General features: G+C 36.6%; 2 protein-coding genes, 1 long non-coding RNA gene and 1 pseudogene across 3 annotated transcripts; 1 reads left to right on the top strand and 3 right to left on the bottom strand.

The window, feature by feature from the left end:
- Positions 1-17,200: 17,200 nt before the first annotated feature.
- Positions 17,201-21,009, bottom strand: LOC112765087 (transcription initiation factor IIF subunit beta). The gene is made up of 6 exons (XM_025810954.3): positions 20,514-21,009; positions 19,722-19,830; positions 19,230-19,363; positions 19,061-19,135; positions 17,778-17,927; positions 17,201-17,619 (listed from the first exon to the last, which is right to left on the bottom strand). The coding sequence occupies exons 1-6, from the start codon at positions 20,706-20,708 to the stop codon at positions 17,497-17,499; spliced, it is 786 nt and encodes a 261-aa protein (XP_025666739.1). The 5' UTR covers positions 20,709-21,009; the 3' UTR covers positions 17,201-17,496.
- Positions 21,010-21,821: 812 nt separating this feature from the next.
- Positions 21,822-32,657, top strand: LOC112765467 (uncharacterized). Its single transcript, XR_003183788.3, has 3 exons — positions 21,822-22,160; positions 22,250-22,928; positions 32,036-32,657. It is a non-coding gene; the product is annotated as an uncharacterized lncRNA (long non-coding RNA).
- A 16,113-nt stretch (positions 32,658-48,770) lies between these two features.
- On the bottom strand, positions 48,771-51,147 carry LOC112763664 (GDP-fucose transporter 1-like; annotated as a pseudogene).
- Positions 51,148-54,258: 3,111 nt separating this feature from the next.
- LOC112763662 (uncharacterized) lies at positions 54,259-55,323 on the bottom strand. Its single transcript, XM_025809276.1, has one exon. The coding sequence runs from the start codon at positions 55,321-55,323 to the stop codon at positions 54,259-54,261; it is 1,065 nt and encodes a 354-aa protein (XP_025665061.1).
- Between the last annotated feature and the right edge of the window lie 16,766 nt (positions 55,324-72,089).

Here is a 72,089-nt window from a genome sequence, read left to right as displayed (position 1 = left end):
TTCATCCAAATCAGCATCAAGAGGGTAGAGATAGTGGCTGTAGGCTCCTCTGTAAGTTTAGGACTTTGAGAAGATGGTCCAAATTGGTTAGTTGGATCTGGAGGATTCTGGGATTATGGAATAGCTTGAGGAGAAGGCATTGTCTTTTTGGTATCTTGAACAAGTGAGTAAATAGTTTGTGAAAGAGGGGAATTGATGATAAGATTGACATCAATCGGAGAAGAAAAGGTAGAATTATTTACACCTTGAGGTGAAGGAGATTTTTCTTTGTTCGAGTCTATTAGACTTTGTTCTTCAACGACTGATGGGTCGATAACTTGGATTAGTGTAACAATGGTGGTTATCGGCTGAACAGGTGATGGAGGTTTTTGGGCTTTAGGCATATAATGAGAGATCATTTTGCCACTTGAAGTGGATGAGCTCAAATGATGATCTTCTTACTTTTCTGGATTGATTTATGAATGGTCCTTCCAGCCTTTGTCTTGATAAAAATAGTCATAAGTGAAATAAAATGGAAATCGATGAGACCCAAAGCTAAATTAATAAATAATTATACCTGGGCATAGGGCTGGCAATGGGTAGGGTAGGGTAGGGTTTGGACTCTACCCTAACCCTACCCGCGGGTTGAAAACTTTCTTAAAACTCTACACTATCTTACCCGCGGGTTGAGAGATTCTCAACCCTAACCCTACCCGCACCCTAAAGTTCTAAACCCCAACCATTTTAAATTTTATACATATTAATAAAATAGAAAATAAAAAACCGAGTTCAAATTAAAATTAAAATTAAAAACAATAAAATCTTAAAGAAATCTAACATAAAATTACAAAAATATGAGCATCAACTAGCTTAGTGGTTATTTCAAATTTTTATAAAAGAAAGATTGTGAGTTCATTACTCACTTTCTTTACTATATACATAACTTTTATATAAATATTATATAATATATTAGGGATGTGGCTAGGATAGGGTAGGGTATACCCTAAACCCGTACCCTACCCTACCCGCAGGCAAATTCGTACCCTACCCTACCCTACCCTATCCGCCGCAGGTAGGGTAGACAACCCTACCCAAACGAGTTGGTTTGGATTGGGTACTCGCGGGTAGGGTATATATTTCCAGCCCTACCTGGGCAAATCTACTAGGTTTGAGATGTGGAAACGGAGAAAAAGTCTTTGATGACTCATTGGAATTGGAATTGCTGGAAGAGCCTGTGAAAAACCCATTTATCTTGCAAAATAATAGGGGGCATGGAGGATAATTTTGAATTGTTCTTTCTTGTATTGAGGGATTCCCGTTGGAAAACCTAAACAGCAAGAAAGTTTGCCCAAATAGTGTTGTTCAACGGGTTATCATCATCAATAGCGGAAAAAAAGAAGTCGTTGGAACCAGGACGGACCACACCTTCGATTCATGAAAAGGGCAAGCATTAATTCCTCATTTCAAAAACTTTTGCATGAATTGAATTTTGAGAATGCTTCCCAAAAGAGTTCTTCAGTTGGGTTGGCATTTTGGAAATTTGGTTAAAGAGTAATTAATCGAACACCTTCAATGTGTTATTTGTTTGAAGTTGTGATCCCTCCCTTTTTCATGTATTTTTCAAAAATAGCATTCAACCAGAGTTGTAAAAGCCAAAGGGGACCCTAGCGTTGATTGAAGACTTTTTTCGGAGACTGTCAATTAGTTGCCCCAATTTATCATATAGATTCCCTAAGAGTAATTTTTCCAGATTGAGTTTATGCCCTTCGTGAAGTAAGGCAGCTAGTGAATAAATAGTTTTTGCATCAAGATGTTCCTCGAGCAGAAGACGATAGCATTCAACATGGTAGGCCATCATATGAAAATGTGATTGGTGGGCCAATCGAATAAAGATCAAAAAATTCACATCGAAAGTGTGGGCCAATCGTTCCACATGGGAGATGAAAATTGTTTGTGGTTTTGTTCTAAAAACAGAGCACAGCGCCGATCATCCAATGATGGGTAGTTGGTGTGAAATGATAATGACGAAGGAGTTCGTGAGTACCTTGTATTCTCCAAGCTTCGCCTTTTACTGGTTCCAGTCGTTGGTACCAAGTGAGGAAATCGACAGTTTTAAAGGTAATTTTGGGATTATTTCTGAAAGATTTTTTACTGTCAATGAAGGGTGCTATGAAAAGACTTTGTTTGATAAGAAAATCTTCCCCTTCGACACTTGGGAAGAAATGGGCATTTTCTTGGTTTATTCATAGTTCTGTAAAGGGCCGACGAAATAGTAAGTATTGTCTTCGACAGTAAAAGGGACAAGGATCTTCTTGTCACTCGTAATATTCTCAGGATCCTCAATGACAGTGTCATTGAATCGAGATAGTATTCTCAGGTCAGACTGGTCATGAGATTCAGTCATAACTTATTTTCCTTTGTCTTGAGTTGTTGAAGTCTCTAAAGTTTTAGAAGAAGCCATTGATGTCGAGAAGGAAAAGAAATGAGTGTTGATTTGGTATAGAATAAAGAAAGGTGTACAAGAGATCTAAGGAAAAGACTAGGGTAGCTGTTTGAAAGAAGACGAATTGGAAAAGAAAAATGAGCTATGGAGATGAAAGGTTTATAAAGAGAGCTTTAAAAAAATTTCAAATTTTGAAAAGGAATAGACTTCTTTGAGAAACCACAATTAAAGGAAAGAGAAGATAGCCGTTTGTGGGAAAACGGACCATCATGGACATTATTTTTTTTAAAGGAAGCGAAAATGTGGAGTTTTGAAGAAAATTAGGATTGAGCGTTTAAACTAATAGCTTGATAGACGCATCAATCTTAAAGGGGTAATTTGTTAGTCGAAAAATATATAATTTCGAAGACATCAAGATCGAGGCACAATAAATATTCTTTCGAGAGATGTAATCCTTATCGAGAAGGATTCTTCGAGAAAAAGAGGTAGAAGTCATTCGGTAAATGATGCATCACTATTTCGTGGTATATTTTGTACTTAATTGAGTGGATTTTATCCACTAAACTCACACTTATTCATATAATTTGTATGTTTTACATTTTCCTTCCTAATTTTGTGCTGTGATTGAAAACATGATTCTTTGGCCTTAAATTACTAATTTTAATTCTCTCTTATTACCATTCGATGCCGTGATATGTGTGTTAAGTGATTTCAGGATTTATAGGGTAGGAATGGCTTAGAGGATGGAAAGGAAGCATGCAAAAGTGGAAGGAATACAAGAAATTGAAGGAATCGCAAAGCTGTCAAGCCTGACCTCTTCGTACTAAATCAGACATAACTTGAGCTACAAAGGTCCAAATGAGGCGGTTTCAGTTGCGTTGGAAAGCTAACATCTGGGGCTTTACAACGATATACAATTCACCATGGTTTCCTTGCTGTTAGATGATGCATACGCGCGCATGACTCGTACGCGTGGATAGTGCGGCAGACAAGCGATGCGTACGCGTGACGTACACGTACGCGTGACAGAGCCACGTGCTGGACGTATCAGAAAATGCTGGAGGCAATTTCTGGGCTCCTTTTGGCCCAATTCCAAGCCCTAAAAATACAGATTAGAGGCTGCAGAGTGGGGAATCACATTAATTCATTCATACAACTTCTCATTATTCATAATTTAGGTTTTAGATATAGTTTTCTAGAGAGAGAGGCTCTCTCCTCTCTCTAGGTCTTAGGATTCCTAGTTTTATGCTTTTGAGTTGGATATTGAAAAGAGTTACTACCTCTGTTGAAGTCTTTATCATTCTAGTTTGTTTCCTATTCCTTTACTCTTTTTATTCCCCATTTACTTTATTTAGAGTTATATGGATACCTTCGATTTTGGAATTAATTAATGCAAAGATACTTTTCTATTTAATTTCATTATTTCTTGATTATTTTCAATTGAGTCCAATTATCATGTCTTCTTTCTACTCCCTTTACATGTATGCAAAATTGGCATCCATGTCAATAGAGTAGGCTTCCAACTTGGCTTTGGAATTGATTAATATTTGGAGACCCTTGAGTTGGAAAACTCAAGAGTTAATTTGTAATTGGGAATTGTTGGCTGGCTCTCTAGTCACTAACGCTAATCCTTCTCAAGGGAGACGATTAAGACTTGTGAATAGAAGTTGGCTCAACTACTTGACTTTCCTTTATTCAGTAAAGGATAACTAAGTAGAAACAATGACCTATTACTATTAGTCTTGGGAAATTCAACAAGGATAGAACTTTCAACTAATCTTCTCCTAGCTAAGGCTTTTTATTTTAATTACATAAAACCTCTTGTTAATTTTCATTGATTTAATTTATAATCATTTATTTTTCCATTCCTCATTCAAAAATTTCTCAGAAAATTCATAACCAATAACAAGAACACTTCCCTGCAATTCCTTGAGAGACGACCCAAAGTTTAAATACTTCGGTTTATTTTTATTGGGTTTGCTTTAGTGACAAACAATTTTTTGTATGAAAGGATTCTTTTTGGTTTAGAAACTATACTTGCAACGGAAATTTATTGTGAATTCTTTATTAGCGAAAATCCGATCATCAAAATGGCGCCGTTGCCGGGAAATTGCAAACGTGTGCCTTATTATTAGTTATTGTGAATAATTTTGATTTTTTATTTCTTTGTTAGTGTTTCTAGTTTTAGGAGTTTATTTTCATTAATTCTTATTAGTTTTTGCTTTTACTTGCTACTATGAATTCTCATCCCTTTGGCTATGAGTTTAGTTCAAATTATGTTGTAGGGAATGGAGGCTACAATGAGAATATGCATCGAGGATAGGAGAATCAAAGATAGGAGGAGTCACAAGGATTTGATCAACCCTCTTGGCAACAACCTCCACCAACATACTATGACCAAGAGCCATTCCAAGAGGCATACCAAGATAATGGCTATGGTGAGCACCCTTTTGATTATCAACAACCACCACCATATGCCTATGAACCCCCTCCTCAACATAATTTTGAACCACCATACTCACAAGCCCTTTCCACCATTCACCTCCATATGACCCTAACCCATATCCACCATACCAACCACCTTATGAGCCAAATGAACCATACATAGAACCACTACAATTTCAACCCAATTACTCCTAAGAACCACCACCTCAATATCCCTATCAAAATGAACCATCTCTATATCCTTATCAAGATGAACCACCCTCCTATTATGAACCCTTTCTCCAAAATAATGAACCCTCCTATCCACCCCAACCTCCACTGGATGACAACACCCTTAGTGTTATTCGCCAAGGGCAAATAGAGCTTTAAACCACACTTACCTCTGCTTTCACTGGTCTAACCTCTACTCTCCAAGCTCTTATATCCCGCATGGATCAATCTTCTACCTCGAATACTCAACCTTCAAACTCTAGTACACCACCACCCTCTATGGAAGAATATCCATATCCATCAATCCAAGAGCAACATGATCCCAATTATGCTATTGACATGGAACAAGAGAGAAGGGATCGTCTAGGGGACTTAATGGATCGGATTCATGCATTTATACTTCAAAAGAAGCAAGAAGAGGCCCAAAAGGTGGAGGTAGTAGAGACCCTTGAAGATGAATGAGTAGTTGAAGAATTAGTGAAGGACGACATCAAGAAGGAGTTCGATTTTGTACTAGAGCAAGTGGAGAAAGCCAAAATTATAAAAGAAGAGGAAGTGGTTGAAGACTTAGGAGATGCAGAACCTCCATAGGAAAGTCAAGTCATAGAGCCTCCTTCCAAGACATTTGAAATTGATGTTGAGGAGGGTGTACAACCTCCAAGGCATATCATGGTTGAAGACTTTGAAGAGGTTGATCAAGAGATGGATTCAATCATTGTTGAATCCTTATCTACAATTGAATCCTCTCCCATTGGACTAGACATGGAGATTAAAGAAGAAGAAGCACAACCTCCCATGCATGCCCTTGGTAGGCAATAAAGAAGAGATTGAATTGGAAGAAAGCTACCAAGAGGAAGAGGTTAAAATTGAAGAAGCTTGCAAAGAGGTAGAAGTTGTCAAAGAAGAGCACAAGAGAGTGGAGCTTGAAATCACCTTGCCAAAGTTGTTGGAGACCTCTCCACCTAAGTCACCATCATCCTTCACAACATTTAAGTGGGTAAAATTCATATCCCTTATCTTTCTCATTCCACTTGAATATGGTTCACTTGAGACAGATGGTCAACTTAGAGCTCTTTGTGGCGTTAAGAGTAAGAGGAAGATAGTTAGTGGTTGGAGTTGTCATGCAAGGTTCAATATGGTTGTATGCTCCAAGTTGAAGTGCAAGGATTAGTATAGAGCTCGATTGAATGGGTCTAGAAAGTTCTTTGGATGTCTCAGTGAGAATTCAGATTGCTTGCCACCCGATTGGAACAATGATGATCAACTTGAAGACGGGTGTAGAAACAAGATTTGGAATCCGGAAATACATGAGGATCAAATTTGGGAGCCCTTAGCTTGTGAAGAATTCCATCAAAGCTTAGAGCTATTAATTTTGAAAAACGGAGCTTATTGGAAGTCCAAGCATTGGTGGATGTTCAGAGATGAGTTCAAGCATAAGCCACCATGACAAGGAGCTCACAAAATGTCCAACTTAAGGACTTTAACTAAAAGTGCTATGTGGGAGACAACCCACCATAGTATGATCTTTCATTTTTATTCTTAGTTTTATTTTATTTTATTTTTATCAGTGTTCATTCATAATTTCTGCATCATCACCTGCATTCTGCATAAAAAAAGGGTGTACGACACGTAAGCGTCAGTGACACGCACGCATCATATGGGGTATGCACAACCATTAAAATTAAACAGAGAGTTACGCTGGAACGACGCGAGAGGGGTGCTAGGCGCGTAGCCAGATCCACGCGTACGTGTGCTACACGCGTACGCGTCCCATGAGTTTTTACCTATCCACGCGTAAGTGCCACTGACGCGTAAGCATGGAATGAAAAAATCGGCGTCAATAGCGAATTGAACAAAGAGTTGGACTGCCACTGTGCTGGAGTCGCGCGAGTAGTCACGCGTACGCGTGACCGACGCTCACGCGTCAGTGCGCACTTTTGGCCACCCATGTGTACGCGTGGGCGACGCGTACGCGTCGCATGGCTAAGGCAGTTTTCACGTGCATAAGTGATGCACGCGCGCGCGTCGCGCCCTGTTTTTCATTTCTTACTTCCTTCTTCTCTCCTTTCTCCTTCTTTCCTCCTCCTTTCTTACTTTCTTCTTCTTCATTCCTTTAACTTCTCATCCTTATTCTCTTTCATTCTATTTTGCTTATTGCATTTGCATACTTCCACTCATTGTATTTTAATTTTGTGCATGTTTTTATATTCTTTTCTAAATTTGATACTTTTTCTTCGGTGTTGAATTTTCTTGCTCAACTGTTGAATATCTCTCGCATTCTTTTGGTGCTTCGTGACTTGTTTTAAATTGTTGGGTATTATTAATTATAAGTCAATGCTAATCTTTTATGATACTTGCATTCCATTTGCATTGATACGCACTTATACTATCTTGCATTACCCACACTCTTTCCCCCAATGTTGCAATTTTTGCACTATTGATATGCCATTTGCTTCTACTGTTTTCTCACTTTCATGTTGTAGCTACCATGTAACTGAGACCCTTATTATTTGGCATTAACCCACCCATACTTTATTTATTTTCTTATCGTTATTTCTAGGTTACTTTTCTTCTTTTTCCTCTTCTTTCAGGATGGCCACCGAGAAGGGAAAGGAGAAGCTTCTCAATGGGGTGATATACAAGTCCATCTGCACATTCTTTGGAGAAAAACGTCAGTTGTAGCAGCCCGTCCACTTGCACGTCTTAGCATGCACCGAGGACGGTGCAATCTTTAAGTGTGGGGAGGTCGATACCGACTTTCGTGGGTTAGTTATTTCCTATTTCAACACCAATGTTTAATTTATTAGTTATTACATTTGCATGTTTGATTGCATGTTTATTTGATTTTGTGCATGTTCTTCTACCACTACTTGGTTGGAGTGATAAGTTCTTTTTTGAAGACCTTTTTGAAGATTGTAATTTGGAACATGAATTATAGCTAAGAACACACCACCTGTGAGACTTGAGCTTAATTACATGGTTGCATTTTTTAATCATGAATTTTTATTCTTGTGTGTTTTCTTCTCTATGTAATCTATAGTTTGTTCCATTCTATATGTCCATTGTTTAGTGTATTCGTATGTATGCATATGATTGAGGCCATCATTTGTTATTAGCTCACTTATCCCAAATAGCCTACCATTTCAATTACCTTTGTTTGCCACTTTGAGCCTTTTTATCCCCATTTGTTCTGTATTTTATCACATTACTAACCTTAAGCAGAAAAATAATTAATTACCCCAATTGAATCTTTGGTTAGCTTAAGATAGAGATTGTGTGTCAATTAAGTGTGAGAAATTGTGGGAACTTGGGTTGATAAAATTGTGTTGACAAAAGTATTGGAAATTTGGGTGCATACTCATGTGAGATCAGAAAAAAAAAACCATATGCATTGATGTGTCATGTTTGCTTTCATGTTCATAAAATAAATATTACAATATAAATAAATAAATAAACAGGGGACAAAAATTACCTCAATGTTAAGTTTAATAAAAGATCAATGCATATGTGGTGAAATTAAAGAAAAATTTGATACATGAGTATGTGATGCAAAAGTGGAAATTATGGGTAGCTAGGCATGATCTTAGAATTTTATAGAGTATGTATGTATGTATGTTAGGTGAGAACTTAGGCTGGTCAAAGATTCATATTATAGCTCACTTGGCCATACATGTATCCTCACCCTTATCTTAGCCCCATTGGCCATACATGTATCCTCACCCTTATCTTAGCCCCATTACAACCTTGACAAGACCTCATGATGTTTGCATTTATACACTAAATATTTGTTGATTGGTTAGATGAAGAACAAAGTTTTAGAAATCATGACTAGAGAAGAGTATAGTGATTAACCCTAGACACTTGAGCGATTAGAGTGCATATACACTACCAGTGAGGGTTCAACGCTTGATTCTGTGTTCCCTGCTTTCATGAGCTGTCTTCTTACAAGTTTACTTGTCTTTTACTGTATGATTTGAACGAGTGGAATCTGATTTATTTTTGTCTTGAAGAACTTGTTTACCTTTAACCATGTAGATAGAAACATCTTAGCATTTAGTTGCACTCATATAAATAGGTTGCATTTCATAATTTATACCATTCCCTCTTCACTGCTTTGTAGCTTCTCCTGAGCTTAGCATGAAGATATGCTAATGTTTAAGTGTGGGGAGATTTTATGCACCACTATTTTATGGTATATTTTGTACTTAATTGAGTGGATTTTATCCACTAAACTCACACTTATTCATATAATTCGTATGTTTTATATTTCCCTTCCTAATTTTGTGCTATGATTGAAAACATGCTTCTTTGGCCTTAAATTACTAATTTTAATTCTCTCTTATTATAATTCGATGCCGTGATATGTGTGTTAAGTGATTTCAGGATTTATAGGGCATGAATGGCTTAGAGGATGGAAAGGAAGCATGCAAAAGTGGAAGGAATACAAGAAATTGAAGGAATCGCAAAGCTGTCAAGCCTGACCTCTTCGTACTAAATCAGACATAACTTGAGCTACAGAGGTCCGAATGAGGCAATTCCAGTTGCGTTGAAAAGCTAACATATGGGGCTTCACAATGATATACAATTTGCCATAGTTGTCTTGCTGTTAGGCGACGCGTACGCGTGGATAGTGCGGCAGACAAGCGACGCGTACGCGTACGCGTGACAGAGCCACGTGCTGGACGTATCAGAAAATGCTGGGGGCGATTTCTAGGCTCCTTTTGGCCCAGTTCCAAGCCCGAAAAATACAGGTTAGAGGCTGCAGAGTGGGAGAATCACATTAATTCATTCACACAACTTCTCATTATTCATAATTTAGGTTTTAGATGTAGTTTTCTAGAGAGAGAGAGGCTCTCTCCCCTCTCTACGTTTTAGGATTCCTAGTTTTATACTTTTGAGTTGGATATTGAAAAGGGTTACTATCTCCGTTGAAGTCGTTATCATTCTAGTTTGTTTCCTATTTCTTTACTCTTTTTATTCCCCATTTACTTTGTTTAGAGTTATATGGATACCTTCGATTTTGGAATTAATTAATGCAAAGATACTTTTCTATTTAATTTCATTATTTCTTGATTATTTTCAATTGAGTCCAATTATCATGTCTTCTTTCTACTCCCTTTACATGTATGCAAAATTGGCATCCATGTCAATGGAGTAGACTTCCAACTTGGCTTTCGAATTGATTAATATTTGGAGACCCTTGAGTTGGAAGACTCAAGAGTTAATTTGTAATTGGGAATTGTTGGCTGGGCTCTCTAGTCACTAACGCTAATCCTTCCCAAAGGAGAGGATTAGGACTTGTGAATAGAAGTTGGCTCAACTACTTGACTTTCCTTTATTCAGTAAAGGTTAACTAAGTAGAAACAACGACCTATTACTATTAGTCTTGGGAAATTCAACAATGATAGAACTTCCGACTAATCTTCTTCTAACCAAGACTTTTTATTTTAATTACGTAAAACCTCTTGTTAATTTTCATTGCTTTAATTTATAATCATTTATTTTTCCATTCCTCATTCAAAAATTTCTCAGAAAATTTATAACCAATAACAAGAACACTTCCCTGCAATTTCTTGAGAGACGACCCGAGGTTTAAATACTTTGGTTTATTTTTATTGGGTTTGCTTTAGTGACAAACAATTTTTTGTATGAAAGGATTCTTGTTGGTTTAGAAACTATACTTGCAACGGGAATTTATTGTGAATTCTTTACTAGCAAAAATTCGATCATCAGTAAACCTGATCGAAGAAGAAGAACATGTGGAGTTGATTGTTGGCAGTTACCAATATTGTACAAAAGAGCAGGAACGGTTACTCAAAAATTAATGCACGTGTGAGTTACATTTGAATATGATTGGTTGAAGACTTCTATAAATAGGTGTAAGATCGAAAAAATGAGGGTTGGAATCTCGAATCAGAAAATACTCTCGCACACTCATATCTCCAGCGAATTCTCGAGTCTGTTAAGAGCTTTCTTTTCTGTAGAGTTTCTTTCATGTCTTTTAAATTTCTTTTAAATTTCTTATGATCTTTATTTTAATTGCAAAATTATCTTTAAAGTACATTTACTTTTTTCGTTTTCTTTAAGATTCAGTACTTTATTTTTTATTTCAAAGTCATTTGATCCCATCGAAAACAGATTATTGTTTTATTTAAATTCAATGTTACTCATTTTAATTTCAATCATTTTATTACTTTCAAGTTTGCTTTACTTTTCTTTTAATTTTTTTTATTTGTTTTAATTCAATCGAAAGAGACTTTGTTACACTTTTAAAAACTGTTACTCATAAGAGGAATAAGTTTCGTTCTCAGATAATTAGATATGAACCATTTCAATTTGCTAAAAATCGATAAAACACTATCAACGTTTCACGTGTCAGTTGTTAACAATCTTCGCAGCTTAATCACCGCAGCTTAATCACCTGAACAATGTGACCACCAAAGACACACCTATATATATATATTATCCTGGCCATTATTTGAGCAGCCAGATTGAATAGCAAAAGCAAAAGCGTTAGCTTTGGAAATTCATCATCAGCTAAAGCAGCGCAGTTCAAAGTGTATATATAGGCTGGATGTATCAAATTAAAGATAAATATTTTTGTTTACTCTGTTTGTAATAAATAGTGCATAGACACTTAAACTAATGTGGTGGTGGTGATCAAATAGGACAAATAATAATAATAAACCTATGAAATTAAAGGAACGGAAAACACGGGATGCAAATCCAAAAAGAAAATTGTCTAAACAATCCTTAAGGTTTTAACATTCATACCGAACGTCATATCTCTGAGTACATATTTAGGTTAAACTTTTTTAATAACTATATACATTTTAGCTATTCTTAGTATGAGATTTGGAGAATCTCACTATTTTTAACCAAAAAAAAAAAGCTTCAAACTTATCTTTACATAACAAATTATATATCCATTGATAATATAAAGAGCCTAGAAAATGAATAAATAAACATAGCCTAAATAAAGGTTCGGTTAAGGTTACAAATTATAATAGGCTTAGTCATTTTCGATAAATCCAAATTTTTAAAGTAGCCGCATTGCAGTATATCCACTTCACAAAAAACCTTGCTTTTTTAAGGATATAGATATAATTAATACAACGATATAGTATTAATAAGAGGGAAGCCAATCGTAGCTTGAATAAGTGAAGTGCAATTGAGTATTAACTGAAAGAGATTGTAACCATAAACAAATCGGAAAGAAATTAAATCATCTCTCAGACTCGGTATTATATTTTTGTTCATATTTTATCAATAAAATTTAACTATATCTATTTAAATTTTTTTTTTGTTATTATTTTTTTAATTTTATTTTTATCATGTGTCTAATTCTTATTAATAGGATGTTAATAAGAATATAATAATGAGACATGTAATCTGGAATTCTGGATCTAACCATACATTCCAGTTCCATATAGTTTGAAAATTAATTAATATCACTCCTCACTTTATGCTTATTACTTTCTGTCATGTTTTTACGTTATGATCCCTAGTCCCTACCACTACCCGTTAAATCCCACCAGCGATTGTTATTTTCTTTCTTTTTCGAACTTTTGTCATAAGAAAATTTGTTCATACTCACATCAAGACACTGCATTTTCACTAACATGAATGATATATTTATAACGTCCTACGAGAACCCCACAACTGTTTTGGTGATCAATTTAATTTCACCTTTTTTTTGGGTTAAAACCACTTATATATCAACAGCTATTAAATTTTGGTCATCTTGGTCCAAGTTAATTATATCAATATAAGTTGCGTGTCCTTATAATTTTTTGTTTAAAAAAAAACCATGCTATGCGCTTCAATAGTGTGAATTATTTCGAACTTTACCTTTTTGACCAAGCAATCTTTCGTGTTGATTATGGATGAAATGATGAATTCCTCGTAAAAAATATCCATCTCCCCAATATATAACCTCCTTTTCAAAGTTTGGCCCTGTTCGTCCTGTTTTATCCTTATTAGTATTTCATACCAAGGAGCCACAATACTCCATGGCCATGGCCCCGCTAATAAGCTTTATTTATAAAATAAGTAGTATAGTTCAACTGGTGCACAGCTACTTTTCAAGGTTCTAGGGCTACACGGATCGGATCGGATATCGGATCCTTAAATTTGCGGATCAAATCGGATCGGATATCGAATATATCCGCATAACTGAACCTTCTCTTTTTAATTATATTTCTATATAAAAAATTCAATAAAAATATTTCTTTTACATTTTTAAAATTATTTATTCCTAAAATATTTTTAATCAAACTTTTCCTAAATAACAAAAATAAAATAATACAATATATGAATAATAATTACTAACTAAAACATACAAATAAGTAAATATAACACCAAACATATATATTATTTATTTACTTTAAATTATTATTATTATGCGGATTTGCAGATCCGTGGATCGGATACGCGGATGTAGAGTAGATATCCGCGATCCGATTCGCAAAGAATGCAGATCGAATGCAGATATTTACTGCGGATCTGCGGATACGATCCGATCCATGAACACCTCTACAAGACTCTACCAACTTGTAGGTTCTGAGTTAAACTCTTTCTCTGCATTGGATGAAATTTTTCCTATAAATCAAATTAAAACTTTTGGCCCCCCAAAATTTCTCTTGAAGCTCACCACTGCACTTCATATTGATTTGTGTGTCTAATAATAACTCCGTATTTTATTTGTTTGATTCTTATCTTCAAGTCATCATAGGTTATCACAAATATATATTCAACAACTTATTACTTTAATTCTTATATGTAAACATATACCAAAAACCGACCCCCTGGTGTGATATTACTTAAAGAGCTAACATTTCTTTATGATGAAGACATACATTAGTAGTTGAGGGAGGCTCAATTACTATAATAAACAAAAACTAGAAGAGAATATTTAGAAACTGTTTAGAGAGTTACCTTGATGAAGTTGGACCTAAAAACACGTGAGGTTTAAACTCTTTTTGGAGTAGCGTACGACGTTTTTTGGTGTCGAGATGCTGCTGTCCGAGTTTGTCGTAAGAAGGGAGGGTTGGTACCTGTAAGAGATTCCGATACTTACGTTAGCAAAAATTTTAGACAGATTTTTAGTATATTAAAATTTTGAAAAATACCTGAGGATGTCAGGGTATATATAAATGTAGAGGTGAGATCAATAACCACCTTTTAAGTAGTCTCACATTTAATAGTGGGTTAGTTATTCTCTTTTGGTAGAGAGATTGTTGCATTGAGATCACCTTCTTAGATGAACATGAGTGATAGTAAGAGTTGATTACTTATTTAAATAAGTAGGACTAAACTCACGTCGTTATGGCCGATCTCTATGAGGTCGAGTAAGTATCAATCTAAATATTATCTATAAATTAAGTTTTATTCATTTTAAACTTAGTAATAAGACAAAATTTGAACAGAAACTAAGCTGAAATTAAAGATATATACCTTCCGAAAAACATTTCAAATGTTGTAACTCTATTTTGAATTGTTTTTTTATTGTTATTTACTCTAAATAATTTATACACACAAAGATAAGAGAAATGTTAAGGGTATCAAAATTTATTATTTTTGGTCATCTTTTATCTATTAATTCAATTTTTTTAGTCTAGTAATCTAACATCATACTTTATCCGATATTTTTAAACATTAATAACTAACTGATAATTAAAAATAATAAATTTTAATAGTGATCTCATATTTCTCTAAAGGTGATTCACCTCTTTTAAATTAATTTTTGGAATTGAATTAGTCCCACTCATATATGTGTCAATATTTCCCTGCCTTACGAAGCTAAGGTTGGTAAATTAGTTACGTTGTAGAATATAACAGTATAATTGAAATCTAAGGTAGGAAGAAATAATATCTGACAGGATAGGAGAAACGTCTCATTAGTAATCAATCATGATTAAGCTTAAGTTCATATAATGCATCTCAAATCCAAGATTCATCATATTCATTTTGCATGTTTTAGAAATCTTTTAATTAAAGTGGCCGGCTGTGGAATGTGGTGGTATGGAAGGGTCCCAAAACCGGGACACACCCAACCCACCGCACAAGCTTAATTAGGTTTACTTTGAACTTTGAAGTTGATGTTTCGCTTAATAGAGAAGATGGTATTGGAATCTTTGACTTTGAAGAAGAAAAAAAGAAGTGTGTTGGATAAAATCTTGGAAAGCTGACAAAGAAGATTCATTAATTCATAGTTGAATTGCACCATAGTGAGTCACTGTTCGTGCTTCACATGCATGGACCATCGCTATTTCTATAGTCTCATTTCTTCACATTCAAATCTCCACTTGAATATATGGCCATCAATGATGTCCTCTATCTCCTTTTACTCATATATATACCTTAAACCAGATGCTAACTGATGAAGGTTTCTAATTAACAAGATGGCTTTGTCTTCAATGGTAAAGAATATCTTCTGTAAATTTTGCTAGGAAATTAAACCAATGTTTCTTTTTAGATAACAATCAACTAATAGAGAAATGAATTGGTAAAGATTAATAAAAATAATTTTTAAAAATAAAATATTAGTTAAAAGAATTGATTTCCAATTTTTTTCCATTTTCTTTTTTAAGAGATATTCCTAACATCTTGATTTAAATTAAGAATTAAAAAAATTCATAAGTAATAATTTTGACTTCTTGAATTTGTAAAAGTTAATTTTTATATTTACAAAAAACTGCAAATTTATTTTTCTGTTGATTAGAATTAATTATAATTAATTAGTGGTAGTCCTATTTTTCTTGTTTATATAACTTTTCATATATTTTTTTCCAAGACCTATTACATAACAGCAATACCTAATTGATATTTACTAAAAATGAGTGATAGAAAACATCTATTATTAGTTCTCTGCTTGATTGATGAAATATAAGAAATGATTTTAATGATAAAAGCTGCTAATAAGCTAGCTAGCTTTTGCATCATGGTTACCATCATACCAAATATATATGTAACATGCATGCGTACCAAAATACGTGGAAGATTCCTTCTTCAAGAATGATAACAATTCTGATGATGTGAATTGTGATTGCTCCTACATAATGATCACATTTGAGAAAAAGACAAAGCACGATCATACAAGGCTTTTAAATTGTAGATATACATGTTGATATAGTGGGAGGCTAAGTGGCAAACTACATGCAGAGAAAGTTAAGATCTAATAATCTTGTGCCGTTCATAGTTGTTTGATCACATCCTGAAAGAGATATATCGATCCAATTCTTATCGCGTTCATATTATTTTGATAAATCACCTATTAAAATTAATTATTAGTATAAATATATATTAAAATATAAAATATATATTGAAAATGAATTAAATAATAAATATATTTATACATAAATATATAATAATTAATTTGTCACTAACTTTAGTTGGATAATTATTTGATTTTAGGTTGGCTAACATGTGCCTTTAAATTTACCATTAATGAAAATTTTTTAATATTTTTATTTAATGAATACAAAACAAATACATTAAAAATTTTAAATTTTTTATATTTTTAATAATATTTTTTTTATTTTGTAATTTTCACATGTGCCCTAATAAACCCTTCAATTTTAAACCGATTGATAAAATGAATTTATGTATGCGTGGTTTCCTTATCTTACTACACAATTTTTTCGTTGTTTCCTGCCTGGATCAAGTTGAGCATTTGTCAGCATCGCACAAGAAAATGACACTAGTTTTTGTCATATTGAAGCGAGAAGGTTGTATCACTTTTATGCACTACTTTTATATTTTTTATTTTTGTATTAAAAGTAATTGATAAAAAATAAAAAATATTTTATATCATAAAAAAATTACAAAAAATATATAAAAAAATACAACTATTAATGTACTATTCCTGTCCAACAAGTACCAAAATTTACTGCACTCACCACCTGAATATTCACTGTCCTAAGTTATTCGTGACCAACACGTACCAGATTCATGATATTCTCATTCGTTGTCCTAGCTTTTTAAAGTTTTTTCATGATATTCTCTTTTGTTCAAGACATTAGTGAGTGTGTTAGCAGCTGCAAGCATGAATGAAACAAATGTTGGGTGCGCATTCGGCTTGATCTTGGATAGAGAATAATTAAGCAGGGTGGGGAACAAACATAATGAAGCCATCTGTCATAAATAGATACACCTGTAAAATGTATGCATAGGGGAAGATACATTCAAATGTAACCCAGCAAGCAACCTTATACTATGCTAAAGTCGTTAACTGTATACAACTGAAACTGTCATGATCGGTAAAACAATTAAATCTTATGCAACAGAGACACGTTTTGCTGGTTATTGTTAGCCAATAACTTTTTAGCCCTTCCATCAACATATTTACCCTCAGCAGTCAGCGTGTGGAGTCTTCCCTACTCATCAAACAGAAAGAGATACGACTTTCTGTTTCCCCCTTATTCGGCATTTGTATCTTCAACAACAGATTTCTTGTATTCCGGCTTCAGCTCGTAAGTTCCTTGATTGGCACCTCTTTTATTGTATACACATAGTTCATTCAGGATCTCTTTCAAGAATTGCTGCATAAGAAAATAGTGGGCCAATAGGACAAATGAGCTATATGTTACAAAATGCATGAATTCTATATAACTCAACAGGCTGGGAAATCAAAGAAACTGTGTAAATATATGCATCAACACTCAACACAAACACACACACACAGAGAACAAAGACATACAGCAGGTTGATCAGTTTCCTGGACAAGCTGCTTCAATGCCCAATTAGGCTGTCTTTCAAATAACTTGAACATTATATCCTCCAGTTCTCCTCTATCTCTTCTTGTTCTCTTTGTATCAGTTTGTTTAACTGGCTGTGTCTTCTTCTTATCCTGTGAAAGTTTCATACTTATGAGAAAAGACTCTCGAACAAATTTTTCCATGGAAAGTCACATTTGAAGGACCAAGCTTTCCTCTTGGATCAATGAATTTGAATTACTATTAAACCAATTTATTACAATGGTAGGATCTTATTATAACACTTATGGTTGCATTGTGGCTATTATATAATATCGGGCAGATCTAGAAATTTTTTATATGCAAGGGGCCAAATTTTATACGAGCTTTTAATTCTTTTTTTGTGTTATATTTTTTTTTAAAGAAAAAAAACATAGAAATTTTTTTCAGTAATTTCGTTTTTGACATGACAGTTACATAAAAAAGACAAGACAATATTAATAGTATTTTATAAAATTACAAGATATCAATGCATTTATGGTGTTAAGAAGTTGTCACGTACCTTTTTAATTAAAATTAATTCTTTTAAAAATTTCAAAAACTTTAAAACAAATCATAAATTATTAATTAACTCAAAAGTATCTGTACCCTTATAGAATACAAGATACAACTCTCAAAATAAAACAATAGTCCAAATAAACTATCATGAAAAATAAGGTAAAAGTTTTTCCTTTCAACAATATAAGTCTAGAAGAAAAATAGTATTTTTTAAAAGAATATCTAAAGTACACAATGTGATTACTAAAACATAATGAAGTAATTCATTATTAATTTTCTATATAATGATAAATACGTTAATATTTTAATATTATTAAAAAATAAACGAATTTCTAAAAAATGGATATAAAGATGATTATATAAATTAATTTCAAAAAGTATAAAGACCACTTGAGTATAGGTATTAAATTGGTTAAGTGAAAATATTAATGAGAAAAAATAAGTGAAACTTAAACCCATTACATAGTTAAAATAATGACATATAAAATCACAAAACCATGTAAGATTGTTTATTTCATCAAGAATAGATCCCATATATAAATGTAGTTCTTTAAGACCAAGGCCCGGGGCCGGTTTATCCGCCCTGTATATAATGAGCTATATATTACAATGAATTTGCCATTAATGTAAGACATAGACATACAAAGCCCAGAATTCTATATAAGCATAAGAAAATGATGTAGAGTCAACTACGAGCATGTTATCATACAAAGTATAGAAAGTGGGTTACCTTTGAATTGGATGAAACTAGACCAATCATTCCAGGCATTGGCCTCATTAATACTCCACGATCATTATCAATAACCTTCCAATTGAATCAAGGGAACTAGAATCAACTTTTTAATCATAGAAATATAACATTATAAAGGAACAATGAAATACTAAACATGAAGCACTACCTGTATTTGTCGATTTTTTATCATGGATTTGTTTGTTCTCTCACGACACAATTTGCCATACTCTTCAATGTTTTCACCATGGGGCTTCATATCGAACTTATGTTCAACCTTCCCTTCCATTGCAACCTTGCCACCTAAAGTACATAAACATAAAACCCGTTAACAGGCTTAAGGTAGCTATGATTCAAGTATAACACATCTCACGGGCCATTGTACTACAGTGGTGACTACTGCGCAACCATTGCAAAATGAGATTCAGGTGAACATGAATATTTATTAGTTTTATTACACCAATATTAAACAATTGTTTCATTGCTTAAACTCAATGACTTTCCATCTCACATTTACTTAGTTATCTTCCAACTATCCCTTCTCGACATAAACATCCAACTCAATGCAACACAATCTTGCTTGATCCAATAAGAGATAATTGAAATTCCTACCAGTAAACAAGAACAAAAAGTGTAATTAAGCTGACAATACGATTCTGACCTTGGCTTGTCTCTGAGAAAACACACATAGGTACAAAGTCTTTAAACATATTCAGGGAATATGTTTTTGGCATATTAACAGCATCAGTCCCAGCCATCTCCATCGTAAACTGACATAGTTATGAGAGAGTATAAACGAATTTTCTCACATTAATACAGGCAGAGAATATTAATCAAGATTCAAGAGCATTTAAATATATAAAGATGAATCTAAAATCTGAAAACTTCAATTTAATAGCAAAGTCAATACATTAAAATTGAACAATAGCGGGGAAACATGTGAGTTGAAGGTTAGCTACTACTCTTAATTTGTTGAATGCAATTTATAAGTAATTCACTTTACAACATTATGGTAAATTAACAAGGAAAACAAATGAAAATTCAATTAATAATACCCAAAAAAAAAAAGGGCTGAACACAGAGTAGAATAAATATAAGGGATTTGGTGTCTTGTAGCTTTTCGAAACAAAGAACTTCAATTATAAATCCGTAAATCACACTAGTTCCTAAAATCAGTAGTCATAAAGCACTTCGCTTTCAAGCCAATATGCCTAGAAGAATCCACACGTGACCGAGAAAAATAAACAAGCTGCCAATTTTGCATAATCTGATATCACAGCAGCGTAAGACTTTGGAAGAAAACAGCTAAACCTAACAGCTAATAAATCTAAAGAGTGATGAACTATCCTAAACGGATCTAGCACAACAGGAGAAGCGAATTAGCATGATGCAGAAGCTGAAAACAAGGGAAAAATCGAGGGGGGAAAAGGGGAATTTAGGGTTTGGGGGATACCTGAAGAGCAGAGGGGTCATCGGCGTGGAGAGGATCAAGGGAGAGAACGACCTTGGCAAGTGGCTGAGAAGGAGGGTGGTTCTGCCACGACTTGGAAACGACAAGAGGGCACTTCATAAGCCACACAGATCGCTCCGCCTTGGAAGTCTCCAAGTTGGAGGTGCTGCTGCCAACATAACCGTTTTCCTCCTCCATCTTCTTATGCTTCTTTCTCTCACACTTTCCCCTTTCCTTCTTTTGTTTTCTTGCCCCTTTAACAAACCAGACTCGCCTCTGGGACCTGCATCACAACCCTTAGTCAATTCTGCTGACTTCACTTGGACCTTCTCCTAATTAAATGGGCTCCCAGCCCACTACTCATACCATGCTACTGATCCTCACATCCTTATGGACCCAAAATGTACTACTTAGTGCATATTATTTTTTGCAATTAACCCCCCTATCTACATGATAAACTTTAAGTTACCTATATGTCCAAAAAAAAAATTCACCTATATAAAAAAAAAAAAACTTTCAAGTTAATGCCTTATATTTATATGAAGTTTTTTCTTTTACATTTATAGTTTTGAGAATCAAATCGAAGCGGTCAAACCAACAGACGAGTTAAATTTGAATAATCAGAGATTGATCATTGGATTGATTCGGGTCAAGATTAAAAAAAACTTGGAAACGAAATAGTTAAAAATCGAAAAAATGGATTAAAAAATCAGTAATTGGTGGAATTAGTGCAGTTTTTTAGTGGTTAGCTGATTTAAAATAATAAACTACAAAAAAGTTTAATTTTTTAAAATTGATATATTTTATATATAAATATATTATTTTATTATATTCAATTTAATGTCTTTTTTTTTTAAAGGTAAACTTGTAATTTATTGCATAAAAAGTGACAAATACAATATCAGCATAATTTAGTATTGAGAGATGCTATGGTGCCGAAAGAAAGATCCTTCAGCAGCTACGGAGAGTGCATGTCACATGGTGATGGCTACACGTGTCTCGTTAAAGTGTTCATCATGGTTCGAGGCGCTGCAGTTGAAAGCAGGCAGTTCAAGAGAGGATTTCAAGGTTCAGAAGGTTTGTGTCAGACTCTCTTATTAACAACGAGATTAAGAAATAAATATTTGTGTCAGACTCTCTTTTTCATGGTCCAGTTAGTCCTTATTGTTGACATATTGGTGTCCAGGTCCATATTGCAAATAAATAAATATTATAATTACTTTGTTAACATAAATTGATTAGCATTGCTTAATGCAATATTTTACTGAAATCTACGTCACATCTCTTCTGAAGTGCGAGACCTACGTCTGAACCCTCCAAGTACATGCTGCAGCTATGGGAAAGCTACTCACGCATCAACAACACACTCCAACTTGACACGTTTTCACCAGCATGTGCAGAGGAATCTATGCCTCAGCACCAGAGAATTTTCCTTTAGTATTTGGTATTAATGAAATGACAAACTTAAAGGGGTGAAGAAAAAGCTAAAGAAATTGAAAAAGAAGCTTAAAGCCTCGACTGTCTTTGCATGCAGTGAGCTCTGTACTGGTTCACTTTCATCGTTTCCTGGGACAGAACTTCCCCACCAGGTTCTCATCGGTTTTGTTCAACGGTGAAGGAGTTCCGCGCCAACAAAAGTTTCCAAAGGAGGTAAGCAATTTCACCCTTTTTTTTTTCTTGAAGTCTGCTTGAGATTTAAAATTCTCCACCATTTGATTCCACCATTGTCATGCTTATAGGTTTGTGTCTCTTAAGATGTCATTGGCAAATTGGGACCTGTTCCATACCGCCATGGACTTCGAGCAGAAAAACACCGCGTGCAATGTGGTTTCTGGCTTTGTCAAGCATCTTAGGCCAAAGGGATCAATGTTGGAGATTCTGTTATGCATCTTCTCCAGCACTGCTATACCCTCATGGACTAATCTCTATATGAAGTTTCGAATTTTCGGCTGACACTATATATTCTAGATTTGTTGCCATAAGTCTTTCATTTGAAATCGGGGGTTTAAACTTTCTATCGGCAAATGATAGAACTAGTATGCAATCAAGTACCCTGAATTCATTGAGTGTTGCCCTGTTTTGTCATTCACCCAAACAATTGATTCCCCTCTTTGTTCAATTGAGATTTTGCAGATTTGTGCTACAATTTCTGCATTAAAATTTTCCTGTAATAGCTCCATGTTCCACTCGCCAGTATCTGTTATCAGCTGCTGGACCCAATGCATTTCAAGATTTTGTTCTGCTGCTGCTGGGAACCTGAAAAGGAGTTGGTCTCCGAACCACGAGTCTTTTCTTATTCTGGTGGAGCCATGGGTAGTGACACTGAATCTAACGCCTTTCCCTAGAACCTTTCTGTCCTCCAAGAGATTCCGTCAAGCCCAAAAAGGTCTGAATCCAGGCTTTGCTTCCGAGAAAAAGGTATATCGAAAATATTTATTTTTGTAGATTTTATATACCAGTGAATGTGTTCTTGTTAGAAGTTTTTATCCTTGTTTGGCTAGCATTGATAAGTTGAAAGCTTTGAGATTTTTAAAACCCAAACCTCTTGGATTTTTGTCTGCTGATTGAGTCCCAACTTATCCAGTGTATTTTTCTCTAATTCTATTTTTGTCCCCGCCAAAACTGCATCATTATTTTATGAATTTCATCTAAAAGAGTATATAAAAGCTTAAAATAATTAAGCGAGTAAATCGGTATCGTTGTGCTAATCACCTTTATCAGAATCTCTCTTTCGCTTGCCGAAAACATCGTTCTTTTCCAGTGCTGCAACTTCTTTCTAACCTTATCTTTAACAGATGAGAATGTTTCTCTTTTGGTTCTATTGATAACTGACGGAAGGCCCAAATAATGGTCTTGAGCACCAATATTAGGAAACCCAATCAAAGTAGCTAGTTCTGTCCAGGTTGTTTGAGGCATATTCTTGCTGAAAAAAATGGCCGACTTGTTTAGATTAATGAGCTGGCTACTCAGCTCGCTGTACCGCTGTAGGATGCCTAGGATCTTGTCACATGATCACATATTAGCTCTTCCAAACAATATAGAATCGTCTACAAGTAATAGGTGGTTAATGGAGGAGCATCTACTATTCAACCAAAATCCCTGCAGTAGGTTATTCTGTTTTTCTTTGTGGAGCAGAAGGGACAGTCCCTCTGCACAAATAAAAAAAAAAAGATAGGGAGAGAGGGAATTTTCTTTACGGAGCCCTCTGCTTGGCCTAAAGAAGCTAGTAGGAATTCCTTCCACAACAACAGAATAAGAGATTGTAGACACACACTCTTTAATCCACCCAATTCACTTATCATAGAAACCCAGTTTCTCCATCATAAACCAAAGAAGACTCCATTCAACCCTATCATAGGCTTTACTCATGTTAATTTTAAGTGCCATATCATGATTACTATACTCCTTGTAACATCCTTACTTTTAACACCTCATGATCGTACTAAAAGTTCATGTGTTACTTACCTCTAATCCTTTAATTTTCATACTATATTTATTTAATATTGAGCCTTCGCAAATATAAAACGAATACTTAGTTACGAAATCGAAGAGTCTTTACTTTAACTCACTTAATCAAATATTAATATCCACATAATAAATAAATACATAGACTTAACCAAATCACCTCAAATACAAGTCCTGTCCCTCTAAAAATCTCAAAATAACAAATGGCGATGGGTAAAACCTCAACTAAACTAACAAACAGAAAGTACAACATATATAAACAAAGCTATGTAGATAAGTCATGGCTCTGCGCCAAAGCTTCCTGAACCTGTCACTGAAAAAGAAATTCTATAGGGGGGTGAGAACATCGTCCTCGAAAGGGCTCTCAGTAAAGGGTTTTTAAGAATTGTCATAAGAGGATATTTAAAAGAAAAGTGCTTTTCAATGACAGTAATCATTGCTCGTCTTATGAATATTTTTGAAAACCAACTGTTAATCATCGAAAAATCCAAACCCTTTTTGAAAACCATTAGTTAATTACCAAAAATCCGAGTTCCTATTTGAATTTATAAAAAATCCAATTAAACACAAAATCTCTTAACCTTTTACTACATGCACTAAAGAAGTAATTTCATCAAACTTATATTGACCCATCCAATCACAGTCTCAACCCAAACATAACCAAATCACGTTTTCGGGCCCAACACAACATCAAATCACAATCTAACCACCATAATCCAAATCAACAATAACAATCACAAGTAATGCAGTTCAAACACAATCAAGAGCAATTACATCAAGTATAGTAATTAGCAGTTAAACAAAATTATTCACATAAGCAAACCAAGTATAATATACACACCCAAACAATGTCACATAAATGCATATGATGCATGCCTGTCCTACTGGCTGTGATATCACTTGTCGGTTCAAAATGCCAACCTGACACATCCCCGGGATGTCGCCTTTCTACCACGACCAGGGTTATAGTGCCCTGCTCACTCTTTCTAGTGCCCAGCACTTTATCTTGCACCCTGTGAGTTATAGTGCCCGCACACTCTTTCAGGTTATAGTGCCCGACACACTCTTTCGGGTTATAGTGCCCGAGTTCACTCTGGCAGCAGAAAGGTTATGTGAGCGGGAGACTGCCTCAGTCCTCACATCTCAAACGTAGGCGGGAGACTGCCTTAGCCTCTACGCTGCTACCACGACAAGCGGGAGACTACCACAGACCTTGTCCGAGGTGCATAACGACTTACCAAATCAATGCATGTCACGTGAGCGGGAGACTACCACAGCTCTCACATCCGAACATAGGCGAGAGACTGTCATAGCCCCTACAATGAAGAACAATGCATATCACAATCACATACTCAATCTTAGAGATCACTGCTCATAGCACAAGTCCACTTATACTCATTTCATTGGCCATAATCATTCTCGTTATCACATCTCTTTTCAAAAACAAATTCAAATTCTTTTTCTTTTTCTTAAAACTCCTTTCACCACAACTTAAAAAATGGGATTCTTTAATCAAACTCAAGACATAGTTCTTTTCATATTAAATCGAGTTTAGAACATAATCATTTTCTTAATGAATCAAAATCAAAACAAAATCCTTTTCTTAATAAGTCAAACTTAAAACAAAATACTTTTCTTAATAAATAAAAGGGGTAAGTATGGTTTTGGTCCCAAAAGTTTAGCGCCAGAATCGAAACCGTCCCTCATCTAATTTTCAATTTAGAATCGTCCTTAACGTTTTTTTGTATTAAAATCGTCCTTTTTATTTAAATTTTTAATTTAATTCCTAAACTACCCCTGCTTAAAAAAGGGGTAAGTATTGTTTTGGTCCCTAACATTGAAACTGAAAATCGAAACCGTCCCTCATCTAATTTTCGATTTAGAATCGTCCTTAACGTTTTTTTTTCATATTAAAATTGTTCTTTTTAATTTTTTTGGACAAAAATACCCTCACCACTACCAACACAATTACCTCATCCACCACCACCACTACCAACACCAACACCACCGCCACAACCAGCACCAACACCACTAGCACCACCATCACCACCAACACCAACACCAACACCAACACCACCACCACCACCACCACCAACACCAACACCACCACCAACACCAAGGTTGCGAGGCGGCGGCAGTGGCTCGCGTCTCCTCTCTCCCTCGCGATCCCCAACGGCGACGGCCACGACGACGGCGACGGCGGCTCCAAGCTTCGCCGCCACCGTCCCCCTTCCCCCTCCCCGTTTTCCCTTCCCCACTCCCACCTCCACCTCGTGTCCTTTCCCCTCCCCCCCCCACCATGCGTTGAGGAGGTAATTGTGTTGGTAATTGTGTTGGTAGTGGTGAGGGTATTTTTGTCCAAAAAAATTAAAAAGGACGATTTTAATATGAAAAAAAAAAACATTAAGAACGATTCTAAATCGAAAATTAGACGAGGGACGGTTTCGATTTTCAGCCTCAACGTTAGGGACCAAAATAATATTTACCCTTTTTTTAAAGCAGGGGTAGTTTAGGAATTAAATTAAAAATTTAAATAAAAATGACGATTTTAATACGAAAAAAACGTTAAGAACGATTCTAAATCGAAAATTAGATGAGGGATGGTTTCGATTCTGGCGCTAAACTTTTGGGACCAAAACCATACTTACCCTAAATAAAACTAAAAACATAATTCTTTTCTCAATAAATCAAACTGAAAACATGACTCTTTCCGTAATAAATCGAAACCAGATAATAGGGGTGTTCATGGGTCGGGTGAAATCGAGTTTGATGTGACCCAGACCCGACCCAAAATATATACCAGGCCTATTTGTTAGACCCAAATCCGGCCCTAGACCCGATGAAATCTACACACTTTCGGGCCACGATTATACCGGGTAAAAACCGGATCGTTAACATTACCTTCTTGTAAGTTAGCATGTGAAAATATCCAAATTTCCAATACTCCAACCATTATTTGACATGGTAAAATTCACTTAGAAAAATATAACAAGAACCAATCCTTTCCTAAAATTAAAGCATAACCACAATCAATACTAATATTGTCTAATAACACCAAACATTTAAATCAGTACAAATAACACAATATTATGCATTAGTCTAAAGTCTTATGTATTTTAAACATAAAACATTAACTTATAGTCTTATAATGACTAATAACACAAAATATTAAGGTTTACAATACTTAAATTTCACATAAGAATAGCCATCATCCATCACTAATAACAGAAAATATTAATTGTGTATGATGACCGGCCACCGGGCCGAGTTCGGGTGACCCGAGCTATGACCCGGACCTGACCCGAAATAATGTTCGGGTCTATTTTTGAGACCCTTACCAGGCCCTAGACCTGGTGAAATCACACCAAATTAGCCTCTAAAAGGTTCGGGACCGGGCCGGGTCTTCGGACCGGGCCGGACCATGAACACCCCTACCAGATAATATGATTCTTAAATCAAATTTCTTTTAAATAACGCTTCAAACAAAATCTTAGAATTTTATAAAAATTTTGGCAGCATCTTCTCTAAAATTCGGACTTTGTTACCCTTCAAGGGTTCCAACCAAACAATTTCCAATCCTCAAAATCAATTCCGATAAATCAAACAAAACCAATTCCAATATCGCAATTCAATCCCAATTCTCAAAATCATCTCCAATAATGCAAATGAAACCAATTCCGATATTTCAAATCAATTCTGATATTTCAATCAATTACAACTCAACTCAAGGAAACAAACAAAAACCCAGAATTCGAATAGATCAATCCAGTAAATAACAATAATTCAATCATGCATCCAAATCAACTCAATTCAATCCATAAGACTCACATAATCACCAAAAAATATTATTTGTATCAATATTGATTTATAACAATTCTTGAAAATAAAATAAGTTTAAGAAAAGCGCCCTTACCTCGTTCGCGACTCAACTACGCAACAAAATTCTGTTTTCTCTCTCAGCCCGCAACGGCGGCAGCCACAACCTCAGCTCCAAACCACTCACAGCAACAACAACAGCTCTAATCACGACATGCAATAATCAAGACTCGACCCTACATTACCAAAACCTCAGAATTTCAAACCAAACATAGCAGAATACAGATTTTCAAAGGTTCTAAAACGTAAACTCTTACCGTAATAAAGGAGTAATGACTGAACCAAACTGCAGAAGCTTTGGCGGTGACACGAGGTGGGCTGGACAGCGGCAGCAGCGCGACGTGCAGCGACGGCAATCCCCATGGCCGGCGCGAGCTCCCTCCTTCCTCCTCCATTCTCCTCTCTTTCTCTTTTCTTTCTTTTTTCCCTTTCCTTCCCAGACCGAAGAGTGTGTGTTTGCAAGGTTGAGAGGGTGAGGAAGAGTGACGACGTGAGTGTGGTGAGAGTGGTTCGTGTGTGTGTGTTCCAAAATTAGGGTTTTGGGTAAAAATTATGTATAAAGGCATTTTGGTAATTTCAAATAAAAATAGGAATAATATGGTAATTAGAAATAAATTTTAATCCAACAATAATTATGTATAAAATACTATTTATTCATCAATTTATAAATTATTTTCTAATAAATATTCTAATCCAAGAATTAGAGATAATATAATTAATTTTCTGTATTCATAAAGATTAAAGAATTAAATTCTAAGATCTCAATCATATAAATCAAATGATATAAAATTCTTATTATTTTACAATTACTAAATACTATAATTTAAATATGAAAATTATCCAATAATTGTAGAATTAGATAAAAATTCTAATTTAAATTATCAAAACTTGAATTAATTAGCTTTAATAAAATAATTTCTGAAATTAAAGTCCTTAATGAATAAATAAATTGAAATTGACTCATAATAGAATTTTTTTTCCAAAAGTTCTAGGTCTTACACTCCTTATTCTTCAAAAAATACATACATTCAGGAGCCACTAAGATATTGTCACTAATGAGTCTCTCTCGGATAAAAGAACTTTAATTGTCATGAATAATTTTATTCATAAGAGGTTGCAGTCTTTGAACAAGTACCTTAGAGATGATTTTGTAAAACACAGTGTTGAGGCTGATCGGCCGAATTTGATTCATTGCAGTTGCATTTTGTATCTTTGAAATAAGGCAAATTTGAATGTGATTGAACCCTCTAAGCATGCGCCCTCCTCTAGGAAAGTTTCTAAGTTCTAACAGCTTTGCATACATCCGCTTGATGGTATTCCAATAAAATTTCGAAGAATTTGGATGTGAAGCCATTGTCACCTAGGGCTGCCTCTGGGTTAATAGAATAGATTGCCCTTTTGATTTCTTCTTCGATAGTTGGCCTTATTAGTTCTCTATTCATTTTTGTAGAAATCTTTCTTCTAAGATTTGTTAGGCTCTGTGAGGGATCTTTCGGGTTTCCTAAAGTAAACAAACCCTCGAAGTATCTTTGGGCTCGGTCTTCAATCTCTTCTGAAGTAGTGCAACAATTTCCAGCCTCATCTTTGAGTTTTCAGATTTTATTTCTTCTATTTCGAGACTGGGTCTTTGAATGAAAAAACTTAGTGTTCTGGTCTCCTCATTTCAGCTAGCTTACTCTTGATTTTTCCTTCCAAAATCTCTCTTCCTGCACATAAGTTCTAGCTAATTCTTCCTCTAAGAGATCAATCTGGTTTTTGTCTACCATTGCTGGATTTTATTTTAGCACCGCAAGTGAGACTTCTATACTCTCCATGTCTCTTCTTGAATTGCTTGCTCTCGTAGCTTGTCATTTAACAATTTTAGATTTGTATTTTTTCAAATTCTGGAATAATTGAAACATGGGTGAACCTTGTATGCTCTCTTGCCAAGTTTTGCAAGCAATGTTATCAATTGCTTCCAAACTGCACCATCTCTCTTGAAACCAGAAGCGTCTTTTCTTTCTCTGACCACCTTCGCCTGAGCAAAACAAAAGCAGTCTATGATCACTACCATTGTCCTCTAAATGGGTAATTGTAGCGGTGGGATATTCCTCTCGCAAAAACAGCGAGATCAGTCCTTTATCTAACCTTTCTCTGACTGCTCTCTTTTGGTAGCTCCTATTCCACCATGTGAATTTTAGCCCAATGTAACCCATATCAATTAGTAGTGCTCTATTAACAAAATTCAAGAAATTCTTAATTGATTGTGAAGATTTTTCTATGCCTCCATCCTTCTCATGGGTTGCTAAGATTGCATTAAAATATCCAATTGTGAAATATTTGTCCCCCAATGCACCAATAAGCTCTAGTAATTTCTCATATTGCCTATTCTGATTTTGCTCAATGTTGTTTAGATGCACGCCAACTATCTCCCAGGTAATCTATTTTTTCAGTTCTGTCACAGAAAAGTGAATAAAATATTGTTCACCTCTTCTAACCTCCACTTCAATTTTCTCTTACCATGCAACAGCTAGTCCCCCACTGTCCCTACTGGTTCGACACAAAAATATGCATTGTAACCACATTCCTTCACCTAATTTGTCACAAACGAGGTGGGTTTTTTAGTTTTAGTTAAGAAAACCACCTCAAGGGAATGGAAAATTTGAATCCCTTTGATGTTGTGAACTGCCAGGGGTTTTACCAAACTCCAGCAGTTCCACGCCATCAGCTTCATATCTCCGTGGGTGCCTTTGAAGGGTTGGCACCCACACCCGCTTCAATTTCCTGTTCTTCTCCCACTCCTTCTTCCATGTCTTCCATTCTTTTCTCCAAATGCTCCATGGTTCGTTTAACCCCAGCCACCTACCTAGTACTCTAACCTATGCTGCCCTTCCTTGCAAGATGTTTTAATTTCTGTCTTTTGTTATTGTGTTTTGCTACCACCTTATTGCTTTCCATTTGAAATCTTCCGGATCCTCCAATCTGCTGAGAGTATGTTAATGCTTCAGATGTGAATTGGTGTGCTGGTTGTGGTGAGTTGAATTGACTTCTAATTGCTGGTTTACTTAGGATGAGGGTTGTAGTTGAATCATGGTTAGGTTATTGTTGTCACTTTGTCTTGGAGCGTTTGGGTGAGATGTGTTAAGTGTAATGTTCTGAGGTTGAGAGAGTACAGCTGTAGTGGTATTATTGTAGTCATTTGGAGTTGGGTGTGGAAGATGGAGAGTGTGGTTTTGGTTTGGAATGGTATTGGTTTGGTCTCTAACACAAAGTTGTGAAAAGGATTTCAAAAGGCTAACAGATATGGGCTTCTTCCTTGTGTGATTAACTCCTCCCTTCTTCCTTCCAAAATTTGGGTTATTGTTCTCCTTTGAATCATCCACTTTCCATCCCATTTGATCCGCCTTCAGATTTGTACTTCATTTCAATTCTGGCTGTTGTTGATCTTGTGAATCCTCTAGGAATTTACTGCAGTTTTTGAACTCATGACCAATAAAGCCATAGTAACTGCAATAAAGACCGAGGCGTTCATATCTCAGCAGAATTTCATGTGTAGTGCAGTTAGAGCTAGCCACCTTGATTGATTGCTTAAGAGTTTTAGTGACATTAAGCTCGATTCTTGCCTTCATTATCCGACCTTCTCCTCGTCTCACTTTAACAGCCATCACCTCCAAAACCCTCCCAATCCTTCCTCCAATCTTCCTTGCAGCTTTAGAAGTTTTGCAGAATTCAGTTAATTCCCATAGTTGCACCCATGTGGAAATGATGGTGTAATCTTCATTAATTATATTCATATCCACCTTCCATTTCCTTAGATGAATCACATATTGTTTAAATAACCACGGTAAACCCCTCTCTAATCGAATCACATCAGCTTCATTATCGTAAAAAAAAAATTGATAGATATTATCCCCGTAGTATTTGATTCTCAATCCATCTAGGTGATTCCAAATCATATCAAAGGCTGCCTCCAGTGCTTCCAAACTAAACTCTCTATCCGCCATTAATCTTCCTACCAAACTTTTATTGTAGTTTTCAATTCTTTTTTGAACGTTGATGAGCGGATATTTTATACGCTTTTTGGGGATAATTTCATATAATTTAGAGTATGTTTTAGTTAGTTTTTAGTCTATTTCTAGTAGTTTTTAGGAAAAATTCATATTTCTGGACTTTACTATGAGTTGTGTGTTTTTCTGTAATTTCAGGTATTTTTCTGGCTGAAATTGAAGGAGCTGAGCAAAAATCTGATTCAGGCTGAAAAAGGACTGCTGATGCTGTTGGATTCTGACCTCCCTGCACTCAAAGTGGATTTTCTGGAGCTACAGAACTCGAAATGGCATGCTTCCAATTGCGTTGGAAAGTAGACATCCAGGGCTTTCCAGCATTATATAATAGTCCATACTTTGCACAAGGATAGACGACGTAAACTGGCGTTCAACGCCAATTCTCTGCCCAATTCTGGCGTCCAGTGCCAGAAAAGGATCAAAAACTGGAGTTGAACGCCCAAACTGGCATAAAAACTGGCGTTCAACTCCACAAATGGCCTCTGCACGTGACTCACTTAAATCTCAGCCCCAGCACACACCAAGTGGGCCCCAGAAGTGGACCTCTGCATCATCCATCATAGTCCACTCATATTTTGTAACCCTAGGTTACTAGTTTAGTATTTAAACAACTTTTAGAGACTTATTTTGCATCTCATGACATTTTCAGATCTAAACTTTGTATTCTCTGACGGCATGAGTCTCTAAACCCCATTGTTGGGGGTGAGGAGCTCTGCTGTGTCTCGATGAATTAATGCAAGTATTTCTGTTTTCCATTCAAAAACGCTTGTTCCTATCTAAGATGTTCATTCGCGCTTAACCGTGATGAAGGTGATGATCTGTGACATTCATCACCTTCCTCAAATCATGAACGTGTGCCTGACAACCACCTCCGTTCTATATACGATTGAATGAGTATCTCTTAGATTCCTTGATCAGAATCTCCGTGGTATAAGCTAGAACTGATGGCGGCATTCATGAGAATCCGGAAAAGTCTAAACCTTGTCTGTGGTATTCCGAGTAGGATTCAAGGATTGAATGACTGTGACAAGCTTCAAACTCCTGAAGGCTGGGCGCTAGTGACAGACGCAAAAGGATAGTAAATCCTATTCCAACCGAATCGAGAACCAACCGGTGATTAGCCGTGCTGTGACAGAGCGCGTGAGCGTAGTTTTCACTGGAAGGATGGAAGGTAGCCATTGACAACGGTGATCCACCAACACACAGCTTGCCATAGGGGGACGTGCGTGCATGAATCAGAAGACAGAGGAAAGCAGAGATTCAGAAGACAAAGCATCTCCAAAACTCCAACATATTCTCCATTACTGCACAACAAGTAACCTTTAATTTATGCTCTACTGGTTATTCACAATTCAACTGATAAACATAATTGACTTCCTGACTAAGATTTACAAGATAACCATAGATTGCTTCAAACCAACAATCTCCGTGGGATTCGACCCTTACTCACGTAAGGTATTACTTGGACGACCCAGTGCACTTGCTGGTTAGTGGTACGCGTTGTGAAAAGTGTGATTCACAATTCGTGCACCAAGTTTTTGGCGCCGTCGCCGGAGATTGTTCGTGTTTGGACAACTAACGGTTTATTTTGTTGCTTAGATTAGGAAAAATCTTTTTTTTTTTTGGTTTAGAGTCTTTTATTATTTATCCCTTGTTAAAACACTTTAAATTTATAGCTCAATTAGTTAGAACGTGGTGTTTATGTTCATGGTAATTGGCTATCATATTTTTTAAAATCTTTTTCAAAAATAATTTTTTCTATTAAATCATGTGCCAAACTTTAAGTTTGGTGTTTTCAAAAATAATCTTTCTTAAAATTTTCGAAAGTTCCATAACTCATTTGGCTAGAGCGTTAATCTGTGTTCTTGGTAATTGGGTTAGAATCTTTTATACTCTTTTCAAAACCTTCTTTTTCATAAATAATATTTTTTCTATTAAATCGTGTGCCAAACTTCAAGTTTGGTGTTTTCTTGTTGATTTCCCTTTGGTTTTCGAAAATTTTGGTTTGGTTTTCTAAAAATTTTAAGTTTGGTGTTCTTTCTTTATGTTCTTGTGTTCTTGTGAGTCTTCAAAGTGTTCTTGAGTTTTCCTTGTGTCTTGATCTTAAAATTTTTAAGTTTGGTGTTCCTTGGTGTTTTCCCTCCAAAATTTTCAAAAACAAGGAGCATTAGATCTAAAAATTTTAAATCTTGTACTATCTTATTGTTTTTCTCTCTCCTCATTAAATTCAAAGATATCTTTTCAAAATATCTCTTCTAACTTCCTAACTTCTTATCTTTTCAAAATTTGTTTCAACTAACCAACTAACTTTTTGTTTGTTTCTTAACTTTTTCAAAACTACCTAACTAACTCTCTCTCTCTAATTTTCGAAAATATCTTCCCTCTTTTTCAAAAAAATTTCCTTTTTTTTTAACTAAGTATTTTTAATTTTTTTTACGAAAAAAAAAATTTTTTAATTTCAAAATTCAAATTCTTTTTAGTTATTTTATTTTATTTAAGTGTTTACTTCTTATAAAATAAAATAAATAAAAAGATAAATCAGTCCAAGTTATATCCATACATCCATCATGGACATAAGTGGAAATGAACAGTCTAGGAGGACTCTGGGGTCATATTCTAACCCCTCTACTGCTTCATATGGGAGTAGCATATGCATACCCTCCATTGGAGTTAGTAGTTTTGAGTTGAATCCTCAGCTCATTATCATGGTGCAGCAAAGTTGCCAGTATTCCGGTCTTCCACAAGAAGAACCTACAGAGTTTCTGGCACAATTTTTACAAATTGCTGACACAGTACATGATAAGGAAATAGATCAGGATGTCTACAGACTATTACTGTTTCCATTTGCTGTAAAAGATCAAGCTAAGAGGTGGTTAAATAACCAACCTAAGGCCAGCATAAGAACATGGAAACAGCTGACAGAAAAATTCCTGAATTAGTATTTCCCTCCAAAAAGGATGACACAGCTAAGGCTGGACATCCAAGGCTTTAAGCAAGGAGATAATGAATCTCTTTATGATGCCTGGGAGAGATACAGAGAGATGCTACGAAAATGTCCCTCTGAAATGTTTTCAGAGTGGGTTCAGTTAGACATCTTCTACTATGGGCTTGCAGAAGGAGCTCAGATGTCTCTAGATTACTCAGCTGGTGGATCTATCCATATGAGAAAGACAATTGAAGAGGCTCAAGAGCTCATTGATACAGTTGCCAGGAATCAGCATCTGTATCTAAGCAGCAACCCTTCCATGAATGAAGAGGTTAAAACAGTAACTGCTGAATTCAGTACTGTAAAACAAGCTGCTGAATTCAATCAGCAATTGGATTTTCTAACAAAGCAGCTAGCTGAATTCAAGGACAGGCTACAGGAGACAAGGATAGCTAATATACATATGGACGAACAGTTTAAGCAAACAAAGAAGCAGCTATCAAGGCAAATAGCAGAAGAATGCCAAGCAGTTCAATTAAGAAGTGGGAAAACATTAAATACCCCACCTCAAGGCATCAAAAATTCAAGAAATGAGCGACCCACCAAAGATTCACCTGAGGACAGTAAGAGCCCAGGGAAAAATAATTCTGGCACTAAAACGCCAGAAAATGGGTGGAAGGCTGGCGCTGAACGCCCAGACCATGCCCAAAACTGGCGTTCAGCGCTAGAAACAAGGCAGGATTGGCGTTCAACGCCAGAAATGGGCAAGAATCTGGCGTTGAACGCCCAAATGGGGCAGAATCCAGCGTTGAACGCCCAAAATGGGTACATTTCTGGCGTTCAGGTGCCAGGAACAGACAGTGAGCTGGCGTCTAACGTCACTCCAGCTTCTGACTCTGGCACTCAATTGCCAGTGAGGGATCAGACACACACAAGTGCTGATAACAACCCCTCTAAAAAGGCTTATTTAACCACTAAGGTTGAGGAATATAAAGCCAAGATACCTTATCCTCAAAAACTCCGGAAAGAGGAGCAGGATAAGCAATTTGCTCGCTTTGCAGATTATCTAAGGACTCTTAAAATAAAGATTCCATTTGCAGAGGCACTTGAGCAAATACCTTCTTATGCCAAGTTCATGAAAGAGATCTTGAGTCATAAAAAGGAGTGGAGAGAAACAGAAAGAGTTCTCCTCACTGAAGAATGCAGTGCAGTCATTCTGAAAAGCTTTCCTGAAAAGCTTAAAGACCCTGGGAGTTTTCTGATACCATGCATATTAGAAGGTGATTGCACCAAGACAGCTTTATGCAATCTTGGGGCAAGCATCAACCTGATACCTGCATCCACTATCAGGAAGCTTGGATTAACTGAAGAAGTTAAACCAACCCGGATATGTCTCCAACTTGCTGATGGTTCCACTAAATACCCATCAGGCGTGATTGAGGACATGATTGTCAGAGTTGGGCCATTCGCCTTTCCCACTAACTTTGTTGTGCTGGAAATGGAGGAGCACAAGAGTGCTACTCTCATTCTAGGAAGACCCTTCCTAGCAACTGGACGATCCCTCATTGACGTCCAACAGGGGGAAATAACCCTGAGAGTCAACGATGACGAGTTCAAGTTGAACGCTGTCAAAGCCATGCAGCATCCAGACACATCAACAGACTGCATGAAAGTTGACCTTATTGACTCTTTGGTAGAAGAGATCAACATGGCTGAGAGTCTCGAATCAGAGTTGGAAGACATCTTTAAAGATGTTCAGCCTGATTTGGAGGATTCAGGGGACATGAAAGAGCCTCTGAACTTTCTTCTGAAAGAGGAAAAACCTCCTAAACCAGAGCTCAAGCCACTGCCACCATCCTTGAAATATGCATTTCTAGGAGAGGGTGACACTTTTCCAGTGATCATAAGCTCTGCTTTAAATTCACAGGAAGAGGAAGCACTTATTCAAGTGCTAAGGACACACAAGACAGCTCTTGGGTGGTCCATAGGTGACCTTAAGGGCATAAGCCCAGCTAGATGCATGCACAAAATCCTATTGGAGGATAATGCCAAACCAGTGGTTCAACCACAGAGGCGGCTAAATCCAGCCATGAAGGAAGTGGTGCAGAAAGAGGTCACCAAATTACTAGAGGCTGGGATTATTTATCCCATTTCTGATAGCCCCTGGGTGAGCCCTGTTCAAGTCGTCCCAAAAAAGGGAGGCATGACAGTGATTCATAATGAAAAAAAATGAACTGGTTCCTACAAGAACAGTTACAGGGTGGCGCATGTGTATTGACTACAGAAGGCTCAATACAGCCACCAGAAAGGATCATTTTCCTTTACCATTCATAGACCAGATGCTAGAGAGACTAGCAGGTCATGATTATTACTGCTTTTTGGATGGCTACTCAGGCTATAACCAGATTGCAGTAGATCCCCAGGATCAAGAGAAAACAGCATTCACATGTCCATCCGGAGTGTTTGCTTATAGAAGGATGCCCTTTGGGCTATGCAATGCACCTGCAACCTTCCAGAGATGCATGCTCTCTATTTTCTCTGATATGGTGGAAAAATTTCTGGAAGTCTTCATGGATGACTTCTCAGTATATGGAGACTCATTCAGCTCCTGTCTTGATCACCTAAAACTTGTTCTGAAAAGATGCCAAGAAACCAACCTAGTTTTAAACTGGGAAAAGTGTCACTTCATGGTGACTGAAGAAATTGTTCTTGGGCATAAAATCTCAAACAAGGGAATAGAGGTGGATCAAGCAAAAATAGAGGTAATTGAAAAATTACCACCACCTGCCAATGTTAAGGCAATCAGAAGCTTTCTGGGGCATGCAGGATTCTATAGGAGGTTTATAAAGGATTTTTCAAAAATCGCAAAACCTCTGAGCAATCTGCTAGCTGCTGACACGCCATTTGTGTTTGACACAGAGTGCCTGCAGGCGTTTGAAACGCTGAAAGCTAAGCTGGTCACAGCACCAGTCATTTCTGCACCAGACTGGACATTACCATTTGAGCTAATGTGTGATGCCAGTGATTATGCCATTGGTGCAGTATTGGGACAGAGGCATGACAAGCTTCTGCATGTCATTTATTATGCCAGTCGCGTTTTAAATGATGCCCAGAAAAATTACACAACCACAGAAAAGGAATTACTTGCAGTGGTTTACGCCATTGACAAGTTCAGATCCTACTTAGTAGGATCAAAGGTGATTGTGTACACTGACCATGCTGCTCTTAAGTATCTACTCACAAAGCAGGATTCAAAACCCAGGCTCATCAGATGGGTATTGCTTCTGCAAGAGTTTGATATAGAAATAAGAGACAGAAAAGGGACAGAGAACCAAGTAGCTGATCATCTGTCCCGGATAGAGCCAGTGGAAGGGACGTCCCTCCCCTTCCTTGAGATCTCTGAGACGTTCCCTGATGAGCATCTATTTGCCATTCAGGAAGCACCATGGTTTGCCGATATTGCAAACTATAAAGCTGCAAGGTTCATACCCAAGGAGTACAATAGAATACAAAAAAAGAAACTAATTACTGATGCAAAGTACTACTTGTGGGATGAGCCCTATCTCTTTAAGAGATGTGCAGACGGAATTATCCGTAGGTGTGTCCCCAGAGAGGAAGCACAGAGAATCCTATGGCATTGCCATGGATCTCAATATGGAGGCCATTTCGGAGGTGAGCAAACAGCCACCAAGGTCCTCCAATGTGGCTTCTATTGGCCCACACTCTATAAAGATTCCCGAGAGTTTGTACGTAATTGTGACAGTTGCCAAAGAGCTGGTAATCTGCCTCATGGTTACGCCATGCCTCAACAAGGAATCTTGGAAATAGAGTTGTTTGATGTATGGGGAATTGACTTCATGGGACCTTTCCCACCATCATACTCAAACACTTATATTCTGGTGGTAGTTGACTATGTATCAAAATGGGTTGAGGCTATTGCCACACCCACCAATGATACTAAAACAGTGCTGAAGTTCCTCCAGAAACATATCTTTAGCAGGTTTGGTGTCCCTAGAGTGTTAATCAGTGATGGGGGCACTCACTTCTGCAATAAACAGCTTTACTCTGCCATGGTTCGGTATGGAATTCGCCACAAAGTGGCCACTCCATATCATCCACAAACCAACGGGCAAGCTGAAGTCTCTAACAGAGAATTAAAGAGAATCCTGGAACGGACAGTAAATACCCGTAGAAAGGATTGGGCAAGGAGCTTGGATGATGCTCTGTGGGCTTACAGAACAGCATTCAAGACCCCTATAGGGACCTCTCCATACCAACTCGTGTATGGTAAGGCATGCCACTTGCCCATGGAACTGGAACATAAGGCCTACTGGGCAACCAGATTCCTAAACTTAGATGCCAAATTAGCAGGAGAAAAACGATTGCTCCGACTAAATGAGCTAGAGGAATTCAGATTCACAGCTTTCGAAAATGCCAAGCTTTATAAAGAAAATAAAAAAAATGGTATGACAGAAAGCTGTCATCTAGAATCTTTGAACCAGGACAGAAGGTCCTGTTGTTTAACTCTAGACTCAGGCTATTCCCCGGGAAACTGAAATCCCGGTGGAGGGGACCATACGTGATTACAAGTGTGTCACCATATGGTTACGTGGAGCTTCAAGATATTGATTCTGATAAGAAGTTCATTGTCAATGGACAAAGAATCAAGCATTATCTTGAAGGCAACATTGAGCAAGAATGCTCAAGGCTGAAGCTAGATTAAAAGCTCAGCAAGGTCCAGCTAAAGACAATAAAGAAGCGCTTTCTGGGAGGCAACCCAGCCATGGGGCATTAATCTTCTAAGCATTTTGCCCTATTTTTCTTTTTTATTTGTTTATATAAAATTTACTGACACTAAGGTAAAGGATCAATTGCATAAGTTTACAGGGTTACAGAAGAAATTTGCACACAAAACAGAGATTGGAAGCTCAATGGCAAGAAAACGCTAGTAAAGGGGCATTTTGGGCGTTCAGCGCCCAAAATAGGCATCCACTGGGCGCTGAACGCCAGTAATGGCAGCAATTGGGCGTTCAACGCCAGAAATGGCCACCCACTAGGCGTTGAACACCAGGAATGGCAGCAACTGGGCGCTGAACGCCCAGGAGATCAGCATTTGGGCGCTGAACGCCCAAAACAGGCAGTGTTTGGGCGTTCAAACGCCAGGAGGACAGGGAGGAGCCAAATCCAGTAATCCCACACGTATTTCCATTTTAATTTCAAATTTTATGCTTCAATGCATGATTTTTACATGAACATATCAAGAACCCTGATTTCTAAAATCCCTAATTTCTAAAAATCCATCTTTCCAAATTCAATCCAACTCTTTTCAAAATCTTTTCTGAAAACAAATCTATCTTTTTCACTCAAAAATCTTTTCAACTAATCCATATCTTTTTCAAATATCCATATTATCTTTTTCAAAATTCAGAGTTATCTTTTTCAAAAATCTATCATATCTTTTCAAAATTAAACTCTATCTTCTATCTTATCTTTTTCAACTCAATCTTTTTATCTTATCTCTTCTTTTTTTTTTCGAAAAAGCCACCCCCCCACCCCTTTAAAATTGGGTTTGGCCTCCCCCCTCCTCCATCAACAAGTGCACCTCGATCTCCTTCTATCCCTCTCCTTTCTTTTCTTTTGCTTGAGGGCAAGCAAACCTCTAAGTTTGGTGTGTTTTTCCGAGATCACTAAGATCATGGCTCCCAAAGGGAAACAATACACTCCAAGAGGCAAGAAAGAGAGCGTTCCAAAACCACTTTGGAATCAAGGGAAGTTCTTATCTAAAGAACATTCAGACCATTATCTTAAAGTAATGGGTCTGAGATCAGTGATCCCGGAAGTTAGATTCGATCTGAAAGAAGACGAATATCCGGAGATCCAGGAGCAAATTCGAATCAGGAACTGGGAAGTCCTAGCTAATCCTGAAACGAAAGTAGGAAGAAACATGGTCCAGGAGTTCTATGCTAATATGTGGCAGACTGACAAGCAAAGACTATCTGGAACTGCCTGCTACGAATTTCGGACCATGGTCAGGGGAAAAATTGTTCATACCACCCCTGACAAGATCAGAGAGATACTAAAGCTACCTCAGCTAAAGGATGATCCAGACTCCTTCAACAGGAGGATGATGAGAGCAAACATTGGCCTGGATAAGATTCTAGAGGACATCTGTATCCCTGGAGCCAGGTGGACCACCAACACAAAGGGCGTCCCAAATCAACTCAAGAGGGAGGATCTCAAACCAGTTGCCAGAGGATGGCTGGACTTCATTGGGCGTTCTCTGTTGCCCACCAGCAACCGTTCTGAAGTCACAGTTAAAAGAGCAGTGATGATTCATTGCATCATGATGGGAAAGGAAGTGGAGGTTCATCAGCTGATTTCAACAGAGCTCTATAAGATTGCTAACAAAAATTCAAGAGAGGCCAGGTTGGCTTATCCAAGCGTGATTTCTTTGCTCTGCAAGGACGCTGGAGTCAAGATGGGAATAACTGAATATATCCTAATTGAAAAGTCAATCACCAAAGCATCAATGGAGAGACAACAAGCACAGGAGGATCATATCAAGAAGAGAGCACAGAAATTCCTCCCAGAGATTCCTCAAGCGGAATATTGGGAATATCTTGAGACGTCTGTCACCAAGAAACAGGAAGCTATGGAGCAAATAATAAAACAACAGAAGGAACACAGTCAAATGCTGACCCATATGCTTAAAGAACAAGAGGAGCAGGGACGTGACTTAAGGGAACTGAAGCGCCAAAAGTCTTCTGTGATACCAAGCCTCCCAAGGATCAGAGGAACCCCCATACCCCCAGAATAAAGGTTGTTAATTTCCAATTTCTGCCTTAACTCTGTGACAGTGTCCTTATAAAAGTACCTTAGAAGTCATATAGTAGTAATTAGTATCTGTTTTGATTTTATCTCCAATTAAGCTATAGTTTATTTTTCTCATCATCATTAAACATGAATAAAGTAGTAGATCTTTTGAATAAGAGGCAATAAAATTTCGAGTTTTAATAAGAGAAATTCTAATTAGCTAAATGTGGTGGCAATGCTTTCTATCTTCTGAATGAATGCTTGAACAGTGCATATGTCTTTTGAATTTGTTGTTTAAGACTGTTAAATATGTTGGCTCTTGAAAGAATGATGAACATGAGATATGTTATTGATAATCTGAAAAATCATAAAAATGATTCTTGAAGCAAGAAAAAGCAGCAAAGAAAAAAGCTTGCAGAAAAAAAAAAAAAAGAGCAAGCAGAAAAAGCCAATAACCCTTAAAACCAAAAGGCAAGGGCAATTAAAAGGGATCCCAAGGCTTTGAGCATTAGTGGATAGGAGGGCCTAAAGGAATGAAATCCTGGTCTAAGCGGCTAAACCAAGCTGTCCCTAACCATGTGCTTGTGGCGTGAAGGTGTCAAGTGAAAACTTGAGACTGAGCGGTTAAAGTCAAGGACCAAAGCAAAAAGAAGAGTGTGCTTAAGAACTCTGGACACCTCTAATTGGGGACTTTAGCAAAGCTGAGTCACAATCTGAAAAGGTTCATCCAATTATGTGTCTGTGGCATTTATGTATCCGGTGGTAATACTGGAAAACAAAGTGCTTAGGGCCACGGCCAAGACTCATAAAGAAGCTGTGTTCAAGAATCATCACACTGAACTAAGAGAATCAATAACATTATCTGAATTCTAAGTTCCTATAGATGCCAATCACTCTGAGCTTCAATGGATAAAGTGAGATGCCAAAACTGTTCAGAAGCAAAAAGCTACTAGTCCCGCTCATCTAAGTAGGATCTGAGCTTCATTCAAAAACTCTGAGATATTATTGCCTCTCAACCTATTAGTCTTCTATTTTATTTGTCTAGTTGCTTGAGGACAAGCAACAGTTTAAGTTTGGTGTTGTGATGAGCGGATATTTTATACGCTTTTTGGGGATAATTTCATATAATTTAGAGTATGTTTTAGTTAGTTTTTAGTCTATTTCTAGTAGTTTTTAGGAAAAATTCATATTTCTGGACTTTAATATGAGTTGTGTATTTTTCTGTAATTTCAGGTATTTTTCTGGCTGAAATTGAAGGAGCTGAGCAAAAATCTGATTCAGGCTGAAAAAGGACTGCTGATGCTGTTGGATTCTGACCTCCCTGCACTCAAAGTGGATTTTCTGGAGCTACAGAACTCGAAATGGCATGCTTCCAATTGCGTTGGAAAGTAGACATCCAGGGATTTCCAGCATTATATAATAGTCCATACTTTGCACAAGGATAGATGACGTAAACTGGCGTTCAACGCCAGTTCTCTGCCCAATTCTGGCGTCCAGCGCCAGAAAAGGATAAAAAACTGGAGTTGAACGCCCAAACTGGCATAAAAACTGGCGTTCAACTCCACAAATGGCCTCTGCACGTGACTCACTTAAATCTCAGCCCCAGCACACACCAAGTGGGCCCCAGAAGTGGACCTCTGCATCATCCATCATAGTCCACTCATATTTTGTAACCCTAGGTTACTAGTTTAGTATTTAAACAACTTTTAGAGACTTATTTTGCATTTCATGACATTTTCAGATCTAAACTTTGTATTCTCTGATGGCATGAGTCTCTAAACCCCATTGTTGGGGGGTGAGGAGCTCTGCTGTGTCTCGATGAATTAATGCAAGTATTTCTGTTTTCCATTCAAAAACGCTTGTTCCTATCTAAGATGTTCATTCGCGCTTAACCGTGATGAAGGTGAAGATCTGTGACATTCATCACCTTCCTCAAATCATGAACGTGTGCCTGACAACCACCTCCGTTCTATATACGATTGAATGAGTATCTCTTAGATTCCTTGATCAGAATCTCCGTGGTATAAGCTAGAACTGATGGCGGCATTCATGAGAATCCGGAAAAGTCTAAACCTTGTCTGTGGTATTCCGAGTAGGATTCAAGGATTGAATGACTGTGACGAGCTTCAAACTCCTGAAGGCTGGGCGTTAGTGACAGACGCAAAAGGATAGTAAATCCTATTCCAACCGAATCGAGAACCAACCGGTGATTAGCCGTGCTGTGACAGAGCGCGTGAGCATAGTTTTCACTGGAAGGATGGAAGGTAGCCATTGACAACGGTGATCCACCAACACACAGCTTGCCATAGGGGGACGTGCGTGCATGAATCAGAAGACAGAGGAAAGCAGAGATTCAGAAGACAAAGCATCTCCAAAACTCCAACATATTCTCCATTACTGCACAACAAGTAACCTTTAATTTATGCTCTACTGGTTATTCACAATTCAACTGATAAACATAATTGACTTCCTGACTAAGATTTACAAGATAACCATAGATTGCTTCAAACCAACAATCTCCGTGGGATTCGACCCTTACTCACGTAAGGTATTACTTGGACGACCCAGTGCACTTGCTGGTTAGTGGTACGCGTTGTGAAAAGTGTGATTCACAATTCGTGCACCAAACGTCCTCCTCTTCTAAGATCACTACCTCCTCTCCCTCAGTTCCTGGTGCATCAGGTACTTGAGGTAAATGATGCCAGGGCATTTTGACTAGTTTCACAAGCCATTTTTAGTATGTTTTAAGGTAGTTTCATGCATTTTCTTAGGTAATAAGCAAGTATTTGGTTCAATATGCATTCATACCTTGATTCAAGCAAACATTGTGAATTCTAAACAATTTCATGAGAATAGTGCAAGGATTGAATGATAGAATGAATGATGCATCATCTCATGATTAAGAGCAAGACTTTGATGCACTTTGTTTGATTGATTTTAGGTAAGAAGAAGTAGAGAAGAGCCACGTTAGTGCCACTAACGTGGCCATTAACGTAGAAGAAGGGATAGCTTGCAACGTTAGTGGTGAAGTTAGCACCACTAACATGTTCGAAGGCCAATTAAGCCCACGTTAGTGCCACTAACGTGGGCACTAACGTGAAAGAAGGAAGAGCTCAAGACGTTAGTGGTGAAGTTAACACCACTAACGTGAGTAATGGCCAGAGAAGCCCACGTTAATGGCCATGTTAGTGCCACTAACGTGGGCACTAACATAGAAGAAGGAAGAGCTCAAGACATTGGTGGTGAAGTTAACACCACTAACGTGAGGAATGGCCAGAGAAGTCCACGTTAGTGCCACTAACGTGGAAGAAGGGGGAGTTTGCAACGTTAGTGGTGAAGTTAGCACCACTAACGTGTTCAAGCTAAGGTATACCCACGTTAATGCCACTAATGTGGGCCATTAACGTGGAGGAAAGGGTGTTTTGGACGTTAATGGTGAAGTTAGTACCATTAACGTGATCAAGGATTAGGAAAGGCTATGTTAGTGGCCACGTTAGTGCCACTAACGGTGGGATTAACGTGACTCAAGGGGTTTGGAAACGTTAGTGACCAAGTTAGTGTCACTAACGTCTTCGAACCAGGAATTTACACTTGACGTTAATCACACTAACGGCCTGATTAACGTGAAAGTTACCTAACTCAAACTCTTCCAGCAAGCTGAGCAAAGCCTAATGAGATTGTAACTGCTTCAACTGAGCTCAAAGGCCCACATTCAGAGACTTGTAGATTTAACTGAAGATCAGAGAAGTAGTATATATAGGGGTAGTTTTGAATTAGAAAAGAGAGATTGGGATATGGGAATTCAGGATTGTAAACACTCTGTATTTACTTTTCTCTATAATTCAGTTTATTTTAAAAATGCAATTTACATTTCCACCTTCCATTCCCAGAGCTATGAACAACTAAACTCCACTTCATTGGGTTAGGGAGCTCTGTTGTAATTCAATGGATCAATTATAGTTCTTATTCTTCTTCTTCTTTTCATTTTCTTTGATTTGCTTGAAAGCTTTCGCTCTTCATCCAATTGAGCAATTGTCTCGGAAGAGAAATTGCTTATACTTAGATTTTCTCTGAACCTTGGAAGAGGAATGAGGAAATCAGGCTAGAAATACTTTCTCATGTTGGACTGGATTGGGGGTTAGATGGATATAGTGACATATAATCCTACCAATACTTTGATCTAGAAAAACATGTGGTATAATCAGTGATCGTACTTCATCTCTTCCCATGAGCAATTAGATCAAAGAATTGGGCAATTGTTCAAGCTTAGAGAGATTGAATTGCCAAGGAATTGGGATTCAATCACCTAAGATTGCCAAGAGATCAATGAGTTGCATGGATTGAGGAAGAGATGAGAATGAACTTGATCTGGAGAATGCAACATCTCCTGAACCCAATGAGCTTCCTATTTCTGATCTTCCCATTCTCTATATTCTGCTGTTTACTTTGATGTTCATCATCCCCATTCCCATTTAAGTTTCTGCAATTTACTTTCTGCACTTTATATTCTGCCATTTACTTTCTGTCATTTATATTTCTTGTTATTTACGATTTCCCGTCATTTAAATTTCTGCAATTCTCAACCCAATTTTGCTTAGTTCAACTAGAACACTCCTCTAATTAAAGTTGCTCAACCAATCAATTTCTGTGGAATTTGATCTTACTCTATTGTGAGTTTTTACTTGATGACAATTCGGTATACTTGTCGAAGAAAATTTGTAGTGATACAGAATTTCGTGCATCAGTAAATTCCTTCTCTCCATTGCCATCGTTCAGTATCGCGTGCACTACACCTGAGAGACACAGGCCAGGTTACAGAATGTGTTCTAGCTAGTCACGTAACAATAAACAATTTTGAAATTAAGACTCAATTGAGTCACAAATCCTTATAGGGATCAAAACCCTAGCAGAGCACACTAATCCTAGGTGGGTACTTCTTTTTAAAATTTTAGCATAGATTCTATTCGATTCAATGTCAATAAACCTTTGAACTTCTAATTCCATCCGTTCATTAACCGGTTCAATTTCAAAATCTTGGTTACATTATATAACGATTTTGAATTTCAGTAAGTAGGTTTCGTTGAGAGACTCCTACTTTTTAAGTTGAGCAAATAATAACATTTAATATTTAATATCTAATATTTTATTCAAGAATTTTTTACTTATTTAAAATTAAAAAAATTAATAAAGTATTTTCCCTGATCCAAGATTATTTATACAATTTTCATCTTTTTGTTAGTAAATTGCATTGGCTCCTTAACATTTACTAATTATAACCTAAATCGCACTGGGGATGTGCAACTTTACACTTTTTTATATTGTTAGTAAATCACTCTGGATGTTGAGCAATTTAAAAAATAAATGAAATCACCAAAAGACAATGTGATGATGAAAGTGTAAAATTAGCTGCAGATATTCGCGTTGTGTTTTTGAATCGCAGTGGTTAGATGTGATTTACTCGTAAATTAAAAGAAAAAGAAAAAGAAAAAAACACAAAAATCAACGCGATTTACATGTACAAAAGAAAAAAAAGAAAATAGCCTCTGTGATTTACTTGGTAAAAACAAAAAGGAAAGAGCCACTGCAATTTCTATGTGGAAAAAGAAAAAGCACAGAGCCACTTGGATTTACTTGGTACAAACAAAAAGGAAAGATCGACTGCGATTTATAAGGAGCTGCAAAAGATAACATAACATAAACCATTGCGATCTACATGAACTTTGATGTGCCAGGGACGGATCCCCCGACTTTTTGCAACAAAATTTAATAATAGTAGGTGTGCATGAGGTTATTATATATTATATAATTTTATTTTCTATTTAAAAAATAGAATATGTAATTAGCTTATATTATTAATTAAATTATTAAACATACTTAAGGTTCAGACTAATATAAGTAAAAGTTCAATTTAAATATTATTTATCTTTAATAATAAAAAAATAATAAAATAAAAGATGAATTTTTTATTAATTATTCTTTGATTTTCATTGAAAAAAATTGCTAAAAGATCTTACATAAATTTTATTATTGTTGAATTTTATATTTTATACAAAAAATTATTGTATATCACTTTGCCAATAAAAGGTACACATATTTTTTATATTTTAAAATGGTTTATTTTTGTATGTTTATACTAAAGTGATTATGATAGCTACTATGTTTTAAAAAATGTGGTTAAAATTAAAGTAATACCTTTTTAAGTGTTGCTAAAAAAATGTTATTAAAATGTAAAAAAATGTGACTTTAATTTTAAAGTCTTATAACCACCGTAGCTTTTATGAACATAAACATATTAGAATCTATTGTTTAAAATATATTTTTTATTAGTACGTTTTTGTAATGTATTTTATATTATATAACTTATTTATTGATGTAGTTTTTCTGAACTCGTCCTTGTTTGATAATGTAATTTGAATATAAAAAAAGAGTAAATATTCTTGTTAATTTCACTATTATCTTCATATGGGATAAAATTATCGTAGTTGCTCACCACAATGGTAAAATTACAAAAACAATGGACGAAACAACCTTTAACAATAATTATTTGATTGGTGATTTTATAAATTGTTGTTTCTCTGATTTACAACATAGTATTTTGTAAAAGTTGGATTAGCTTGGTCAAAAGTATATTTTTGAAATTTTGTACGATCACTAATAGTGTTTCAATTATAGATATGGTCAATATAAGTTTTCCCATATAAAAGTAACGACAAGATGCAAGCAATATTTTATCGGTCTAGGTTTTTGAAGATTCAGACACTTGAACTATTTGTAAAATTGGAAGAGATATTTATGCGCTCTGATAGATTTATACCAAATGAACAAGTTAGATAACCTTCATTTGATGTATACAAAAATATCAAAGCTCTAATTTTTTTTATTTTTTTATAAAATTTTTAAATTATCTTACCTTTCATCTTTTTAATATTCCAAATTTTCACAACTTTCATCACCACTAACACTTTTTTGATTATCACTGCCTCTCCTTCTCCTTCTCCTCTCCGCTGCTACCATCCACCGTCACCACCATCATCACCTCTTACCATCATCATTCCTTTTTTTATGGGACGATCAAACAAGCACTCTGGAATCGGATCTCAGAGCATTAAAAACCTCAAGATTATCACTGGTAAGAAATTAGAACAAGGGCGCGATCATGAGCGCGATCATGAGAGGCAAAAATTATTGTACAAAACAAAAGCCCAAGTGTTTAACCCTAGATCCATAATCATGTATTTGATGTAAACCATCTCAATAGTGATTGTGACAAGATAAGCAAAATCCAAAAAATAAGCTGTGAGAGTAAAAGCAGAATTAGTGGCGATATACCCCGCGCCGACAAGGATACCGATGAAGAAGAAAAATGTGAGCTTAGAAGGGCAAGGATTGTGGCAGGAGACGGTATCCGTAAGGGCTACAAGGAGAGGGGTGAGAGATCGAAAGATGATAAAGGTGTCGATATTGGCGTGGCGAAGGAAGTTGGTGTTGGTGAAGATGACGAGGAAGAAGATGAGTACGACGGGGGAGAAGCGCTTGGCGATGTCGATATAGTGAAGGGATAGTGGTGGAGGAACCTTAATTTGTCGAGAAGGTAAACGACGAAACCGGAAATGAGGTACTGGAATGCTATTAAGAGGTCGGGGTAGTTAAATTGGGTGATGGCGTATTTATTGATAATGATGAGAAGACTGAAAAAATTCTGTGGAAAAAAGGAGGAGAGATAGTAGTAATTAAAAAGGTGTTGGTAACTGATCACAAGGAGAGGAAAATGAGAGACCGTAATAATTAGAAAAGTATTGGTGGTAGTGAGGATTGTGAACGTTTGGAATTTGAAAAAAAAGATAAATAATAGGATAATTTAAAAATTTATTAACAAAAATTAACAAAAAAATTAAAATTTAAATACTTTTATCCTATAAAACTTATCTTTTTTTATAAGTACAATATTAATTTCTTTATTTATGAATAATTTTATCTGTATTTATAAAGTTCATGAGTATAAATAATATAATTTAGGAAAATTTTCACATGCCTTATTCACTTTATTAAAATACTGCTATGCCATATACGAAAAGGTAGCTGGTAAAATATTTGTTATGCAACAGGGAGACAGAGAGAAAGTCTAGAGAACCAGCAACTTTTGTGTTTTGTGGTTAGTACTTAACTATAAAAAAAAAGTGAGTGATTTCTAATTATTAAATGTAATTTCATACCATTAAAAATACTATTAATAGCCAATTAATAATTACAAAATACAAAAATTGCTGCATCTTAACACTTCCCATCCAACAGGTAATGCAATACCCAAAATATTCTTGGAATAATACGTAAAAAGACTGAATAGTACTGAGTCTACTGGCATAGCATTGATCATCGGCTTTGTTGTTTTATGTTAAAAGAGTTTCAAGGTAACCCACGTTATATATGGCTTGCAGTTATTGGGCTAATTTGTTTAATATTATACAAACATTTCTACTAATTAACAAATGGATATGCATCTATTAAAATGTCATGTTTTTCTTATATCAATTTGCATATTGTACGAAATGTCTCCGGTACGGTTTGAAGGGTGGATCGGGAACCCGCAAACCTGAGCTGAAGCCGGGTTGCCTGACTGGAGTAATGGGGGGAGGTACCTGCAAAGACACTCCGACGCTCAAGTCAGAATGGATCTAAGAGGTAGAAGGTGTGTGGAATGAATGAATACCTGGAGGGACTTTTGTCCTCTATTTATAGATGATGGGTATTCTTATCTTATCTTATCTGGTTAAGATAAGATGGACGTGTGAATTCAAAAGTCGGTTAGGAGCTCTAGAGGGCCAGCTTTTTGGGCCTTCTGAGCGAGGTGCGGGTCGGACCCGAGAAGCCGGGGTTGGGTACAGTCTCGGGTCCTGGATCCGTGGCTCGGATCCGTAACAGTTGCCCCCGCAGCGGGAGAGCGAGCGAGGTCGGTCTGTCGCTGGGAGATGCTATTTTCACCGTGGGTTTAGGCCTTTAGTTTTTCTCGAGTGGTCGTTTGGTTTTTCCGAGATGAGGTCGGTGTCTCAGTTTTGTTTTGTGGAAGATTCGTCTGACCGCTTAGGTCTGACGTGACTCTTCCGTATCCGCTGTGCCCATTGCGTTTTTCGAGGCGTGATTTATTAGTTACTTTTTCCTAGGGGGCATTTATTGCGAGGGGGTTTTCCCCCTTTTGCTCTCACGTTTGCTTTGCTTTCCAGGGGTATTTGCGTTATTTTATTTTTTCAAAACTGTTTTGGTTTTCCTTCTTCAGTTCCCTCGTTTGCTTCATTTCTCTACTGCTTTCTTCTTCCAAAAGAGCATTTTCTACTTTCCTTTCGCACTCTGTGGTTTTGGTTTGATCTTCTGCCGTAGCATCATCTCCTTGGGTTTATTTCCTTCACATTACCAGGTTAGTGTTCTTCTGCTTCTTTCTGTTTCCTTTTATCTTCCTTCGTGTTTTGTTTTGTCTTTGCTTAATGTAGATTAGAATTTGTTTTCTGGTGTATGATGGCATTGCGTTATGGTAGATAGGTCTGTTGGGGTAGTGGGTTTTGTAAGGGGGGCGAGCGCCGCCGTATAATTTGGTGGTGTTTAGTAGTGTTTGTTTGGTTTGATCCACCGTTTTCTGCCGTGGGGTTTGGCTGACGGTGGTGCTCGTCGCTATTTTAGGTATGGCTCGTCGAAGAACTGAGGGTGTGAGGGCTCCGGTGGCCCCGGCGGGGGGTGTCCCCGATCTTTTTTCTTGGGTCACTAGTGACGTGTGGGGGACGCCGTCACGGATGACGGAGGCGGACCTTCAGCGGCTCCGTGATCAAGGAGCTGTTTGTGGGGGTGGCGACGCCGAACGCCATTATGAGCTCTCCCTCCCTGAGGTTGACGAGAGGGTCCGCTATACTAATCTTGACTCCCCGACTGTGCCGGATTAGATGTGGGTGTACGAGGCGATGTTTACCCGGCTTGGCGTTCGGCTTCCCTTTTCCCCTTTTGTTCAGCAGTTATTGAGCCGGTGCTCCGTGGCGCCGTCCCAGCTGCATCCGAATAGTTGGGCGGCGATACGGTCTTTCGAACTTGTTTGTGACTATTTGGAGCTTCCTGCCTCGGTAAACATCTTCCTTTTTCTCTTCTTGTATACCCTTCCGACCAAGGAGGGGAAGCATAAGAAGGGATATGTGTCTTTTAGAGCTCAGCCGCATCGTCGAGTCTTCGGGTTGTATGAAGACTCTTTTCATGGTTTTAAGAGCGGGTATTTTAAGGTTCGTCCCGTAAGGGGACATCATCCTTTTTAGCTGACGTTGGAGGGTGAGCGTCGGTTCCCTACTTATTGGAACTTTAAGGCGGGGCCGTCCGTGTTTACTCAGGTTTTGAAGGAGTTCTTGTCCTCGGAGGAGTGGGATATCGCTCTTGTTCTGTGGCAGTTATTTGGAGAGCGTCCTCTTAATCCTCGGGATGTGATGGGTGATCCGGTTGCTTGTCGGTCGTACGTTGGTGTGTGTCTGTTCTTTCTTTGGTTTTTATGTTTGTTTTCCCGTTTTTATAACTTGAGGTTTTTTGTTTCCTTTCAGTTGAGATGGCTGGTGGTTTGACTTCCTTGGCACGGTTAAAGGCGGCGATGGCCCAGGAGGAGGGGTCGTCGTCTCCGGCTACTCCTGTTTTTAACCCCGCCGTGGGGTCGCGGGCTGTTTCTCAAGAGGTGGTTTCTTCGGGCGTGCGGGCTGATGCTCAGGTTTCCCCTGGCCCCGCGAATTCTCCTGAAGTCGTCGTGGTGACGGCTGCCGAGGCTTCTCGGAAGAGAAAAAGGCCCGAGGAGCCGAGCAGCGAGACTTTTGAGGAAGAGCGTCTTGTGCCTAGTGTGATGGACCGACGCTTCGATGCTCCGTGGTTCATTGATCAACACTTGATGCCTGGTACGGAGCCATTTTTGATGGCTGCGATGTTTCATTCCAGGCCAAGTCGGTGTATCGTGCCCTCCTCCGGTCTGCCGTCGTCGTTCGGAAGGCTGAGCCCGTGATGGCACAGGTTGGTTTGCTGGATAAGAAGCTTCGCCATTCTCAGGCTGAGGTGGCTAAGTTGAAGGAGGAGCTTGAGGCTGCCGAGGCTGTGAAGGAGAAGGCATTGAAGTCTTCAGAGGAAGCTGGGGCGGAGATTCTCCGGCTTTCCGAGGTTGAGACTTTGCTTCTTTCCCAATTGGCAGAGGAGCGGCAGCGGGCTTCAGATGTAGGTTCTCAAGCTGCCGTGCTTCTCGCTGAGTCGGAGGCTCTGAAGGCCGAGGTTGCTGCCTTGAAGAGGGAGAAGACGGAGTTGTTGGGTGATGCAAAGGATGCGATTGCGGCTACCGAGGAGACGATGAAGGCTCAGGCTTTAGTGCTGGCTCCGGGGGTGGATGTGTCCGTGATGGGAGCCTTCAAGACTGTTCGTGATGGCCAGATTGTTGACCTTGAGTAGCTTTTTTATCTTTGTAATTTTTGTTTTGAACTGTTTGTTTTTGAATATTTTGGATGGCCAAGGGCCGTGACATTGGGAACCGTTTAATGGTATTTTCGGCCGTTCGGGCCTTTGTATGTTCCGTATTATGGTGTTTTCGGCCGTTCGGGCCTTTGTATGTTCCGTATTATGGTGTTTTCGGCCGTTCGGGCCTTTTTATATGTTTTGCTTTGAGCTATTCCGTTTGTTTTTTCGGACCGTCGTTTGGTCGGGTTTTGTGGATATCCACGTGTTTGGCCTGGGGGGTGATCAGTCCCTATGGCCGTGTCTTTGTTCTGTATTTGGGACGCTTAGAAAGATGGAAGTAGCTGTTTAACGAAATATTTATTTAAGGTTGGGCCTCGTTAAAACCCTCCGTTTTTGGGGGGAAAGAGTACCCGGGATAGATACTTAAGCGAAAATTGAAATTCAGGATTTGTAAAATACAAATAAAAAGGGGTGACCTAGTTAGGTCGGCCTAAGTGTAGTATCGCCGTAAGTTGGTGGCGTTCCAGGTCCTTGGGACTTCGTCGCCGTTAAGTCGCTCGAGTTTATATGCTCCCTTTCTGATTACCGCCTTGATTCTGTATGGTCCTTCCCAGTTGGGGGTGAGTTTTCCTTCTCCTGGGGTCGGGGGGCCGATGTCGTTTCGTCGTAGGACGAGGTCGTTGGTCGCGAATTCTCGTCGGACGACGCCATAGTTGTATCTTAAGCTGATTCTCTGTTTTAGGGCTAGCTCTTTGATATGAGCTATGCTTCTTTCCTCGTCAATGAGGTCTCGTTCTGCTTCCTCGTCGTTACTGCCGACCGTTTTTCTGGGGCTTGGGTCTCCGATTTCCACCGGAATGATTGCCTCCACGCCGTATGTTAATCGGAAGGGTGTTTCTCCCGTGGTCGTTTGCGGTGTGGTTCGGTATGACCATAGGACTGATCCGAGTTCGTCGGCCCATAGTCCTTTGGCTTCGTCGAGCCGCTTCTTGAGTCCCTTGACGATTATTTTGTTTGCGGATTCCACCTGTCCGTTTGTTTGGGGGTGTTCTACTGAGCTGAAACGGTGAGATACGCGTAGTCCTTCTAAGAATTCTCTGAATTTTTTGTCCGCAAATTGGGTTCCGTTGTCCGAGATAACGATCTCGGGGATACCGAATCGGGTGATGATCTGTCGCTAGAGGAATTTTCGGCATTGGGCTGCCGTTATGGAGGCTAAGGGTTCAGCTTCGATCCATTTGGTGCAGTAATCTATGGCAACGATGAGATACCGGAGTTGGCCAGGTGCCGTAGGGAAGGGTCCGACGAGGTCGATCCCCCAGGTGCCGAATGGCCGTTCTGCCGAGATGATGCTGAGTTTGTGAGGGGCGGCTTGGTGAATATTGGCGTGCCTTTGGCATTTGTCGCAGCTTTTGACTATTTGAATGGAATTCCGGATAACCGTGGGCCAGAAGTAGCCTGCCCAGATGACTTTTTGGGCTAATGTTTTGCCTCCGACATGGTGGCTGCAGCAACCTTCGTGGATTTCGCGGAGTATGTACTCCGTGTTCTCGGGTTCCACGCATTTGAGCAGGGGTTGCGAGAATCCGCGTTTGTATAGCTGTCCTGCGACAATGGTATAGTTGGCGGCTTCCCTTTTTATTCGTTTTCCCTCTTTGGGGTCTGGTGGCAGTGTTCCGTCGAGGAGGTATTGTAGGATAGGGTGGGTCCAAGATCCCTGGTTCGAGAATGTCAGATGAGCGTTGGTCGTTGTTGACACGGAGGGTGACTTAACGACTTCCTGGATTAGCAATTTGTTACCGTGTCCGGGTTTGGTACTGGCTAGTTTGGAAAGTAGGTCTACTATGGCGTTTCGTTCTCTAGGGACATGTTGTATGGTAACTCGCTCGAATCCTTCTTTTAGTTTGTTTACCTTGGCGAGGTACTGTTGGAGTAGGGGGTCTCGTGTCTGGTAGTCTCCGTTGATTTGGGAGCTGACTACCTGTGAGTCGGTGTTTACCTCTAGGACCTTTGCTCCGACCTCCCGAGCTAGGGCTAGGCCTGCCAGGAGGGCCTCGTATTCTGCCTGGTTGTTTGAGACTGGGAATTCGTATCGTACTGATTGTTCGATTACGACTCCGTTCTGACTTTCGAGAATGACTCCGGCACCTCCAGAGGTGACGTTCGATGAGCCGTCAACATGTAGTTTCCACGATTCGGGGGTGGAGTTTCCTGGGGTCATCTCGGCGATAAAGTCGGCCATGGCCTGTGCTTTGATCGCGTACCGGGGTTCGAACTTGATTTGGAATTAAGATAGTTCGATGGACCACGCTAACATTCTTCCCGCAAGGTCTGGTTTTTGTAGTACTTGTTTGACCACCTGGTCGGTTCGGACCGTCAAGGGGTGGGCCTGGAAGTATTGTCGCAGGCGCCGGGAGGGCGTGAGGAGTGTAAAAGCTAATTTTTCTAGTCGTGAGTAGCGAGTTTCTGCTTCTTGCAGGACTTTGCTTATGAAGTTGATAGGTTCTTGTTCCTTTTTCATGTTTTCATGGATGAGTGCTGCTGCGAGTGCCTCTTCCGTAATGGAGAGGTACAGGTAGAGTGTTTTTCCTATTTGGGGTTTGGCGAGGATTGGTGGTTCCGCTAGGACTTTCTTGAAATGCTGGAACGCTTCTTCGCACTTCGTCTCCCATTTAAAAGGGGCTCCTTTTTTCATTAGTTTGAAGAAAGGGATCGCTTTTTGAGCCGATGCCCCGAGAAAGCGTGATAACGCCGTCAATCGGCCGGTGAGCTTTTGGATGTCCTTGAGGTTTTTTGGGCTCGTCATTTCGAGGATGGCGCGACATTTCTCCGGGTTTGCTTCAACTCTGCGTTGCGTGATCATAAAGCCGAGGAACTTTCCTACCTCCATCCCGAAAGCACATTTTGCCGGGTTGAGTCGCATTTGGTGCTTTCGTAGGGTGTTCATTATGACCTTGAGGTCGTCGGTGAGTTGTTCGTCGGATTCGGTCTTAGCGAGCATGTCGTCTATGTAGACTTTTAGTTTGCTTCCGGACAGGTTTTGAAATATCTTGTTGATGAGTCTTTGATAGGTGGCTCCAGCGTTTTTCAGGCCGAAGGGCATCACTATGTAGTAGTATGTCCCGTCTGGGGTGATGAACGCTGTCTTTTCTTCGTCTGGTCGGTGCATCGGAATCTGGTTGTAGCCAGAATATGCGTCCATGAAGCTGAGGTATCGATGGCCGGATGCGGCATCTACTAATCCGTCAATGTTTGGTAGGGGAAAGGCGTCCTTTGGGCAGGCTTTGTTGAGGTCGGTTTAGTCGACACACATTCGCCATTTCCTGTTAGATTTTTTCACTAGCACGAAGTTTGCTAGCCAGGTCGTGTAAGGGAGTTCCCTGATGAAGTTGGCTTCGAGTAGGGCTTTGACTTGCTTCTTGACCTCGGCGGCTCGGTCTGGTGACATTTTTTGCCTCCTTTGTGCCACTAGTTTAGCTTTGGGGTCGACGGCTAGCCGGTGGGACATTAGGTCGGGGTTTATTCCCGGCATGTCGGCTGGTGTAAATGCGAACAAATCTCTATTTTGTTTCAAGAGTTGGGAGAGTTCTTCTTTGAGATCATATGGGAGGTTCCTATTAATGAAGGTGTATTCCTCTTTGCTTGGCCCTATTTGTAGTTTTTCCATGTCTCCTTCTGGCTTTGGCCTGGGTTGGCCGTCTTGCCGAGCATCCAGGTCGGCTAGGAATACCCCGGCCGCGTCTCGGGATTTCTTCCTTAGGGCTAGGCTGGTGTTGTCACATTCGGCTGCGACTTCTCGGTCCCCGTGGATGGTACCGATGGAGCCGTCGTCGGTTCTAAACTTCATGAGGAGGTATTTGGTAAAGATGACTGCGGAGAAGTCGTTGATTGTTTTTTTTTCCAAGAATCACGTTATAGGCTGTGGAGTCTTTTAGGACTACGAATTCGGATAAGATTGTCTTCTTTTGGTTGCTTGTTCCTATGGTGATGGGAAGGGTGATCGAGCCATCTGGTTTGAGAAAGTTGTCTCCGAGTCCCGTGACACCGTTGTGGTGTGTTTGGAGGTTGTCGTTGTGGAGCCCGAGCTTATCGAAGGCTCCTCGGAAGAGGATGTTCGAGTCTGCCCCGGTGTCTACCAGTATCCTTCGTACTAGCCCTGTTCCGATTCTAGCCGAGATGACGAAGGGTGCATCTTCGGCCGAGGTGCCGTGCTGGCAATCCTCTGGTAAGAAGGTTATCGTGTTGTCGGCCGTAGTGATTGAAGTTTGGTTTCTGACCGCCATTACTTTGAGATCTTTTTTCATTGTTAGTTTCGACTTGCTCGATATGTCCTTGCCCGTGATGACGTTTACGATGATGGTCGGGTCGTCTTCTGGGCTTTCCCTGGGGGGTTGCCTTTGGGTTCTCGGGTTACGCCCGTCTTTTTCCGGTGACCTGTCTCTTTCAGCACGTCTTGGTTCTCTGATGATTTTGGCAAATTCTGGGAGTTTGCCGTCTCGTATGGCTTGTTCGAGGGCGTCTTTAAGGTCGAAACAATCTTGTGTTTTGTGACCGTAACCTCGGTGGTAGTCGCAGTAGAGGGTTTTGTTGCCTCGCGTCCTTTCTTTGAGTTGTCGGGCTTTCGGAATGATGCCTCGATCTGCTATTTGGTGGTATATTTCGGTAATTGGTACTGTCAGGGGCGTGTAATTAGAGAATTTGCCAATTCTTGGTGGTCGGTTTGTATTTGTCGGCCTGGGGTGGTTCCTTTGATTCTCTTTGGGTGGTGGATTTTGGCGAGAAGCCGAGTTGCCGTTTTGGGTGTTGCCGTGTTGCCATTTGTTGGCGGCAACAACCTGGCTGACTTCTTCGTCATTGATGTAATCTTTGGCGACATTCTGGATCTCGTGCATGGTCCATACTGGTTTAGTGGTGAGGTGTTTGCGAAAATCTTCGTTCATGAGTCCGTTGGTTAAACAAAGGCTTGCGACGGAATCCGTGAGTCCGTCGACCGTTAGGCATTCGTCGTTGAAGCGGTCGAGGTATTTCCTTGTGGATTCTTCTTGTTTTTGCGTGACCCCTAGCAAGCTGATGGGGTGTTTGGCTTTGGTGATTCTAGTTGTGAACTGGGCCATGAACTTTCGTGTTATATCGTGGAAACTGGCTATGGATCCGTTTGGGAGGGCGTTGAACCATTTGATTGCCGGTCCTGCAAGGGTTACCGGGAAGGCTCTACATCGGACTGCGTCGGCCGCTCTTTCTAGGTTCATCCTGGCCTCGAAGGCCGTTAGATGTTCCTGGGGGTCTTTGGTCCCATCGTACTTCATGTCGGTAGGTTTGTCGAAACCTTTGGGGAGTTTCGCTCTTAAGATTCTCTCTGTGAAGGGTGTAGCTCCCATTATTATGTGGTCGTTTCTTGTGCGCTTGGTATTTCGGTATCTCCGATCTTCGTCTGAGTCGTGTTGACGACTTAGATCTCGGGAAGCGCTGCGGTTGTGTTTCTTGTTGTATCGTCGTTCCGGCGATTTCTCGTGATCGTGGTCGTGTGAGGCGCTGCGACCGTCTCTCCTATCGTGTCGTTGGGTTGGTGACCTGCCGTGGCGAGATCTTGATCTGGAAGTTACCTGGCTTCCGCGTTCGTTGTTGTGTTTTTCTCTGTTAGTCAGTTTGCCTTCGAGCTCCTGGACCCGGAGGCAGAGATCCTGGATGATCTGTGCCGCTTTGTCCCTTGCTTTCTCCGGATGTCGTTGGTCCGTGACGACGTGATCGTTCGTGTGGTGGACAGTACTTGCTATCTTTGCTTGGTTTGTGACCTCCCGGTGTTCCGGAGTTGGGTTACGCGGTCGGGAGTCATCCTGGCTTGAGGGGGTTTCCTCCAAGACGTCCCCCATCCGGCTCTGCTGGCGCAAGTTCCCCACAGACGGCGCCAATGTACGAGATGTCTCCGGTACGGTTTAAAGGGTGGATCGGGAACCCGCAAACCTGAGCTGAAGCCGGGTTGCCTGACTGGAGCAATGGGGGGAGGTACCTGCAAAGACACTCCGACGCTCAAGTCAGAATAGATCTAAGAGGTAGAAGGTGTGTGGAATGAATGAATACCTGGAGGGACTTTTGTCCTCTATTTATAGATGATGGGTATTCTTATCTTATCTTATCTGGTTAAGATAAGATGGACGTGTGAATTCAAAAGTCGGTTAGGAGCTCTAGAGGGCCGGCTTTTTGGGCCTTCTGAGTGAGGTGCGGGTCGGACCCGAGAAGCCGGGATTGGGTACAGTCTCGGGTCCTGGATCCGTGGCTCGGATCTGTAACACATATATTTAACCATTTTATTTATTCTCTTTACTTATAAAAAAATTTAATATGATTTCTTATTCATTAAATTTTTATATTTCTTATTTAAATAAAATTTTAAATAAAAATTTTCATTAATTTAATTAACTTCTTTTTTTAATGAATTCTTTTTTATATCTAAAAACTTTTTTATTTTATCTATATTTACATTTTTTATTTTTAAATTTTTTTGTCTAAAAATTAGTTGATATTTAATATTCCTTTTTTCAAAATAAGTATCTATTTTATCTTTTAATTTTATTAGAAAGTTAGTATATCTAAATAAAATAATTATTTAAATACATTTTTTTAAATGAATCTAAGAGATTAAAAAACAGTTATTTTGACATATAAAAATAATTGTATAGTTTTTTAAAAAATACAATGTCACGAGTCAAGACTTTATATATAATTAATGAGATTATCCTAACTTCAAAAACGGTCTGAATTCTTTTTACTAATGCATTAATGATGCTAAAACTTTAAATATATTAAATCTATATAAATATCATAATATCATTTTTAGAAGTAATTTCATTTTAAAAATTTTAATTTCAAATTGCTTACCTGGTGATAATATAATGTATATTTTAGAAGGGACAATAATTTATAAAATTAACAAAAGGTTATTACTAGCAATTAAACCCATAATTTTATAAGTCACCAAAAAAAAAAAAAACCCATAATTTTATAGCTATGTACAACTTTTTAATGTTATGTATGTATGTCTGTCTTTTCTTTTATTGTACAAAAACAAGTGTAATAACCCTACCATGCGCGTGATAAATTTGAAATTATAATTTTAAATTATTTTGTTAAGATTAATTTGAATTATAATAATTTGATTAATAAAAATATAACATGTTATGTATTAACTCTAAAATAGTTATTAATTAGTTTTAGTAATTTATTTTTTTCAATAAATCAAACATATATATTCAATGTGACCATAAATATATAATTTAGTAATACTTAGACTTACTAACAAATTTTTATATATTATTTTACTGTCAAATAAGAACATATCAAAATTAGCTCAAAATAAATAATAAATTATTAGAGAATTCTAATGCACAAAATTTTCTACTAAACAATAAATAATTTAAACTCATTAAAAAATAACTCAACACTTTTTTTTATGCTTGCAAAACATATACTTGGAATAATATTATATCAATATTAGTATACAGTTTTACAATCATCGACCGTATTTACTATACGTGACTCCTTCTTAAAAGTTATTCTACACACATGTGCAGTCGGAAGATAAATTACTGGACTTTATTTTATTTTTCTAAATTATTATAATTATACATTATTCAGTAAATGCTAATTGTAATATAATTGTAATATTGTAATATAATTATAATAAAGATATTTTTCTAAAATAAATTTAGAAGAGAGAATAGTGCTTTCATTTTAGAGAGAAAATGAATTCATGAGGAATTGACACTTCACTTTTATTAGTTGATAATCTATTAAATATTGATTTTATATAATTATAATAAAAATATTTCCCTAAATTAGTATAATCATGTATTATTTGTTAAATGCTAATTATAATATAATTATAATAAAAATATTTTTTTAAAATAAATTTAGAAGAGAAAATAGTGATTTCATTTTAGAGGAAAGATGAATTCATGAGAAATCATTGACACGTTATTTTTATTAGTTGGAAACAAATCCAGTTTTAGTATATTTCTCATTATTATATATTTTTCTCTAATAATATATCCACTGTTTTCTTTCCTTTGTTTCAGCATTTTGAACTTGGATTTAACTTCTTATAGTTCTTACTTCTCAGTCATTCTATTAGATGTAGTTGATAACAATTGAAATTCTTCTATTAACATAGGAGAAAAATATATTATTATATGATAAAATTAATATGAGTATATTTTGTTATTAAATAAATAAAATTAATGTAAAATAAAATTACACGTAAAAAAAGTAAAGAAATTAAAATTAAAATAGCAAAAGTGATAAAAAGATTATTTTTATGTATAGAAGATTAGAAAATAGTAAACTTTTAACTAAATTAATTATCTTTTGTTGTATTCATAAAAATCAAATCAAATAATTGATATATAATTTTAAATTGTGTGATACTTAAATATCTAATCAAATCAATTAATTGATATAATTAATTCATCATAATGAATTGTATTTAATGAGTTAAATAAAATAAATTAGGAAACACTCTCAGAAGCATGCTACGTTGACTCTATCATTAAATGTAAAAAATCGATTTTTATATAATAGAATAGAATAGATAGATAGATAATATAATAGACACCGAGAAAGAGAAAGATAAATATTTTAGATTCTAGGTTGTTTCATTTAGATGTTGCAATGTGGGTATCACATTATTTTACTTATTCTATTCTATGGGCCCTTTTGTAATTTTATTTCAGTATCAATGGAATTTCATTACCTTTGAGTAATGAACTAAAATCTAAAATGAAACTGAAAAAAAAAAGTAAAGAGTATAAAATTATTGATTGAAATTTAATTTAATTTTTTGTTATTATAACAGGTATTTTTATTCAATATACCAACACTGTACAAAATTAATCATAAAAAATATAAAATATAAATAAATATATTGAATTAAGAGTTAAAATTATATTTGTTATCTCATTTTTACTTTTAGCAACACAATAAAATATCATGTACTCAACATAATTTAAGATGCAAATTATAATTAATTATACTTTTTATTTTAAAACATTTAAAATTAATCTTAATATAAATAAAAAAATTAATATATTGAATAAATTAATAGAATAATATAAGTTAATTATTTTTTTGATCAATTTCGTTGTTGTTTTTTTTTTACTACCTTTAAAATTATGACTTTTTTTTTAATTTGACCATGAAATAAAATTAGAGTTGTTGGTCTATACCATTAAAAAAATTAATACTATGCAATTACATTTGTACATATAACATGTTCCTAAATTTTTATATGCAAAACTTAAGATTCTGTATTTCTTTGTTTATGTCATAAATAAGTATTGTCTAATTTACACTGATCCGTATTGATTCAAAAGTTTGAAAATTTTTGTACGTATTAATTTTATATTTAATATTAAAACATGATAATTTATTATGTTATTTTACTATTAATGTATGTAGTATTACATTATAAAATCTAAAAAGTAAAATAATTATTATATAACTTAGATGGATTGGACTAAATATAAAAATATAAAACAGAATTGTATTATTAAATTTTAATAATTTTAATTAGTTAATAATATAAAATAAGATAGAAGTAACTATTTATAATTGAATAGTTTTGGTTGATTAGACTAAAAAAATAAAAAATACTCTAAATAAAAAGCCAAATTAACTTTAATATTAAATTTATTAATACGATTTTAATTTTATATAATAGTTAGATAATAGATTAGTAAAAGCAAATGGAAGGATGATAAAATATTCTTTTAGAATAATTAAAAGAATAAGAGTATGATATTATTAAAAATAATACATTTTTATGTTTAAAAAATTATATTTAAATAAAATATTTGTAAAATATAAAATTTAACATAGCTTCATGAATATTAATCATTAATCAATTATGAACTAACATAAAATTATAATACAATTTATTTATAAAAAAATAATCAAAAATTAATATTAATAAATATAAAAATCATCCAAACACTTTGATTAAAAGTATGAGTAGTTAATTATTATTCATTATTAATAATATTTTGTTCATAAAAAAAACTAAAAATATAATTATTCATATTTAGATTTTAGAAGAATAAACGTATAAGTAACAAATGATCTATTTTATCATGCATATTATGATATAATGAATTATAATTAATTAATTGGTATAAATTATAATAAATTATATGATATTTAAAAAGAAAATAAAATGAATAAGAAGAAAATAAAAAGAAATAAAAGAGATAAAAGACTACAATAAAATAAATTGAATGTGAGAATTTTTTTTTTTTACAAAATTTTATATCACATCCGTTTCAATAATAATAAATAAAAATACACAACTTGATATCTAAGAAAAAATAATGAGATAAAATCATAACACAGTTCTAAAATAAAAGCTTAAATTAAACCATAATATCATTGTACAACACAAATTGAAAGTAATTTCACACTACAATATACCACACAAATAGGTAAATGGCTTAAGCTTAAGTACGAAATTTTTTTTATTTATGGATACATGATAACACCATGGTCTTTAAATACTTCATGTATAACATATCATATATTGCTCTGAATGATGAGCACGGGAGTTGAAGAGTATGTGGTGGTTTGTATCCACGATAATTGCCTTCTTGCGACAACGCCTCATAGGAAGAAAAAAAATTGTTGTAAAAGCTACCCAATGAAAGAGTAATTGGTAAATGAATGATATTTTTTTCTAACATATATGGTCTTTTATAGTGATAAAATAAAAATGGAAGGAATAAAACTTTGTAATTTTATATTAGGAATAGAATTTGATATTTATTCTAATAAAATTAAATAACTAATTAGTTATAATTCATGTATTTAAATAAATAAAATAAATTAAATAAAAATATGTTTAAAAATTAATCAAATCAATTAGTTGATACAAATAATTAGTATAATTTATTTTATTTGATTTATTGAATTCAAAAAAATAAATTAAAAAATAGTTTATTGAATTTAATAAATTAAAAAAATAAATAGAAAAATATAGGGACAATAATTTTTTTAACTAAATTAATCTGTATTTATTGTATCTAATCACTATAAGTAAAATAAATTAAATAAAAATATTTTTAAAAATTAATTAAATCAATTAGTTGATACAAATAATTAGTATAATTGATTTTATTTGATTTATTGAATTCAAAAAAATAAATTAGGAAATAGTTGATTGAATTAATTAGTTGATATAATTAATTTGTTATAATTGATTGGATTTAATGAATTAAAACAATAAATAGGAAAATATAGAAGACAATGATTTTTTTAACTAAATTAATCTGTATTTATGGTATCTAATTAGTATAAGTAACAAATCATCTATGTTATTATGTACCTTATAAATTAATGAATTAAAATAATTGATATAATAAATTATAATTATTTGATTGATATAAATTATAATAAATCATGTGATATTTAAATATCTAATCAAATCAATTAGTTGATATAATTAATTTACTGTAATAAATTGTATTCAATGATTTATAAAAAAATAAATTAAAAAACACGCTCAGAAGTATGCCACATTCATCATTAAGTGCAGAGATTCACTTTTTATATAATAAAAATATATATTATTATATATGTTATAGAAATATGATTTGATTCTATTAACTTGCCAAATTTTTTTAGTTTGCCACGCATATTCAGCGTGAAATTATAATTTTTCTAAAATAAATTTAGAAAAGAGAATAATGTTCTCATTTTGGAGAGAAAATGAATTCATGAAAAATTGATACCTCACTTTCATTAGTTGATAATGCATTAAATATTGATTTTATATAATTATAATAAATATATTTTCCTAAATTATTATAATCATGCATTATTCATTAAATACTAATTGTAATATAATTGTAATAAAGATATTTTTCTAAAATAAATTTAAAAGAGAGATTAGTGCTTTTATTTTGAAAGAAAAATGAATTTATGAGAAATTGACACCTCACTCTCATTAGTTAAGAAAAAAAATTCAATTTTAGTATATTAAGTAGAAGTATATTATTATTATTATTATTATTATTATTATTATTATTATTATTATTATTATTATTATTATTAAAAATATTTTCGATTGATAATTGATAAGTAGTTTAATAATGTATTAAATATTAATTTTATATAATTATAATCAATCTATTTTCTTAAATTAGTATAATTATGCATTATTCATTAAATACATTCATTTTGGAGGAAAAATGGATTCATGAGAAAACGACACCTCACTCTCATTAGTTGGGGAAAAACTCAGTTTTAGTATATTAAGTAGATGCTTCATGTCAACTACTCCAATGAAGATGTCAAAAATATCTTCTTATGATGATCTTTGTTTAAAAAGTGTGACTTATGTATTTACCAACACTTTAAATGAAGGTAACACTTTTATAATATATAAAAATCAAACTCTAAAATTTATGATCCAATAGTCAAAATAAAATATCTTCACATGATAACAATCATAAAATCTTCATTGGAGTAGCCACCTTCATTTATTATATATATGTTTGGGGTTTATTAATATTTAAATATAGTAAGAAAAATCTGAATTTAAATACAAATATAAAACACAATTTTTTGAATTTATATTTTTATCTTTAAAATTAATTTAACTATACATTTGCGGATCAGATTGAATCAGATCAGATCTCGAAAATATTCATAAAACATAAAAAAATTTTAAAAACTTATTTTGATTAAAAAAAATTAATAAAATTTCTTTTTTCTACTTTTTTTTAACTTATTTACTCTTAAAATATTATTAAACATACTTTTTTTAAATAATAAAAATAAAATAATACAATATATATGATAATTATTAGTTGAAATAAAACATAAAAATAATATTTATTTATTTATTTATTTATTTTTGCGGATCTGCAGATATGCGGATACCTACATAAAATTCGCAATCCAATTTTATTAGTGTACGGATCGGATCGATATCCGCAATTTTCGGATCGAATTCGGATAAATACCGTGGATATGCGGATCAAATCTGATCCATGAACACTCCTAAATATTTGAAAGTATGGCTAAAAATATATTGTTAGATTATTATTAGACTAAAAGAATTGAACTAATGGCTAAAAGTGCTGGTCAATTTGATTATTCAATTTGATTTATTATGTTTATATTATTTCTTTCATAAAAAATAACATGATATGATTATTTATAATTTTGATTTTATTTCAACTAAATACTATTTCACTTATTTTTTCTTAGAAATGGTTTTTTTTTAATTGTATAATGTCATAAGTTCATTTAGAAAAAATAAAATGGCTAAATGTTATAAAGATATAAATTTTTTTTATTTAACATTGACTTTCATAAAAAATAATGAAAGGCTATTATTTCTAGTTTCGTGGTGTCACTTGATCATGTGTGTATATATATAAAGTCTTTGATTCAATTCTTAAGAGTAAAAAAAAAGTATTTTTATATATATATTTTTTTAAAAAGACCAACGAATTATGAATACACTAAAAAGACTGATTTTAATATTCTAAACATCTTTATATACACACGCGCACACACATACATACATAGATATATATATTAGGTAGAAGTGTGTTTAAATTTGTAGGACCCCTAATTTTTAAAAGTTATCAATAAATTATTTATGATGTATTATATTTATTTAAGATTATTTTAGAGATTTTTATATAAAAGTTGAGTAAACTCTTATTTATTATTTAGAATTGTTATAATTGAGAAATAATTAATATTTTGTATGTCTTAATTTTAATATATATATTTTTAACCTTATTTTATAAATAAAGGAGAATTAATTTACTTATCTCCAATTTTTACTAAATTGGTATTTAACTGAAAATTATTTAAAGATTATTAATTAAAAAGTATTTTTAAAGATGGATACGTTATATTTAATTTGATATTTACTGATCTTGCCTGGGAAATAGATTGGCTTCAACTCCTCGAGATCAGCCGAGTTATGTGCTGCAAGGTTGAACGTCCGTCTCTCAGAATCCGAGTTCCTTATGTTCGTTGTAGGTTTGGGAGCACGAGCAATACAAAGGGGGTGAAGTGTACCTGCAAAGACACTCCAATGCTTAAGTCAGTATGGTGTCAAGTTCAAAAATTGTCCTTAAAAAAGATACTTTACCTTTCTTTTATAGATATTTCTTCGTCCGTTACATTCTGGGTGATAAATTGTCGGTTTCTGTGATGATTGATTTCGTAACCGATTTATCATACCGTTTGAGACGTCGGTTATGATAAGAGTATTGATGTCACCGAGTTATAGCTCATAAAGGCCGAGCAATAACGGCAAATGACGAGTTATGGTGGCTGCCAATAACGGTTATGAGGCCGAGTTATAGCTCGTATTTATGGTGACCATATCACAGCCCCCAAGCTTAGCCTGAGGAAAGTTTTTTAATGAAGCAGGTTGAGCTTTTGTGATGAGTTATAACTCGGTAAAGTGGATTACTGAGTGAGCCCCCAGTTCAACGTACTTCATTAAATCAACTTTCTATTGGTGCGACGTGGGAAATCGTGTGCGCTTTTTATTGAGGAGAGAGAATGAGTGGTAGCTTCATTAATATTTTGATGGTTTCCAATGCTCCTTTCGCCGTTTGATGTGACTGAGGCAAGGGTGATATTTGGAACGTTTTTGTTTGTGATTAATTTTTTCTACTGATTGAAATTTGGGCGTTTTGGTTTTCTGCTTCTTGTGTGAAGAATGAGCAAGAGAGGTATGGTCATGTCTATGTTCTTCTAATTTCTTTCTTCCCCCGTTTTTTGTATTTCTTGGTTGCATGTTTGTTTACTGTTTCTGATGGGGTTTGAGAAGGAAAAGAAAGTTGGAATAGATTGGTCTTATGACTGGGTTGGGGATGATGTGAGGTCTCGGGGGTCATTGTTCTGTGATGAAGTTGCTGTTAAGGAGGTGGATGCTAGTAGGGTAGTGAGGCAGAATTCTGGAGTTGGGGTTGAGTTACTGCCCTGTAGTGTTAATGATAGGGTTTATCACCGGGGTAGAGGCTTTGAATTTTTCTATATGCACAGCTGCATTCTTGAAGAGTTGAGAGTTAGATTACCCTTCACTGATTTCGAATATCAGGTCTTGAGGCAGTTAAACTGCGCTCCGTCGCAGCTTCATCCAAATGGGTGGGCGTTCCTTCGTTCTTTTGAAATTTTAATGGAGTTTCTGGAAGAGGTGCCGTCTGTTGACCTTTTCTTTTCGTTATTTCAAGCCAAAGGGGTGTGGAAAGGTGGTTGGATAAATTTCAATAGCACCCCTGGTTTTGGCATTTTCAAATTGTACAAATCTTCTTTCAAAGATTTTAAAGAGATGTATTTAAAGGTTAGGAGTCTGAAAAAAGATTTTCCGTTTTTCATAGATGAGAATCTGGCTGAGAAGTTTCCATTGTATTGGTGCTCGGAACCCCAAAATATACTCGGACCTAAAGTTATCTCTCCGAGAAATGTTTGTTTGATTGAGTTTCTTGTTGAAAATATCGGTCAGGGAGACCTGATTTCAATGTATGAGCTTCTGTACTGGGAGCAGGATAAAGATGCTGTGGTAGCTTATTTGGGTGAGTTATAGGATTTTTTCTAAGGTGTTTATTGGTTTTCGTCATATTTCTGATGTTGTTTGTTTTTGCAGGTGGTAAATACCCTGGTGTTTCAGCTGCGTCTCTGAGGACACGTTTCAAAAATAAAAACCTGGAGAAGGAGGTATCGTCATCTAATGCTGAGAAAGTTGTTGGGACTGGCGAGGTTACTCAGCCTCGTCAAGGTCGGAGGAAGGTGATTGCGAAGAAGAGAAGGAAGTCCGACCTTGTTGAGTTGTCCGATGATTCTGATGAAAAGGAGTTAGGGGTTCCTCTGGAAGAGATACAGGCTTTTATGGGTAATCAAAAAAGGCTTCATGAAATTTCTGAACAAAGTGAGGCATTTTCGGTTTGGGGAAAGGAATATCCCTATATGGCTATGGTGGACGAGTATTGCCAATCGTCGGCTGATGTTTCTCTTGCAAAGGAGGTTGGAGACATGGCTATTGGGCAGTATATGCAGGTAATAGCCGACTGTTGTTTCTTTATTTTTCTTTTTTCTTTGGGAGTCTTATGAATTTTGGTTTATTTCTTCCTCCAGGTTATTGGCCTGCGCCTTGCAAGTCTTGGGCATAGCCAAGAGTTGAAGTATAAGAGAGTTACTGCAGAAAGAGGAGAGGTTTCTGTTTTGAAGGAGGAGTTGGTTAAGAGTAAGAGTGCTGCTGCTGAGCTTCAGGCGCGTTTGACTGAGACCGAGAAGTTGTTGAAGGAGACTAAAGAAAGTTATGTTAAGGATGTGAAAGATTTGAAGAAAAAGGAAAGTGATATGGCAAACATGCAAACTCGGCTTATTGAGGTCACTGCTCAATTTAAGGATATGGAGAAGAAAAAGGCGGATGAGATATTGGATTCTTTTGTTGAAGGTTTTGAAAGAGCAAGGTTGCAGGTAAAGTTTTTGGTACCAGATGCCGATCTCTCTGGTATGGATCCTGGAAAGATAGTGCGAGATGGTCAGTTGATTGAAGATGATGGGGACGCAGAAGATGAAGCTGATAATGCTTAATGTGTTTTGTTAGAAACTTGTTTGAATTTGTTTTGCATATGTAATAGTTAGTTGGTGTGTTTTGAACTTTGTTGAATTGACTTGTTTGAATTTTGAATGTGATGCTTTTTGTAAAAGCTGTTTGCGATTGTTCGGAAAGTGTTCCGAGTTTATTGGCCTTGTGGCTGATGATTTTATTTGGTAATGGCAGGTTGTAGCTTAGACGAGTATTGGCGTTTGTCTGAGCTGTATTGATAGAGTTATATTTGATTGATAATATCATTCGTACAGTTATTTGATAAAGAATAAGATAATATTCGTCTCCTATATATTCGGAGTCTTTCTGAACCTTTTAAATACAAAGGTGCAGGTAGGCTAGCCTCGTTAAAACCTCTCCAAGCAAAACCCTTTGGGATAAAATCTTGGTAGTAGGAAAAAGAGTACAAGCCTGTCCCTGCCTTTTAACTATAAAATTTCTTTAGGGAAGATACGTTCCAAGTATTGGGTAGTAGTTTACCATCTATTGATTCGAGTTTGTATGCTCCATTGCCGAGTACTTCTGATATTCAGTATGGACCGTCCCAGTTTGCTGCGAGCTTTCCATGCGAGGTTTGTTTCCGAGCAGTTTCTGTTTTCTGAAGTACTAAGTCTCCTGGCATGAAGGACCTGCTTTTAACGGCTTTGTTGTATTGGCGAGCTATCGCTTGTTGTGCTGCTCGTTGCCTTAATGTTGCGATGTCTCTGACTTCTTCAATGGTATCGAGTTCGGTTTGCCGAGCTTCCTCTTGATTTCTGAGTTGTGTTCTGAATGAGCTTTGCGAGATTTCCAAGGGTATCATAGCCTCGGAGCCATATACAAGTCTGAACGGTGTTTCCTTTGTTGATGTTTGTGGGGTGGTGTTATATCCCCAAAGGACTTCAGGTATAAGCTCGGCCCAGAGCCCTTTGGCATCATCTAGCTTCTTTTTAAGTGCGTGCAGGATGACCTTATTTGCTGCCTCGGCGAGTCCATTTGTTTGAGGATGTTCGACCGAGGCGAAATGCTGTTTTATTTTGAGGTTCTGCAAAAAAGATTGAAATTTCTGATCGGCGAACTGGCGACCATTGTCAGTTATGATATGTTGAGGTATGCCGAAACGGCAAACAACGTTTTTCCAAACGAATGAAATCATTTGCTGGGATGTGATTTTTGCCAAAGGTTGGGCTTCTACCCATTTGGAGAAATAATCAATGCCAACAATAAGAAATTTTACCTGGCCCGGTGCCGTAGGGAACGGATCGAGTATGTCTAAACCCCATTGGTTGAATGGCCAGCTGATATCTGAATGATGTAATTGCTCTGCTGGTATGTGTATTAGTGGTGCGTGTCTTTGGCAATTGTTGCATGATCGGATTTTTTGTTGGCTGTCGTGCTTTAAAGTAGGCCAGAAAAATCCAGCTCGGAAGACCTTTGATGCTAAGCTCTGAGCACCTGTGTGTGTGCCACAGATTCCTTCATGTGCCTCAGCTAAGGCTATCTCAGCTTCCGAGTTGTTAAGGCATTTGAGTAGAGGCCGAGTATAACCTCGTCGATACAGTGTTCCATTGAATATTGTGAAAGAAGATGCTTGCCGTCGGAACTTTTTATTGTTTTCGACCCCTTCTGGTATATTACCTGTTTGTAAATAGTGTATAAAGTTGTCCCTCCAATCCTTTACCTGTGTAACACTTAACACATTTGTCAGAGTAACAGTGGGTGATGTTATTGTAAATTGTTGCAGCGTAGATAACTCGGACTGTGTACTGCCGAGTTTAGATAAGATATCTGCCCTTTGATTTTGTTCGCGTGGTATATGTTCTATTTCAAATTTGGTAAATTTTGTTGATAATTTTTTTACTAATAACAGGTATTTAGAGAGTAGAGGATCTTTTACCTGAAAAAGGTCGTTTACCTGCTGTACCACTAGCAAAGAATCACAATATACCTTTATCGTTGAGATTCGGAGATCTAAACAAAGTCGGAGTCCAGCGAGTAGTGCTTCATACTCGGATTGGTTGTTGCTGGCTTTGAAAGCTAAGTGTATTGAGTGTTCCAATATGAATCCGTCTTCGGCCTCCAGACGAATTCCTGCTCCACAGCCCCTATTATCTGAAGAGCCGTCTACATATAAGGTCCATTGTTTTGCATGATCTTCTTCGGATGGTATTGTAAGCTCAGCGAAGAAATCTGCCAGAAATTGAGACTTGATCGGTCCTCTGGATTGGTATCTGATATCGAACTCAGATAGTTCGACTGCCCATTTTATGAGTCGTCCTGCAATTTCTGGTTTGTGTAACACTTGTCTTAGCGGGTGATCGGTTCTGACGTGGATAACGTGGCTCTGGAAGTAAGGTCAGAGACGTCGCGCCGAGAATATTAGTGCTAGTGCGAGCTTCTCA

Source organism: Arachis hypogaea, chromosome 17, assembly GCF_003086295.3.
Source record: "Arachis hypogaea cultivar Tifrunner chromosome 17, arahy.Tifrunner.gnm2.J5K5, whole genome shotgun sequence".
NCBI lineage: Eukaryota > Viridiplantae > Streptophyta > Magnoliopsida > Fabales > Fabaceae > Arachis > Arachis hypogaea.
This window is presented reverse-complemented; position numbering and strand designations above follow the sequence as displayed.

Excerpts from the sequence above, each read along its gene's own strand:
- LOC112765087 (XM_025810954.3), bottom strand. The coding sequence starts at position 20,708 with ATGGAGGAGGAAAACGGTTATGTTGGCAGCAGCACCTCCAACTTGGAG. Across the intron at positions 19,831-20,513 it reads ATGACCCCTCTGCTCTTCAG|TTTACGATGGAGATGGCTGG; the intron begins GTATCCCCCAAA and ends TAACTATGTCAG. Across the intron at positions 19,364-19,721 it reads TTTCTCAGAGACAAGCCAAG|GTGGCAAGGTTGCAATGGAA; the intron begins GTCAGAATCGTA and ends TATGTACTTTAG.
- LOC112763662 (XM_025809276.1), bottom strand. The coding sequence starts at position 55,323 with ATGGCCGACTTTATCGCCGAGATGACCCCAGGAAACTCCACCCCCGAA.